The sequence below is a fragment of the Octopus bimaculoides genome, chromosome 2 (assembly GCF_046866305.1).
Source record: "Octopus bimaculoides isolate indiv1 chromosome 2, ASM4686630v1, whole genome shotgun sequence".
Lineage (NCBI taxonomy): Eukaryota > Metazoa > Mollusca > Cephalopoda > Octopoda > Octopodidae > Octopus > Octopus bimaculoides.
In genome coordinates this window covers 65,541,395-65,603,485 of record NC_142929.1, presented here as the reverse complement: position 1 = coordinate 65,603,485, position 62,091 = coordinate 65,541,395, and the positions used below count along the sequence as shown (strand labels likewise).

Here is a 62,091-nt window from a genome sequence, read left to right as displayed (position 1 = left end):
TATATATATATATTATATATATATATATATTATATATATATATATATATATATATATATATATATATATACATATATATAATATATATATATATATATATATATATATATATATATATATATATATATATATATATATATATATACATATATATATATATATATATATATATATATATATATATATATATATATGTAAATATATATATGTAAATATATAAAAACAAAAGATAAAGAGAGCAAAGATAAGGTTGGAGAAGTATTTTATAGATAGAGTCTTACAGCTGTTTCTGGGAAGATCCAGTACTTCCCTTCATCGGAGACAGAAAAAATAAAGTAATCTATTATTATATCCATAGGCGGATATTTTTAGTATGAAGTGGTAAAGAGTGTGATGTGCTGAAAAAAGAGAGAACAGTACTTGAAGTGTAGTTTCATTCCAGTGGTAAATATCCGTGTAGAAATCCGTGCAAAGTAATCCTTGTGTGGATAATCCGGAAATTTATGTTGGAGCGAAAGTTGATATAGCATCCTCCTCAACCTTATATATATATATATATCATCATCATCATCATTGTTTAACGTCCGCTTTCCATGCCAGCATGGGTTGGATGATTTGACTGAGGACTGGCAAACCAGATGGCTGCACCAGGCTCCAATCTGATCTGGCAGAGTTTCTACAGCTGGATGCCCTTCCTAACGCCAACCACTCCGAGAGTGTAGTGGGTGCTTTTACGTGCCACTGGCACGAGGGCCAGTCAGGCGGGTACTGGCAATGGCCATGCTCAAAATGGTGTTTTTTACGTACCACCTGCACAGTAGCCAATCCATCAGTACTGGCAACGACCTCACTTGAATGTTTTTTCACGTGCCACCAGCACAAGTGCCAGTAAAGTGAAGCTGGTAACGATCACACTCAAATGGTGCTATTGACGTGCCACTGGCACGGAAGCCAGGCAGCTGCTCTGGCAATGATCACGCTCAGACAGTGTTGTTAGCACTCCACTGGTACAGGTGCCTGTCATCGAATTTGGTTCAATTACGATTTCGACTTCACTTGCTTCAACAAATCTTCGCAAGCAGAGTTTAGTGTGCAATGAAAGAAAGGTATGCATAAGTGGGCTGGCTACACCCCTGGCATACGTATATATATATATATATATATATATATATATACACATACATATTTACAGAACGAGAACAGGGCTTTATTTTACTGGAAAGTAATACATTTATATTGCAATATTTTTTTCATTGAAAACTTTTTCACTGTTCTCGTTCTGATAATGGCTAAGCATTTAGGCAAGTGTACTGGTATTGATGTGGCAACATTTGAAATATTGTCTAGGTAAATGCAGCTGATGAAGACTGATCAAATTTACGTTGACAAATGTATTTGAAGAGTCAGAAACTGGTCCTGCATTATCTGATTCGCGGTTGTCCATTTCTCGAATGTTCTTCCTAGAGGTAAGACGAATTTTTCATGTTTGTTGCACTCACACATCTTTGCCAGTATATATGCAGTGAAGCTTTACAATAGCGTTGTATTTGTATCGACTGCTATTTCCAGTAAATATTGGTGCCTTCTTGTACCACTCCTCTGTATTTATATTTATATATTTGTATACATATGTTTGTATGTATGTATCACACAAAATTCGTATGAATATATTTGCGTGAATATGTCTAAAAGTGTCTGTGGATGTATATTTATAGATACAGGGTGCAATGGGTAAATTGCTGCCATTTTATGTTTTTAATTTCATGCATACCCATTGTTTTTGATTTTGTCATCTACACAGTATAGTAGGATCAGTTGGGCTCCGTCATAGAGAAAAACAGTACCATGACACAATTCACTCTGCCAGAAATTTGGAAACAACACGTACTGCATGGCATTCGCACCGGAAGCGCCAATACGAACATTTCAGAGTGTTTGGGTGTCAAGCTGAGGACAGTGCAGAGGATTCAGAAAGACTTGGATGAGTCTAATGGTGATTACGAAGCTACAACAGTTTGGAAAACTCTCTCTGATCGTTCTGATAAGAAAAGAATTCCTGAATTTGTTGGTGAGATCCAGGCCCTGATTGACAACGATCCCTCCAAGTCAATCAGGTCCATCACCAGGGACATGGGAATGTCTGAGTTTCTTATCAGGCAGGTAATGTATGAAAACATTCAGTATTCCTCATACAAAGGTAAAATTACTACCTGCTTTTATAGCAAATTCATACAAGTAGTTTATCCTGTCCCCTCCGACTTTTAGTTCATGCAATTGAAAAAACTGCATTATTTATGGGATGACTCAATATATATATATATTATTGTATCTGGAGAGAATCATTCTGTTTTAATGCCTTATCAATTAACACACTCACCAGTTCGATTTCCATTCATTTACTTATTTATTTTGTCTAAAATTTCCGTTGCTTCTTGCAACCTCTTCAATAGTCATTGACTCTGTCTGTTATCGGAACTGCTTTCATTCTGTTTTTTTGTGTGCATGTGTATGCGTCAGTATATATGTACGTATGTATGTATGTATGTATGTATGTATGTATGTATGTATGTATGTATGTATGTATGTTGTAAACTACGTTTATACTGTACACTACATTTCTAGTTCTACAGTTAATGCCAGGGTTAATCTTACATACTATGCAGTTCTCATTGGCGCATGTGATATTCTCAAAGGGGTATGTCCTGCATAATTGTGATCTGATGGAGCTTCCTGGCTTTTCAACGATCTTAATGTTGAGTTTGACCTCCTTCAGAGCTTTCCTAAATCTTCGGGCTAGTTCAGCATGGGCTGTGGCCTCCTCTACAAACATCACTCCTTGATTTTTGTCAGCCTTGTACCATGTGTTCACCCTGTTTGTTTTGTCACAAACTCTCTATATCCGATTCCAGTTTTTAATTCTGTATCTAGGGTAGGTACCACTAGTTTCATTACATATAATGCTAACTTCTTCCTAGCTCCTGTTTATACCCGAACCCTATCTTTCTGGCCATATTCAGAGAATTGCATGCGGTGCATGAAGTGCTATACATGTTTCTTTGTTTCATAAGGTTCGCATAGTGGGGACATGTTGTTCATTATCCTAAGTCTGCTATCAGTATGTTGATTTTCATGTCATGTGACAAAGCTGAGTTCTTATGAACAACATATTTAGAAGTTATAGGTTTCATGTAATAGGAGTGGAGGAGCTGCATATTATTGTTCACAGTGTCAAGGACAGGGAGTCTATTGTTAGGATGCCTAGAGGGATAATCTATAGTTAGGATGCCTAGAGGGATAATCTATAGTTAGGATGCCTAGAGGGATAATCTATAGTTACTTTGATACTTTGGTGGATGGAGTCAGCTATGTCCTGGATGCTCCTCTCAGTTTCTACACTACAGTTACTAGAGTTTGTCTTAACTAGATCATTAATGCCATCTACATAGCTACATAAGGCATTAAAACAGAATGACTCTCCCCAGACACAATAGAATATGCTTCAACATATGAATTCACATAAAGAATCTCGCAAACCAAACACATATATACATATGAATGAGAAGAAATAAAAAGACTGAAACAAATAAGAGGAAGTTAAAAAAAAAAGCAGAAAATATCAACCAACAAAGAAAATGTAAATGGTTATATATCATGTTGAAATGTACTTTTTTGATGTGATGTACTTACAATATGCATAACGTTTCCTGAAATTTCCCTGACAACATTCACATCGAAATCACACCATTCTGTATAAACCTCTTTCATTTTGTTTCTATCTTCTATATTTGTAACAACCTGTGTTAATAAAAATAAACAAAATAATATAACAAATATCATAATTATATGACATGTCCTGCATAACTGTGATCTGATGAAGCTTCCGGGCTTTTCAACGATCTTAATGTTGAGTTTGGCCTCCTTCAGAGCTTTCCTAAATCTTCAGGCTAGTTTGGTATGGGCTGTGGCCTCCTCTACAAACATCACTCCTTGATATTTGTCGACCTTGTATCATGTGTTCACCCTGTTACACGTATATATATTTACGTATATTTATGCGTGTGTGTGTGTATTTCTATGTGTGTATGAATGTGTGCGAGTATATGTATGTGTATGCAATTACAAACATAAAATTACTCAGATAAAGCTTTTGATAACAGTATATTTAAAATGAAATATTCTGATATGTATTCTGTCTATACAGTGAACAGAGTAGCCATATATTCAAAATTAACATTCAAGAAGAGGAAGAAGAAAGGAAAAAGTCAGAATGATGATAATAATGTTACAATACTGTAAAACAAATAAAAGTATGGAATACAAGTAAATAAAAGTATGTAAAGTATCAATCTTCAGGATTTTGTAATTGAAGGGAAGATACATCTGGATTATTTCACTTCGTATTCATGGGAACAATATATTTAGGCTCGGCATTTAAAGTTAAATAAGAGAAGTTAATGTTATGATAGACTCTAAAATTATTATTAAAAGAACATTTACGGTTTAATAAAATTCAACAGTTTATGAAGATGAAAGATGTACTTTTCCCCATGAATAGTACGTCAGTCTTTCATAGGTAAATATTTTCGGACTTCCAATAATTTTGTCAGTGGAAGTATACAAGACTGAATACGGAACTTAAATACACAGCAAAACAACATTTACAGTGAATTTAATTCCAAAATCTATGTGTTGAAACACTAATGGATCTTTTTTAAAACGGGGGCCACATTTTTCATTAACGAAACACTTTGAAACTTGGAACACTGGTAGAATGTGTCATATAAAACATTTTTTTCTCTTAGTCTTCTTTAAAAAAAAAGAAATCCCTAAGTTATTCCATGTTAAAGTTGTCGTATTTCTGTAATTTCAACCAATCACTGACGTCCATTCAGCCGATATACATTAAGTGCCGACTACATAAACAAACGATTCTGAAACAATTCTATCGGTGATAGGGTTAGGGTTAGGGTTAGGGTTAGGGTAAAACAGCAAATTTAAAAAGAAAAAAGCAAATAAAACGAAGAAAAAAAAAGAAAATGAAAAAAGCAAATAAAACGAAGCTATGGCTTAATCAGCCAAAGGAGTAAATATAAACAACTGAATACTTGTCAGTGATTGGTTGAAATTATCGAAATAAGACAATTTTTTACATGAAATAAATTCGAATACAAAAATATTTTTCTGTTCTATAACACAAAATAGATAAGTATACGAAGTTTGAAAGTCTTTCGGTACCAAAAACACTACGTAAAACATTAATGAAAAATGTGGCCCCCGTTTTAAAAAAGATCCACACTAATAACTATTTACTCAGCCATATCGTATTTTAGTGAGTGTTGTAAGCTGATCTACTAGCAATAGCTTCCAAATCACTTTCAAACAGCATCATTATCAAGGAACATGGGCCAATGAAAGAACCTCTGTATGATCTCTCAATCTGAGCGCAATAGCAGCCCACCCTCTTCCTGGTAAAATTCGTAATTGAAAAGATAAATTAAGAGAAAAGTGAAGATAAATCTATGTCCAAAAAATAAAAGGTTGGCTAACCAACGCTAAACTGTCAGTTGATTGATAGAAAATTTAAATGCCAATCCCACAAATAAATGTACCAGACATTAATAAGACAATCGTTAATAAGATAATCATCAATAAGACAAAAGTATAAAAAATATTACTGTATTGAATGTGTAAGTTGCATCCTTGTGTTCGACTGGATATTAACATGTCATAGTCTACTTGCTCAAAAGCTGACCAAGTTAATACAACATCATCATGAATAGAACAATACTACCTTGAATTTATGTCCATACAAGTCCTCTGCAACCGCTGGGACACCAAGTTCAAACAAATAACTTTGCGACGCTTTTGACTTCTTGTCAGTAGCTACATGTTTCCACTGTGAACCAGAAGGCTGGTATTCTATAACTGATTTTGTTTTCATTTTCTTTTTTCGATCTTCACTGATTCCTATAAAGAAAAACAACCAAGTTTACAAATTGATTTATTACATGATCATATACTTTGCTAATCCAAACCATCCTTCATTCATAAACTATAGCTTCAATATGATAAACTGGAACCTAAGTAGAAAAACCAGAAAACTATAACAGCATAGCAAAGCCACCATCCCAAATCAGAAACAAACAAAATATACTAACTTTGCACATAAGGATAGAATAGCCTGACACAAAATGGCAGTTGGACTGGACAAATACTTAGAAATAAAGAATGGAAAACTCATAACTGTAATAAAGGAACATGAAAAAACTCTTCTCTTTACGCAAAATAGTTATAAAATACAAAGCAAAACAAGCTGCTACACTGGTACACTGGTACAATGATTTTAGATAAAAACACAACAGAAATGGTAAAATATACAAAAATAACATGCAAATAAAATTACAAAGCATACTTAGGAAGGCATCGGGAGAAAAACCACTCCATGGTTAATAACCTGCAAGATTTGATAGAGAACAAGTGAGCCAACGTGAAGGTCAACAATGGCTCAAAAGTCTAAAAACAGAAACAGAGGGACTGATTCTTTCTGCACAAGAACAATGTCTGGCCACAAACAACTACAAAAATAAAATCATTGAAATGGATCCTAACACCAAATGTAGAATGTGCCACTAGCACAATGAGACAGTTGATATCATCTCTGTTTGCCTAGTCCTCGCCAAATTTGAATGTATACACAAGCATGATCGAGCTGGCAGCTACATTCACTGCCACCATTTCAATGTCAAAACAATTAAGAAATGTTACAAACATGTACTGAATGCAGTACATGACAATGACCTAGCCACAGTAATCTGGGATCATATACCTATCCAAACTGACTAAGTGATCAAAGTGAACTGTCCAAACATAATAAGAGACTGGTAAACAAACATGCACACTGATAGACATTGCAATCTCTTCTGATGAAAATATGGTGCGAAAAGAAAAGGAAAAACTATCAAAATACAGTGGGATATGGAATTGAAATATTCGAGGTGTAGGGCATGAGGGTGAAAACAATACTACTAGTAACTGGAGCATTAGGTATGATTACAAGATTGAGACCAAATAAAATAACACAGCTCACATTACACAGGTCACACACAACAGAACACACACTAATGTAGCAAAAAAACAAACTGGTGCTGTACAGCAACATAAGGAGTCTACACTCTTTCAATTCCCACAAAAATAAGAACACAATGCTGCACATACCTCAGGAACATAGAGGTGTATCAGGTAGTGCAGGAGAAACTTGCATGAACCTACCAATGAAAAACTTTGCATAATAATGATAATCCTTTTTATTAAAGGCACTAGGCCTGAAGTTTGAGAGGAGGGGACTAGTCAATTACATCGACCCATGTTTCACTGGTACTTAATTCATCAACCCCAGAAAGATGAAAGGCAAAATCAAACTCGGCAGAATTTGAACTTAGAACATAGCAATGGGTGGAATACCACCAAGCAGTTTGTCTAGTGTGCTAATGATTCTACCAGTTCACTGCCTTGATAATAATAAAAATAATACAATATGCATAACAGCAGGTTGTGTCATATAGTTTTACCCAAAGCTATATCAACAAAAGTTTCTTCTATATACTTTGATCTATTTGTTTTTCTATAAGCTGGTCAACAAGAAAGAAACTGTGTATCATCCCTACAAAAAAAAAAACAGGTTAAAAAATACAGAACTAGGAGCAATGTTTTCATTGACCATTTAGAAAACTGCAAGAACTGGCATGAACTTAAATTGCATTTATCTAAAGGAAAAATATGTCATTAATCAGCAAAAAGTTTGGCTAAAAGAACAATATTTTGTTCTTTGAGCCAAATATTTTTTTAGACAACGAATTCTGTAATGCTTGATTCTTTGGCTTATGGCATGTAAAACTTGTCAGTCCATGATACAAATAAAAAATTGTACACTACTAATAATGGAAAAATTTTATAGACTGCAAAATACATAGTCCTTTTTTTATCCTTTCATGAATGCAGATTTATACAAGGTTAAAGTTCAAGACAAAGTGATTCACAGCATAGGAAAGAATATCTGAAATAAGTCAAATATTATTCAATTATTCTACACTTTACACCTAATTAAGCAAATGATGATAATTTTGCAGGATTTTTATGTAATAAAACATGTGATTAAGATTATCTGAAGTTTTTAATACACAGTCTTGGGAATCTATGTTTAGAAAAATCTATTTTCAAGATTGATGATGTGATACTAGATATGTGTGTCAATAATTGCAAGTATTAATAGCCTGGCTTTAGAATTCCATTGATCAAGTAAAGAATTTATATATTTTTCATTAACTGTCAACAAGCATTTCTTTTAAATATACATGCTAATATATGCATTGCCAAACAAATAATAGGACAGTCTCTGTTTCAGATGCTGAGTTTACTCTGTTTACAATTGCCAATGCTAAATTGTGCCATTATTTCTTAGTTGTATGTCTATTTTTTTTTAAATAAATTAGTCAAGAAAGAATGACAATGACATTTGCAGGACAAAACAGACTGGTGTGGTCAATACCCCGCCTAAACATTAGAGGTAAAATTTATGCATGCAATAAAAGAAAAGAAAAGGTGAGCTAAGAGTTGGGATCTTGCCTGAATGTTAGTTATATTGGTTTCAAATGTTGCCACAAGGCCAGCAATTCGGGGGTGGATAAGTCAATTACATTGACCCCAGTGCTCAATTAATATTTATTCTATCGACCCCAAAAGAACGAAAAGCAAAGCCAACTTCGCCAGAGTTTGAACTCAGAACTTTAAGACAGATGAAATGCTACTAAGCATTTTGCTTGGTGTGCTAACAATTCTACCAGCTCGTCACCTTTGTTTGTTATATTAAATACTGTTTTTATTAAATTGAGAGGAATGTCACTGAGGTTTCTTGCTCATGGATTGTTTAAAGTTGTTTCCATCAATGAGAAATAATGTAGTTGCTTGGCCAGGCTACACTGTTCAAATGCTGTTGTTGTTTTAACCAAGATCAGCCATGATTGTACATTCCAGCCGAGACTACTCTGTCTTCTTTTAAGACTGTAAGGTTTTATTGTCAAATCTATGGTCGTGCTTTCCTTACTGTTGATAACTGAAAATTTTTCTTGCAAAATTTCATGGCAGTAAAGTTGTCCAGCTACTGATAATCATCTGGGGCAAATTATTGACATTGAAATTCATTCTGACCCTGATGATGATATTCTTCTCACATGTGCAGACTTTCTTCATGAGTTAACTATGATGGTTAGTGGTTAATAAATGAAATCATTATTTTCTTGTCTCCATTTGCAGTTAAGATTGTTAGTTGAGAGTATCTGATGACAGCTAGTAGTTTCCTGAGTTTTCATATAGACACCTTTCATCCAATAAACTTACACAATCTCTAGTACCTCGAAGGACAATTGATTTCTTGAAAATTCGACTGCTAGTATCCCACCCCTTTTGTTTAAAATACAATCATATGTCAAATACTTGTATTTATTATCAGACATTAGAGATATAGACGATTAGTAAACAAGTTATCAAAGTGATTTAATACTTCACTCCATTTCAAAATCATGTAAGTACACTTATCTTGAACAAAGTCCCTACTTTTGTTCCAAGAAACTATGGTAACCAGGTCAACATGTCTCCTCATGCAGTTTATGTTCATAGCACTCATGGTGGTTTCTGATTGGTGTTTGTTATTTCACCAGTCACAACCTTCACCTTCACATCTTCAACATAAATTATATAAATTGATAATTCTTTTATTTAATTCATAAGATTTACAAAATTACTGCTTCCTTGAAATAAACCTTGCAAACAACCTAGGAAAAATTTCATGCAACTAATTCCTAACTTAATGAAGCTTCAATCAAACAAATCTTTTTGCGATTCAATTTGCTCGAGGAATTTGGTTAGGATATTGATGAAGTATTTTCATGAGCAGGAAGCAGAATCTAATACATTTTAAAGATTCACTAGACTGTAACCATTGTCTTTGCTTACCTTTTTGAGCTCCATCAGACTGCAAACATGGCCTTAGTTTTATGTTGTACTTCCGACAGCACAGTTTTATTGGTCAATACAACTCCTGCATCTTTCCCGTATTATCTGTAATTTTGGGTACAGATATAAATTTATAATTTTTATAAATAATCAAAGTAGTTGACCACAAACTTGAATGAAATTTTTTTTACTGTCTCTTCAGCAGCCTTTTCTCTGTACTGTCTTCTATTGAGTGGAGGCGTAATGTCCCAGTGGTTAAGGCAGCGGACTCGCGGCCATAGGATTACGGTTTCGATTCCCAGACCGGGCGTTGTGAGTGTTTATTGAGCGAAAACACCTAAAGCTCCACGAGGCTCCGGCAGGGGATGGTGGCAAACCCTGCTGTACTCTTTCACCACAACTTTCTCTCACTCTTACTTCCTGTTTCTGTTGTGCCTGTAATTCAAAGGGCCAGCCTTGTCACACTGTGTCACGCTGAATATCCCCGAGAACTACGTTAAGGGTACACGTGTCTGTGGAGTGCTCAGCCACTTGCATGTTAATTTCACGAGCAGGCTGTTCCGTTGATTGGATCGACTGGAACCCTCGACATCGTAAGCAATGGTGTGCCAACAACAACTATTGAAATATCATATTCAGAATGGTTCCGCAACATGTAGATTTTTATTTTTATTTATCATTCATTGTATCTGTATTTCTAATATCATCATCATCATCATCATTCATGAATGAATGAATGCATGCATGCACTCACACACACATACACACATATATATATATCCTTTACATTCGTTTATGGGAAACATTTTTGAATATGCATATAAAAACCCTTATTGCATTATGCCGGCCACAGCCTAATGAGACTAACTGGCAATAGCAGTTTAATGGGCTTGTACCGAGCTGTCCCCATATAATGTAGAATGAATATAGTAATAATAATCCTTTCTACTATAGGCACAAGGCCTGAAATTTCAGTAGAGGGGACTAGTCGATTACACTGACCCCAGTTCTCGACTGGTATCATTTTATCAGTCCCAAAAGGATGAAAGGCAAAGTCGACCTCAGTGGAATTTGAACTCAGAAGGTAAAGACAGACACATTGCTGCTAAGCATTTTACCTGGTATGCTAATGATTCTGCCAGCTCACCACCCTAAATGTAGTAGTAATAATAATAATAATAATAATAATAATAATAATAATAATAATAATAATAAAGGGTCACAGAAAACGAGAAAGCAACCATACTCTGGGATATGCCAATACACACAGATAGAGAAATTAAGGCAAATAGACCAGATATAGTTGTCAAAGATCATGAAGAAAAAAAATGCTTTCCAATTGATGTATCAATACCAGCAGATGACAACGTTTCCCTAAAAGAAATGGAAAAACTTTCAAAATACAAAGACCTGGAAATAGAGGTAACTCGAATGTGGAATCTAAAAACAGAAACAATTCCTATCATAGTAGGTGCCTTAGGTATAATAAAAAAATATTCAGACAAATACATAACAAAAACACCAGGACTTACAAATATATATAACATACAGAAAATTGCACTACTGGGCACTGCACACATCCTACGCAAAACACTTTCAATACAGTAACCATAAGAGCATCACAGCAAACCACAGCACATACCCAAGGCACACAGAGCTGCGCTCGGTAGTGAAGTGAAAGCACGTTATAAAAATAATAGTACTGAACAATAATAATAATAATCCACGGATGGAATTTACAAATATTTTGATATATTACTATGCGTGTTTCCATAAATCACATGTTTCTTACAATCATAGTCCTTATTCCTGGGATGATTATAGTACAGTCAGAAGTATCCATTAACATTGAGTGGATCATATTCATGTGTTCATTTCCTCAGGTGATATGGCATTAATATTGGAAGCAGCGAATGTATAACTGAAGGTTGTTTATCAACTTTGACCAATGAAAAAAAGGTTAATTGGACAGTTCTGTATGTATTTGGTGAGGAGGAGTAGAAGGTGATGGAAAGAGAGAAAGGAATGGTAATTATGAAAGAGGGGGAGGTATGCATTGATACTAGACTTCTTTTGATATTTGAGTATACAGATGTGGGGATGCATTGCATAGGTCATTGGTTTGAACTGTGACTACAGCAGGTGACCCCTAAATGAATTCAGATGTAGTAGGGTCAACAAGTATAGCTCTTTTGCTGTTGGAGTTCATTATCTGAGTTGACAAATGATATTCTCTTAAAATGTCCTTTTAATTACTTTTGGTCGTAGAATGGTATAGCATATAGCACATGAAAATAATGGTTATTTTGTTTAGTAAGAAAATATTCAGCTCAGTCGCATTCATCATGATCCAGATCACATTTCCAGTATGCCTAAAGCTACAAAGTTTTCCAAAATTGAGCAAGAAAAGATTCTTGCTCTGAAAGCAAAAGGAATGAGTAACTGGAAGATTGCTGAGAAGATTCGGTGAAGCAGAACAAAAGTGGAGAATTTTCTGAAAGACACTGATAAGCTACAACAGGGTTCATGCTGGTGGAAGTACTAAGGCTACATCAGAGGGATGAAAGGGCCATTGTCAGAGCTGTGAAGAAGTTACACTGCTCTTCTGTTTTCAAAATAAAGGCATCAGTAGGAGTAGGAGCCTCACCATTCACTGTGTAATTTTGAACTATGGTTTCCACTTGAAGAAGCGGCTGGGACATCCGTTATTCTCCCTTTTCCACAAAGCAGTTAGATTCAAATGTTTTTAGTAGCATCAGACGTGGGATGGTAAATAGAACAGGGTTCTATTCTCCGATGAGAAAAAATGGAATTTGGATGGCCCTGATGGTTATAAGTATTACTGGGCAGATAAATGTATACAAAATTTTACTTATTTCAAGCGGCAGAATAGTAGAGGAGGTTTGTCATGCGGGGAGCAATATTTGCCGTTGGGGAGCTGCCACTTGTCATCATGGATGGCCATTTCAATGCTGCATGTTACATCAATATGTTGGATGAGGCTCACATTGATAAAAAAAGGAAGAAGGTTCTGTGGCAAGAATTTTATATTTCAACAGGACAGTGCTTCTATTCCTAAAGCAAAGGCAACTTTGGATTTCTACCAAGCAATCAAGGTTCAAGTCATGCCATGGCCAGCAAGAATTCCCAATCTTAATCTCATATAGAATGCTCATGAACATTATGTATACTGAAGGCCAGCAGTATTCATCTGTTGATGAACTCAAAACAGCAATAAAGAAGGCCTGGGAAGAGCTTCCACTTGATCTGTTGCAGAAGTTGATTGATTGCATGAAATCATGTGTTTTTGAAGTAATTCAGAAAGGTGGTGGTCAAACACACTATTGTTGATGTATTGCATGAGAATATCATTGAAATATATCATTTTTGCAGCATTATTCAACATAGTGTTATGGTTTTGAACAGGGGGTTTCTGGCTCTGTATGTTTTTTTTTTAATTATTATCTAATTTATTTTGAGATTTCAGTAAATTTGAATGTTGCAATGCTTTCTATTTTATATCCTATAAAGAGGCAAGTTTCATGAATTTGGGTAGTATATTTCGCCAGAAAAACAGACAGAGCTCTGGCTTTATAAATTGGTTTTACAAACAGTTTAATAGTCAATTGCCCAACAATATTCTCAAGTTAAATTTTTTGATCAAATGAATAAATTTATTGATTTCAGGGCTGAGTTTCTCCACATGTCTGAGAACATCCCACAAAAATGAGACAACAATTATCAAGTATTCAGAACGCTCTGTTCTATCTATTTGAAACTAAATACATTGCTTCATTGGGATTTAAATATTTTGGCAACAGATAAAAGAGAGAAAATAACCTTAAGCAGAAGTGAGCATATTTGAAATATTTCTCTCTTTCTTTCTCTTTCTCTCTCTCTCTCTCTCTCTCTCTCCATTTCCCTCTCGCTCTCTCTCTTTCTTTCCTTCTTTTCCCTTTCTCTCTAAATAACGATGCACCTCATGTATTATTTGGTTTCTTTCCAATATTTAAAAAATATTCTGATGCTTTCCCCTATGGAAAACATCTTGCCATTTTTTTTTATTTTTGTCAATAAAAATGATTACACCATTTCTCACAAATCAAGATCAAAATAGAAATATTTATATAATGTCTGTAGATATTGATGGGATTAAAGCCATGTGTTTGGTTTAAGATAGAGTTGGAACAAATCCAGAAATTGTCCAAGCAATACATTACTAGAGATTTGCACAAAGCATATGGCCCATTCTAAATTTGTTCTTAATACAACTATACAGATTTACTTAAGAGTCAAAATAAAATAGAAACATGCCAAGCTTTCTTAATAGAAGTAATGTTATTAAGAAATAAGAGTCGCAGTTGGTTAAGTGTCAAGTAGTTTAGCTGCTTGTCTGCATTGCTCAGTTCAACTAAAATCATAAAGATGCCAAGAATAGTAACTGATCGCTAAAATAGAAAACAAGACAAGGATAAAATCTTTCATGGCTGAATAAGAGAAGGCCAGTACTCATAATAGATTTCAGGGCCTCTGAGACTGCTGGGTGGAATCAAGGAAACTATTCTCATACCTTGAATTATTGCTATAAAGCAGTCTCCACTAGAGGCACCGAAGAGCCAGCTGGTACTGTTCAATTGGGCAACAAAATAGGTCTTGCACGAAAGAACAGGAATGGTTTCCATCAGAAACCTTCATCCACCAAGTTTCACCTCCAAGGCTTTGGTTGACTAGAAGCTATGGTTAAAAAAACACATATCTAAGGTGCCGTGCAGCGGAATTCAACAATACGAAGCTATTAATACTTCCTTAACTACAAAGTTATATCTGCACTTGAAATATGAATATAGAAATAAATCATCTAAATGGTCAAATAATGTGATAGTAGAAAGTTGCCATTGCTTTTTATTGATCTTGATTATGAAAGACGAAGTTGACTGCAGTGAGATCTGAACTCAAGACAAAAGATGTATTGAATACGTGGTCAGCTACATTCTTGTATCTTTCATCGAAATTTGAAGTAAGAAGCAAGAGAGGCAAACTTAAAACTTTAGAAAAAGCAGATATATTAGAGTGTTACCCAAATGCTTGTGGCAATTATTCAACCTCTTTGCATTGTGAATTCAAATCTCACTAAGGTCCACTTTACCTTTCATCCTTTCCAAGATTTATGAACAAAATTCCAGTCAAGTATTAGGGACATTTTTTTCGTCGATCTTTCTCTTAGAGAATAACTTGATGTTTCTTTCTTTCGAAAAATTATATACTTTCCTTAAAGAAATATCCACACTAGGGCATTAGAATAGTGTTATAATATAGCAAACAGTCTCCATACAGTACGCTTGGATGGAAGGATTGGCTTGGCTAGGCTGAGTATAGGTGTAATATGTTTGCTGTGAAAAAAAGGTTTTCACAATTCCATGTCCCACTAAAAAAAAAGAAGGGGAATCCCACGCCCCACTACAATTTTACTGTGTCCCATGTTGGGAATCATTGCTTTATACTTTTGAGTACACATTTCTTATTTTTCAAAAAGAATATTATTGACAATGACTTTGAAGTTTTGGCCAACTAAGCCATCATCGGACTATGCATTGATGGCTTAGCTGACTGAAACTTTGATGTCACTGTCAACAATATTCTTGTTTAAGAATTATATATAATTTGGTGTATCTGGGGAAAGTCATTCTATTTTAATGCCTTATTAATTAACACACTCACCGGTTCGATTTCCACTCATTTACATTTTTTCTTCTAAAATTTTCATTGCTTCTTGCAACCTCTTCAATAGTTGTTGATTCTTGAAGAGGTTGCAAGAAGCAATGAAAATTTTAGAAAAAAAACTGAAAGAAGCCCGTCATGTATATATATATATATATATATATATATATATATATATATATATATATATATATATATATATATATATGTATGTATGTATGTATATATGTATGTATGTATAGATAGATAGATAGATAGATAGATAGATAGATATAGATATAATGTTTGTGTGTCTGTCCCCACACCATCATTTGACAACCAATGCTGGTGTGTTTACGTTGCCGTAACTTAGCGCTTCAGCAAAAGAGACCGATAGAATAAGTATTAGGCTTACAAAGAATAAGTCCTGGGGGCAATTCGATTGACTAAAGGCAGTGCTCCAGCATGGCCACAGACAAATTACTGAAACCAGTAAAAGAATAAATGAATAGATAAGTAAATGAGTGGAAATCACACACACACACACACACACACACATGCACACACACAAACATCCATTTCATATACACATTCATACATCTTTCACTTTCTCCTCTTTTTCACTTTAAAACAAAAATAACAAAAGTAACAGGTGATTTTCAGGATAAAAATTATTAAAAACAAAGCTTCTACTCATGTAAATTGATTACTATTGTTTGGATAGTTCCAATAAGTCCAGAAGTTAAATTAAGTATATATACATGCATAAGTAGTGTGAATTCTCATTCTACAAAATGGCAAACGATTCCGTGAATACTTTATCGTGCAATGCAGAGTAGTTAGTATAGTATGTGTGTGTGTGGGTGGGTGGGGGTGTTAAATGGATATGTAGGTAAACAGATGGATAGATACATACATACATACATACATACATACATACATACGTACATGCATGCATGCATACAAACATAGATACATACATACATACATAGATACATACATGCATACATACATACATAGGTAATATGGATAGACAAGCACACACACACACATACACACATACATATACAAATGAAGACAAACACATGACCATATACACACACACACAAAAACACAAGCATGAATATGCAGAATACATACATATATACAAACGTACACACACACACACACACACATATATATATATATACATATATATATATATATAGGCATACACAACTCAAAACATGCACACACAAGGAAACAGAGGTACACACACAAATACAAACATGAACACACAAACATATTAATAGGCGACGAGCTGGCAGAAACGTTAGCATGCCGGGCAAAATGCTTAGCAGTATTTTGTCTGCCGCTACATTCTGAGTTCAAATTCCGCCGAGGTCGACTTTGCCTTTCATCCTTTCGGGGTCGATTAAATAAGTACCAGTTACGCACTGGGGTCGATATAATCGACTTAATCTGTTTGTCTGTCTTTGTTTGTCCCCTCTGTGTATACCCCCTTGTGAGCAATAAAGATATAACAAACATATTAATATGCAGAATACATACATATATACATACATACAAACATACATACATACAAACATACACACACATACATATATATATATGCATACACACACACACACATACATACATACATACATACATACATGCATGCATACATACATGCATACATGCCTACATGCCTACATCTGGCAAAGGCACCTACTACCTTAATTACTGCTATAGAGAGACTCACAAAGACATGGACAACTATTCTAATCCTTACAACTGAGAACAGAATAACTGTTTCTAATACTATAGGCGTTACAAAGGAAATTTTCCAGGGAGATAGTCTTTCTGGACTTCTTTTCATTTTGGCCCTGAATCCATTATCGTTCCTCCTGCAAAAAAACAAATGGTTACATGCTAGGTTCTTCAACTGCTAGAGATATCAATGTAACTCAGAATTTCTTAGCAGATGACCTGAAGATTTATGCTAAAAGTGTTAACAATGCCAAAAAAACAAATGGAATTAATAACAACATTTTCAGCTGATATAGGCATGAAATTTGGTCAGCAGAGATGTTCATATTTGGTTATAGAACGAGGAAGGTCAGTCCCCCAAACCCAAAACTTGTGCATCAACAGTCTCTCTATCTCCCCCATTCCACACAAAAACTGTTACAAGTACAAGTACAAATGTTACATAGACGAAAGTGTATCATATGAAGGCACTGTGAATAAAGATAGAGTGACCTGGGAACATTACACCAGACTTAGGAAAATGTGACAGTCAGAACTCTCCTCTTACAACAAAGCAATATTCTACAATGCATTTGCAGTACCAGTGCCGATCCTAATATTTGAGATACTTGATTGGGCTGTAGAGGAAATCCACTCCATAGATATCAAAACCCACAGAATCTGGACAACAACTGGGAATTTCCACAGAAACAGTAATGTTGAAAGGCTCTATCTAAGAAGAAATGAAGGTGGTAGAGGCCTGAGATCAGTGCAGGCGGCCTTCGAATGCCATATGGTATCACTCAGGCAGCACCTGCTAAACAACAACAGCAAAAACAAATATATTAACGCAATCCTCAAAGGCGAAGTGTGCAACATTGTACGAGTTGGCAGTGGATTCCTCATGAAACACTCTCTTCCTGATGATCTATACAGCCCCAAAACAGCTGCACTCTCTTACCTCAGAGAAGACTTGGATGGAAAGCTCTCAGCATACAAAAAAAAAAGACCATGCATGGGTATGTTGTCCGAAAACTTGAAGAAGACAGTAGAATTGACATAAAGCGCAGCCTCTCTTGGACACAGGATCACTACATCACATCACATTTTGAAGGCTATGCATTTACAATCCAGGAACAGGAGATTACCTGGTGAACAAGAGAGACAGTGATGCTCTTGTAATCCCAAGGTGCAACCACATGTGTAGGCTATGTCCATGTTTCTGTGGAAGACATTATGCCTGTGATTAGCAGTTATCCTAAAATGTTGTCACGGTACTATCTCCCTATGCGGCATGATGTTGTTGCTAAAATAATTTACAATGCCATCCGTAAAAAAGACTGTCCTTAAATAAACTTAGAAAATACTTCTGCTATGGAATACATTCATAAATACCAACACAAGGAATACTGGTGGAATATTCCCATCAAAACTTCTGTCAAATGTAAGCATCATAGGCCAGATGTTGTTGTTTGGGATAGAGGGGTAAATGTATGTACCATCATAAAGGTTAGCTGTCCTGAAGATATATATATATATATATATATATATATATATATATATATATATTGATAGGAAGGACAACAAAAGAAAGAATGAGACCTCGATATTATGTAAATAGAGGAATTTATCTGTAAAAATATGTGACACTTATTCGGTAGCCATGATAAAACTCCGAGTTTCGGATGCTGGGGTGGGAGCCCACGCCAACAGGAATTTTCAATGGCCAGATAACTGAAGAGATGTTGGCGTGGGCTCCCACCTCGGCATCCGAAACTCAGAGTTTTATTATGGCTACCGAATAAGTGCCACATGTTTTTACAGATATATATATATATATATATATATATATACATAAGAAAGTTCAGATATAGGAAATATAGAAATAACAGCTAAGTGGTGGCTATCAGTCATGTGGCGTAGAGAAATAGACGGATATAGCAATGACGTGAATGGCTTTAAGTCTAATTGACTACGAAGCAAAGAGTAGGGTTAGTGAGCTGTTTTTATTAATGGAACGCTAGACATTCTAGAAACTTCCAAGGGGAAATGCTAAACTTCTTGAATAACTAAGAATCATGTCTCATGACACAGATGCTTCGAGAAACTTAGAAAGGGAGGTTACTCGATAATCTTTCTTGGAAGGGGGATCATTCAACTATCTAGCTACCGCTACACCTCCTTTCACACTAATGAAAAGGAAATGTATAGATAACTAGACAGACAGATTAGCTGAATAAAGAAACTTGGTGATAGAAAATATTTTGAAAGAGTGAGATTTAAAAGAAAAGAAGATCAATATACATTTTAAGACCAGGACACGAAAACAAAAAAACAAAAAACAGCCAACTAGGTGTAAAAAAAAATGTGTAGAAAACGGATATGAAAACAAAGATTTGCGCAAACGAACGAGGTGGGATGGTGGGGGAGGACTTTCGGAAAATTCACAAGATCCGAATTTTCCTTCATAACTTTCAGGAAAATGAATATATATTAGTGCAATTTTACAGGAACACCTTTTAAACAGCACATATTACGATTATAAGGAAATTCTTGGGGAAAGTGGTTTCTGAAGGGGTGGGGAGAGGACTGTAGGAAAATTCACACGATCCGTCTTTAACTCTCATAACTTTCAGGAATTAGTTTAGCACCCGGTCACCAAAACGAAAAAAAAATTCTAATAGGTGTAAAAAAAAAAAAAAAACGTGTAGTAAACGAATATAAAAACAAAAATTTGCGCAAACGAACGAGACGTGGGTAGGAGAGAGCAAAATTCATACGATCCGATTTTTCTCTTCATAACTTTCAGGATAATGGATACCTTTTAGTGAAATTTTACAGAAGCACCTTTCAAACGGCATAGATTACGATTATAAAGAAATTTATGGCGGAAACGTTTTCCGAAGGGGTGGAGAGAGGACATTGAAACCAGGATGCAAAAATGCCTCACCCTAACAATTTTGAAGATAGCACCCAGAGAAAAAATACACACACAAAACACTGAAAGACTTTGGAGAGACATAAAAGAAACAATGAAAGAGCCACGAATTCGATCAAAACATCTGCAACGATATCTTGCAAGGTATTTATTTATAACTTCTCAACATGAAGAAAGTCTGTTGCACAAGTTCTTCAGTTCTTCATAGAGGCAGCCAAGTTATACCTTCCTCTCTCGAATCGTTGTCGTCAAATAATTACCAACCAAGATGAAAGTATGTACAACAAATTTTGGGTCATCTTTCGATACAAGTACTGAAACTAATGTAAATAAATTGATGACATATATATACAGCTTGTCGCGGTATTTAAAATCTGGTGAATCCAAGAACTCACTAGGTTTAAATAGAGCCAATATCTTCCAAAGAGAGAGAGAGAGGGGGGGAGAAAGGGAGAGGTGTTGTGTATGTGTGTAGGGGAAGTGCCGACTTGATGTAAATAAAGAGATGACAGAAAAAGGATTAGGATCGAAAGATCGCCAAATTTTTGTTTTCATATTCGTTTTCCACACAGTTTTTAACACCTACTAGGCTGATTTTTTTTTCTCGACTGGGTCTTAAACTGTATATTGACCAAAAAAAAAAAAAATACAGAGTAAATCAAATAGTGAATCAGAGAAGAAAATGAAAGTATTATCTTACCTGCAGTATTAAGAAATGCATCATGGTTGGGGATTTCATCATCAATTTGTTCCCATTTTCCAACAAAACTTTCCATCTTAAATTTGTGTTATGAGAAAACAAACACCCACTTTAATCGCTCGAAAGTTTTCCTTCTTTCAATGATATGCTAACACTTAGGCTATAAATGGGTGAATGAGTTCCTGGAGTGCTGCCCGATAAAGTGTTTTCACAAACCGGATTTAAATTATATTTAGATCAGTAAAAAAAATAAAGAAATAAAATAAGGCATCGCACACAAGCATAACATTAATGTATATATGTATGTGTATGTGTACGTCTAATGGTGGATTGGTGGACGCTGGACGGTTGATTGACGCGAGCTGGCAGTTATGGAGGCGTCGGACAAGATTTGCACTATCTGACCTGGCTCCCTGCGTCCTGAGTTCAAATTCCGCAGCAATTCAACTTTGCTTTTCGTCCTTTCCCGGTCAATAAATAAAATGCGAGGTCAGTGCCGGTGTCGACACTTCCCCTACACACATACACATCACTTCTCTCTTTCTCTCTCTCACTCTCTTTCTCTCTCTCTCACTCTCTTTCTCTCACTCTCTCTCTCTCTCACTCTCTTTCTCTCACTCTCTCTCTCTCTCTCTTTGGAAGATTATTGACTCTATTTAAACCTAGTGAGTTCTTGGATTCACCAGATTTAAAATACCGCGACAAGCTGTATATTACGACGGCGTCCCTGATGACAACGAGTAGTTAAGAAACCCCTTCCTTTCTCAATATCTAATATCTTTATGTAACGGTTGTAAGATGAATGGTAGATGTCGAGTAACCAGAATGTGATGGATGCTGTATGATCGGTGCAGTGGTGATGGGCATAAATGACAAGAAATAATAACAGTTAAATTGGCTTTTATTTACTGTGACATTATACACAACTGTTTTGAGTTGTCAATATATAGACGTCTGTTTCCGCCAAGGCCGACTTTGCCTTTCATCTTTTCGGAATCGATAAAATAAGTACCAGTTGAGCACTGGAGTCGATGTAATCGACTTACCCCCTCCTTTGAAATTGTTAGTTTTGTGCCAAAATTTGAAACCAATATATAAAAGACTGTTAAGGCGGCGTGCTGGCAGAATCGTTAGCAAGCCGGACAATCTGCTTCTGCTGCCCATTTTGTAAGCAACTCTGGTCATTTTCGTCTACTGTTACGCGACCGAAAAAGGAGAGAACGTAAGAGAATTTACTTCTTTGAAAGTTGTCGAGCGAAAAGGTTAAGAGATGTTTGTTACTTCGGTGACATATCTTCTTTCACTGGCAGTGCTGAAGAAAGAAAACAAACATGTACCTCCGGGTAAAAAAGAATTCTACTTAGTGTTCTGTATTTATAATAATTTCCTAGATAAAGTAGGTCAGGGGAACAGGATTTTTCGTGGGATGAATTAAAATTTCATCTCAGATATTAGGGAAATAGGTAAAGCTTATTTATGTTGAACGGAGTTTCACAATTGACTCACGAAAATCACTGAGTGCATTTCAAAAGAACAAAGGAAAGAAACTAGCAGAAACATTTAAGCTGCGGTTTCAATTCCTGGTTGAGAATCCAAGAATTCTCCGAGAGAGAAGAGAGCTTCATTTGATTCAAGGACAGATGAGAAGATAGGAGGATCACGTAATCGAGAGTAAAATAAGCTGGAATGAAATGTGGAAGTGGACTACATCACGTCTAAGTTTTCTGATTCGTTCATCCTACGTTGCCTTACTATCTTCTACAACCCTATTGATTAGCATATACTTTTATATGCTAATCAATGCTATGAAAATCATTTTCGCCATAAATCAATAAATAAAGAGTTATTAGCTATTAAAGTTTGAAATTTTTGGGTAATCTTAGCCAATCGTAAACCACAAACATATTCATGCCTGTTTCCATAATAACAAGCCAAACATGAGAACTTTTTTGTCTGTTAGAAAGCATGTGTTGACAAATATATTCGAGTCATTGGGGTGGTTGTCATGTGTGTTAAAAATAGCAGTCAAATAGTCCTTAAATAATGCACTAGGGGATGATGCGGTTTCGTTCTTGCTAGAAAAGGATGTTATAGCCAAAAGAAAATTATGCAAAACGAAGAAGCATTTTATGAGTACAAAAAAGTGGTCGGAATATGTATTGCAATGCTCACGCCAAGGATGCATGGTGTTTGTATCAGTGAGGAAAGACACATGGTTTGAAGGTGGCACCCTTCCTCTTAGGACTCTAGTGCTTTTCCTTTACTCATTTATTACATACTAGCAGTATAACCCGACCTTGTCCGGGTGTGACTTATTACGCCATCTACGATAAGTCTTGCTAGCTGAAAATCAACTAAAAAAGAAAGCCTTACAACGAAAAAACCCTTATGATGTAAATATGTTCATAATTCAAAAGACGATGAAATTAATAAGGAAAGTCTGAAGGCTGTTTTGCGTAAAATTATTAAGCATACGTAAATTTCATCTGTGTAATTGGCTATAGAAATGCTTGTGCAAAACAACATTTTGCACTGCCCTGATTATACATAGCAGGGTAATCCCTTTTCACAGGAGCTAGGATGGCAATTTGTGATGAAGCAATTGCTGGCGATCTGTTGCTAAACAGTTTTGCCAGAATTCTATCAGATTGGGCAGAAGGTGTAAATGCACCATTTTGCATTATGTTCAAAGTAGCTACTGGAAAGTGGTGAATTGCTGCAGTCTGTGGCTGTCATTTTAAACCGGTTGCTGTTTTTCCCCAGCAAACTCTCTTCTTTGGAGGCATAATCTATATATATATTAAACAGAACAACAAAAGTTATAATAGATGGCAGGGTTGGTACTTTTCACATATCTGTAATTTTTCAGATTAACACCCGCACGATTACCCAACCCTAATCCTAAACCTAATCCTAACGCTAACCCTAGCCCTAACCCTAAACCCTAACCCTAACCCTAACCCTAACATCCTAGTGAAAATCGTGGTAAATTTACAAAACATTGACGAACATGAGTTATATTTTATTGAATGATTGTGTACTTGCACGTGTATGCTTTTGAGAGAGCGAGAGAGGAAGAGGTAGAGATGGGGAGAGAAAGGAATAGGGGTAGTTAAACGTTTTCTTATGACTGCTTCTCTTCACTGCTTATTACTTCATTAGAAATCTAAGGATGCACATAAGCACATAATAGAGAAAAATGAAACAAATATGGACGACTTGCTCCGAAACACCACCGAGTAGTTGTTTCCTTCAAAATTCCTACATGCTTGAAATGTACATACATCAAGGTACATTTGTACAAAATTTCATGAAAAAATATTCATTTTCCTGGAAGTTAAGAGGAATTTAAGTGGAATTTCCGAATATTGTACCCCACCCCCTTCCAAAACACTTTCACCGAAAATTTTTGTATATTTGGAATCTACATAATAAATAATATATGCATAGAAAATTTCATTAAAAAATATTCATTTTTATGAAAGTTATGACCTTCCCAAAGTTGGGGGATACAACTCTGTAGTTATGCCATCAATGTTTTGTAAGATACCACGATGTGAATGATTGTGTTTACTTCCTCTCTCGCTCTCTCAAACGTATACACATACGTTTGAGAGAGCGAGAGAGGAAGAGGGGGAGAAATGAATAGAGATTGAGAGCAATGTGTATGTTGTTGTCACAGGTCATGTATGTGTGATTGTGTGTGTTTTTACGTATCTATGTTATGAAAAATAGGTAAAGAATACTGAGATGAAAGTTTAATCTATGACGTTGTATGTATCACTTTCTCTCTCTCTCTCTCCCTCTCCCTCTTTTACTCTTACTCTCTATATTTTTATGTTGAGCGCGTGTGTAAGAATGACGTTCCAGGTAGAAAGGATGAAATATAAAAGTTGCTAGAAACAACAGCCAAATCTCCCTTAAATCACACAAAGTAAACGGAATTTTAAAAAATCTAATTACTGCACTGGAAAGTTCACATCGAGAAAATTCCATTGATGTAAAAATTTTTACGAAAAAGTGGAAAATGTGGCTTTCTATAAACTTTCAAAAAGGCTTCACACAAACACACAATTTCAGATTTATATATTAAGATAAAGACACACATGCTATTTTCAGGATGTTGACAAAATGTGCAGTCACGCACAAAATGACAGCTTCAAAATCCTGTTTTCTGACTGGGTGAAAATTATCAAACTTTAAACCTCTATAACTTTTTAAGAATTTTTCTGAAAAAAGCGAAATATATTCAGCAATTCAACTTGGAAAACTACATTAATGTACTAAATTTTCAAATTTTCAAAAAACTTTGATTTTTGAAATCTTGGCAGACAAACAGAAAAGATCCATATGTGTGTGTGTGTGTGTGTGTGTGTGTGTGTGTGTGTGTGTGTGTGTGTGTGTGTATACTAGCTGACATACCCGGTAATTCCCGGAAAAGCGGGGCTTATCCCTTAGTTCCGTTCTCATAATTGCTTCGCTAATCCAATAACAACAATACAAAGTATATAGCCCTTAAAACGGTTTTTGTGCATTTACAGAGAATACCGAACTGTCTTACACAGAATCTTGTTTTTAGGAATCCCTAATATGTTATGAATGCCCAAATTGTGAAGTCAATTATGTAATAACATGAAATTAGTTACCCGATAGTAAGAATTCAAATAAAGTAGCCTCGAAATGGGCTTTAATGCGTTTCCAGAGTATATAGAACTTAGGAGGAAATACCAATAAGGTATGTATACTAAAATCGTAAAGCATGTTACGTAATAACAGGCTAATCATATATGAGATAATAACAATTCAAAGTAAATAACTCTGAAAAGGGCTTTTGTGCGTTCCCAGGGAATATTACCCTCAAGGGCGCTAATGTTGAAATAGATTTACAATGAATGTAGAAACAGACTGACATTTAGTTTTACAGTAGACATTAATACATTTGTATATAGATTTTAAAATAAAATAATATGTAGATTATCAATACATTTAAAACACTTACAAATATTGCAGTTAAAAAATGAATACCTGATGAATCTTAATAAAAAATAAATACCTGGTGAATCTTATTAAATTTGAAGAGCTTCTTAATAGACATTTTTGTTCTTTCCTTGTGGGGCATAAATAAACAAGTGATTAGGATTGCCGACTCTTGAGCATCCCACATAAAGTTGACCATAGGAGAAAACTGGTTCCGCAAGGTTCAGACCTACCACGTTCAAGGACTGTTCTTGGGCCTTGTTAATGCTCATTGCAAAGCTCAGTTTCAACGGGAATTGCAAGCACTTGTATTGGAAAGGCATATCCAAGGGAATAAGTGGAATGCTAGGAATTAATACAGGCTCACCGCTTGCTTTACCAGTCAAAATTGTTGTCTTCAAGATTGTTGGCATCTTCTTTATTATAAGTCGTATGCCATTGCAAAGCTTTGGTGGATCGAGGTTTCGAAGCAGCATAGCTGGTGCTCCAATCTCGAGGTGCAAGCTGTGAGGTGGGACACCAGGTGGTGTTAGACTATTCAAGAATTCAACTGGATAATTCACAGCTTCATTAATGTTGAGTACAGCGTCAATGGAATTGTAGATGTGACGCTCACCTGGCAACTGTTCCAGAAGTTTCAAACTTAGATCATCAACTCCCACATTCTTTGGAGCTAAAATGGCACGGATTTTCAGCTAGTTGTGGTATGTAAATTGGTTCCTCAGGTTAGGAAACACCTTGTTCATTAGTTCCTTTAAATCAGATACCATATGTCCAAAAGGCAAGCTTACCCGGCCATACTTCTCGCCAACCGAAGTGCCATTACCAACGTCCAACAGTTGCTTTAAAAAGGGTTCTGTTTGCATCATCACCACTGAGCTGCACTCTCATGTTTGTTGTCTCAGCTTTTGCACACTGCTCCATAGGTAGGACAAATTTATGCTGGCATTTACCTCATCAATTCTTGTCCCCTTTGGAACCATGGGAAGGGTTTGTCTAAAGTCTCTTGCAAATAAGACTGTGGCACCTCCCATGAGCCTGGTGTTGTGTCTCAGATCCTGAAGGGACATGTCATGAGCTCATTGTCGCTTCATTTCAGATGATCAACTTGCATTCACCCAGAAGTTTGCCTTTTATAGAACCACGACTGATGTTGCAGTTTGCTTTCTCTTTCTTGGACAGGTCCAAAGGGAGTTTGAGACAGGAATGAGCTGTGCGGCCACCACTTACCAGAATTGCAGCTATTCCACTTGACGCCACTGCTATGGCAATGTGCTTCATTTGACCAGAAGAATGTTGATGACAAATGTTTTGCCAGTTCTATCTGGAGCATCCAGAAAGAAAAGACCTCCTCTTTCATTTTCACTGCTCGAAATAATGGCGTTATAAACACCCAGTTGGTCTTCCATCAGTTTGTGTTCTTAATCAGCTATATACGCTGTCATTTCCTCGATGTCATAGCTGATTTCTTGCAGGTACTCAATTGCGAGATTGTTTGCTGCCTGCTCCGGTTGAGGCAGACCAAATGCGGAATTGCCTTGACCTCCCATAGCTTGCACTCGGGTGTCCAGGTCAAGTAATGCTTCATTGTAAATGGCGCTATTGAACGTGGCAATTTCCGCTGAGGTTTGCCTTTGAATCTTTTCTAGATGTCCTCTGCCATGCTGGTTTTGTGGATCGCCCAAAGCTTGTGAGGTTCACGCAAGCCAAATGTCATCAACATGATAGAAAATAGCTGACGAAGTTGACTTAGTGCTCTACTGACTGCTGCCTCCTCCAGTGTCTGGTCCCAGTGAGCATCGTCCTCCAGTAGTCCATATTTGTCGCAGGTTTCTCTATAGGTTGTGCAGACTTCCTATTGTGTCTTCGAAAGTCTGTGAATGATGTGGGACCTCTGACAGTGTGTAGCAGTAGATGCAGAAAGAAGCACTCCTGCTGATTAGGGTGTACAGTGTACACCCGCTCGATGGTCCCATTTCTGAAGACAGCATCTTCTTCCCAGCCCTCAGTGCGTGTTCCTTGCTTGCATCTCTTCCATCTATTGTGTGCCCAATAAGGCGGCGAGCTGGCAGAAACATTAGCACGCCGGGCGAAATGCTTACCGGTATTTCGTGTGCCGCTACGTTCTGAGTTCAAATTCCGCCGAGGTCGACTTTGCCTTTCATCCTTTCGGGGTCGATAAATTAAATACCAGTTACGCACTGGGGTCGATGTAATCGACTTAATCCCTTTGTCTGTCCTTGTTTGTCCCCTCTATGTTTAGCCCCTTGTGGGCAATAAAGAAATAAGATACTTATTGGAGCGCCAATCATTTCTCTCTCTCTACTTCTATCTACTTTTTCCCTTTCCTTCTCTAATTTTCTGTTTCTTTTATTTCTTTATCTTCTCCCCCCCCCCCCACCACCACTTGTTATTCTCTGATTTTTTTTCCTTTTCTTTCTTTCGCCTGTAACTAACTTGTACAAGCATACGTCAGGAGAGTTTGTGCGTGTGCGTGTGAGCGTGCATACATATATATGCATTTGTATATATTTGTTTTGCCTATATATGTCTGAAGACATGTACCAACGTCTGTATGTTTAGTGTATATACATATATTATAGATTGTTGGGTGTGTGTATTGCTAAATGTATAATGTAATTTAGCCTGAAAATTTTTAAACGGATATATCTTTTAATTCATTATTATTTTTGCAGCTAATTATTTACCCTGGATATTCAGGCCTTTTAAGGTTTTCTTCGATTTCTATAATATGATTTAAAACCATTATTTGTTATTTCATGCAACCAGTTATTGAAAAGACCGTTAGTTGAAAGGACTGTAGTGAAACCTTTCTCTCGGGTATTTATTTACGAATGATAATGTAGCGGCTAACATCTAGCTTTCGGCCGCTTGTACCCTTGTGTCCACCACCCTGATTGGCTCTTATCTGCGCGGCATTTGTCTCCAGTTCTGTCTCGCGACAGGGTGCATACCGACCAATCGTGGCCTTCTGTTAAGGTCACGTGAGAGTGTTTTTTCTGCTGCTTCTTGAGCCCCTTTTTATCTATAAATAGTCTTGCTTCATCTACGCCAGTTTGTCGCGACCTCAGACCTTTTCAGGTCTGGTCGTAGATCACACAACACACCAACCAGCCAGTTTCCAGCGACGACGTCAACACCACCGATCTACTGTCTAGTACAGTTCCGTCGCCAGCGCCAACACCGCCATCAGAGTACACGCTACCAACAGCAACCGCGGTTTCCTTCTCAACACTGTTTGTGTGGATTGTTTCCACCTCGAAAATAACGGCCAGAACCAACCTGCGAGGATCTTCTGTACCAAGTAACCGGTCGCAGCATCGAAGCTCAACTTCACACACATGTGACACCTCAGCTCTGCTATTCGGCCACGACCTCTTGTGTACAAACATTCTACCTTCTGAGTAACTCTTCTATGAACTGGTATTTCTCTATCTTTGTGTTCAGGACTCTTTTAGTCTATGTTACAGATGCTTATTCCATGCTCTGTATTTTTCCTTTACACTCACACACATTTATGTATACATACTATTGTTCATACGAAAGCCTGTCTTATGTATTGTGTTACTTATATTGCTGCATGCACGCACACACAGTTCACTATGCTAATAAATTTACTCTCTCTATATATCTAACGGTTGTCTCTTTCTCTCTGTTTCCTTGCTGGCAATTGCTCGCATCTCACATGCGAGCCCTCTTATGTTATATTACATGTTTTGTGTCGACCGTACGACGCGTTTAAAGGAGCCATCTCTCGTTCGTCACCATCTCCTTTGGTTCGCACGGTCGTTCTCTACAGGACCAATGAAACAAAACCATTTTCAAATGTGTATCTATCAAAGTAATTGTATTTCTGCATATAATTTTATCCTGTTCCATTCTAAACGAAACTGTCCGACGAACGGGAGCCTGAAACAGATTTTGTGATATTTTTGCTGCTTTTTATAAATACACACACACATATACATACATACACACACACACACACACATATACATATCTATATATATACAAAGGTCAGAAATTTTCAGTGGTTGCATGCATATGTATAAATATATTCTGAAGAATTGGAAAATTCCGCCTATTCCTGACGGACTTCATATCTTTCCAGCCTTATCATTTAAGGCCTATGGAGGATAGCACTTTTTACCTTTTGACACGTTACTTTCGTTTTCCATTTTTCCTTTTCCGTATTCTATATGCTGCCTTCTAAGCTTCATCGCATTTCTTCTATTTACTCAATATTTTAATTCGTTATGATATTTGGTTTGCGCCTGAATATGTTTGAGTTCTCAACATATGAAACTATTAGTAGCGCTTTAATACATGTATTGTGACCTTTTAATAATAATATATGCATATATATATATATATATATATATATATATATATATATGCGAGTAAAAATAAATACAAAAAAGGTGGGGTTTTTTTGTATGATTGTGTATAGAGGAATATATTATTTTGTTTAAAAGAGTTCCAACACTGTCTGTTTTTTATGTTTTATTTATATTCCTGCAGAACCAATGTGGGGTAAATATAAAATAAAATAAAATAAAAATGGATGGCACCATGAAAGAAAGTATTGAATGTAGATGAAACATTGAGTGTTCAATATAAAGGATCAAATATATAAATATATAAATATAAATATATAAAGGCGACTCGAGTTTCAGGGCTATTTCCCTTCGTCATGGCCGGTATGACAGACTTTAACAGACTATATATATATATATATATATATACGTGTATAACGATGGTCTCTCAGCCCTCCAATACTTCCTTGACCGCCGCCCTGACCCCACACCTAGCACCCCTACCCTGCTTCGTCTGGCAGAACTCGTCCTCACCCTCAACTGCTTCACGTTCGCCGGAGATACCTACCAACAGTAATCTGGGGTCGCGATGGGGACGAGAATGGGGCCCAATTACGCCAACCTCTTTGTTGGTTACATTGAGGCCCAAGTATTCTCCCAATTCTCCGGTCCGACCCCGGTACTATACGGTCGCTACATAGATGACTGTATAGGAGCCACCTCCCTCTCCAGCGAACAGCTCTGCCTTTTCATCTCCTTCCTCTCTAACTTCCACCCTGCTCTTGACTTTACTTCTACCATCTCTGACACCTCTGTCAACTTCCTCGACATCTCTCTTTCCATCAACCCCCCCTCCAACTCTCTAACTACCTCCGCCTTCTTCAAACCCACTGACTCCCACCTCTACCTCAACTTCTCCTCCTCCCATCCATTCCACACCAAACGAGCCATCCCCTACTCCCAGTTCCTCCGCCTCCGACGTTTGTGCAGCCTGGACCAGGATTTCGAGACCCAGTCCCAGTATCTTGCTCGTCTGTTCATGCATCGAGGATACCCCTCCCACCTTGTCCAATTCGCCCTCGCCCGCGCTCGTCGAATCGACCGCACCACCGCCCTCTCTTCTCCCCCACACCAATCCCTTAACCGTACCCCCTTCCCACTCCGTTTCCACCCTGCCACCCTACCCCTTCGTCGGAGGATCCTACGGGCCTTCCGTCGCCTCAGCTCGATCCCACTACCCACCCCTATCCGCTTTCAAACGCGCCCGCAACCTACGCGATCTACTGGTCAGTAGTACCTTCTCCTCTTCCTCCCCACCCCCACCCGGCTCCTTCCCGTGCTCCAGATCCCTTTGTCACACCTGCCCCTTCATCACCAACACTACCTCTGTCACCAGATCGAACCTACAAACACTTCACATTCCACACAGTTTCACCTGCACCTCCTCCAACCTTATTTACTGCATCAAATGCACCCTATGCAACCAACTCTACGTGGGGCAGACGGGCCGCCGGCTGGCCGACCGTTTCACCGAACACCTAAGGGACGTTCGGCTAGGTTCGGACTCCCCCGTCGGCCGTCACTTCCAACTGGCCAACCACTCTCCCTCTAACATCTCCGTTTTTGGCCTCGCCCTGCACCATGGGTCCACTCCCTCGCGACTCCACTTGGAGCAACGCTAGATTTTCAACCTTAATTCTTCTTTCCCCTTCGGACTCAACGCAGCCCTCTCTTCCTTATGACTCTCCCCTTTACGTCCCTGCAACACTTTTCTTTATTTTTTTATTTTATTTTTATTTTTTTACCCCACCCCGTCCCCTTTACATTATATCCATTATTCTCTTGTTATTACACTCACTACTTTTTATCTCATCCCTACCTACACGCACACATACCCACACACAAAAAATACACGCACCCATACACACACATGTAAGCACACCTACCCCCAACACACCACACATGCATGCACTCACACGCTCAGACTCGCCCACACACTTATATAAACGCACATACACACGCCCACTTGCGCATACACACACACGCTAACAATCACGCACACACACCCAAGCATACACACCTTTGCACACATAACCCACATATACCCCCATTCACAAATACCTCCCACACACCTGACAACCCATACATACCCCCATACCTCCCATACACCTACACACACACCTCCCACACACCTTACATATATACCGCCAAAAAAACTCTATATATACATACATATACATACACACACACACACATATATATCAAATTTAATTAGAGGTTGTCTTAACCTCATGAAGCGATGGTTTTATCCAAGGACACACGCACAATTACCTCCACACACACATATGAACTCACACATACCTCCCAAACACACAACATCTCTAATCAAACTGTAAACTCCCTTGCCCGAGCATATAATACAAATCATAAACTATAACATTCAGTCTGCAAAAATGAATTCACAAACACACATATAGCATTCAAAGGTACATCTTTCTCCCTCTGATGATATTATGCTAATGTTGCATAAATGTAAATTTAATGTTTATTGAGTATTAATAGAAACGGTTGTAAGTGAAGATGACCAATTTGCTGTTAATAATAAACAATTAACTTCCCTATCTTCTTTTAAATGAATATAAACTCATTATATATGCATGTGTATCATCATCATCATCATCGTTTAACGTCCGCTTTCCATGCTAGCATGGGTTGGACGATTTGACTGAGGACTGGTGAAACCGGATGGCAACACCAGGCTTCAGTCTAATTTGGCAGAGTTTCTACAGCTGGATGCCCTTCCTAACGCCAACCACTCAGAGTGTAGTGGGTGCTTTTACGTGTCACCCGCACGAAAACGGCCACGCTCGAAATGGTGTCTTTTATGTGCCACCCGCACAAGCCAGTCCAGGGGCACTGGCAACGATCTCGCTCGAAAATCCTACGGGAGCCAGTCAGGCGGTACTGGCAACGACCACGCTCAAAATGGTGCATCTCATGTGCCACCCGCACAAGAACCAGTCCAGGGGCACTGGCAACGATCTTACTTGGCTTGCCGGGTCTTCTCACGCACAGCACATTTCCAAAGGTCTCGGTCAGTAGTCATCGCCTCGGTGAGGCCCAATGTACGAAGGTCTTGCCTCACCACCTCAGCCCAGGTCTTCCTGGGCCTACCTCTTCCACGGGTTCCCTCAACTGTTAGGGTGTGGCACTTTTTCACGCAGCTATCCTCATCCATTCTCACCACATGTCCATACCAGCGCAATTGTCTCTCTTGCACACCACAACTGATGCTTCTTATGTTCAGCTTTTCTCTCAAGATACTTACACTCTGACGGGTATTCACATTGACATTACACATCCAACGGAGCATACTGGCTTCATTCCTTGCAAGCTTACGCATGTCCTCAGCAGTTACAGCCCATGTTTCACTGCCATGTAGCATGGCTGTTCGTACACATGCGTCATACAGTCTGCCTTTTACTCTGAGTGAGAGTCCCTTTGTCGCCAGCAGGGGTAAGAACTCTCTAAACTTTGCCCAGGCTATTCTTATTCTAGCAGCTACACTTTCAGCGCACCCACCCCCACTACTAACTTGGTCGCCCAGATAGCGGAAGCTATCGACTACCTCTAGTTTTTCACCCTGGAATGAGATAGAAGTTGTTTCCTGTTTGTTTACAGTCTTTATTGCACCTGAACATCTGCCACAAACAAAAACTAACTTGCTAGTTAACCTGCCTTTGATGTTGCTGCACCTCTTATGTGTCCATAGCTTGCACCGGGTACATCTTATAGAGTTACTACCTACTCCTTTTCTACATACTGAGAAGGGCCATCTAACTGAAGGGGTTTGTGTTTTATCTACCTTCCTACTTATTAGGATTTTGGTTTTAGCTAGGTTGACTCTAAGGCCCTTCAATTCTAGACCTTGCTTCCACACCTGAAACTTCTCTAGTTCTGATAGTGACTCCGCAATTAGGGCAAGGTCATCAGCATAGAGGAGCTCCCAGGGGCAACCTGTCTTGAACTTCTCTGTGATTGCCTGGAGGACTATGATAAATAAGAGGGGGCTGAGGACGGAACCTTGGTGGAACCCTACCTCTACCCGGAATTCATTGCTGTACTCATTTCCAACCCTCACCTTACTGGCAGCATCTCTGTACATGGCTCGCACAGCTCTCACTAACCATTCTTCTATCCCAAGTTTCCTCATTGACCACCAGATAAGGGATCGGGGGACTCTGTCAAAGGCTTTCTCCATGTCAACGAAAGCCAGGTACAGAGGTTTATCCTTAGCTAGGTATTTCTCCTGCAACTGTCTCACTAGAAATAAGGCATCAGTAGTGCTTTTACCTGGCACGAACCCAAACTGCATCTCATCTAAATTGATTCGCTCCCTAATTAGTTGGGCTATGACCCTCTCTGTAACTTTCATAACCTGATCTAACAGCTTGATGCCTCTGTAATTATTTGTATCTAAAGCGTCACCTTTACCTTTGTAGCAGTTGACTATGATGCTGCTACACCAGTCATTGGGTATGACTCCTTCGTGTATCACCTGGTTCGTAATACGGGTGACTAGGCTATAGCCAACACTGCCAGATATTTTGAGCATCTCTGCAGTGATTCCTGATGGGCCGGGGGCTTTCCCGGTCTTCATACTCTTAATTGCTTTATCTACCCTGGTACTATCAACTCGGATAGCTGGTCCCTCTATTGGGTCGACATACGGCAGGCTCTCTTTCTCCCATTCATTCTCTTTATTAAGCAATCTATCGTAGTGGCATCTCCAGACCTCTTTCTTTGCATCCTCATTTAATGCAAGCGTACCATCATCCATGCGAACACATTTCTCTCCTACAACATCACTATTCTCTCTCCTACACTGTCTTGCAACACGAAATACCTCGAGTCTTTGGTCCTCACGGCGCAGAACATTGGCAAATCTTTCCTTATCTGCTTCCCCTCTGGCTAAATAAACCTGTCGCCTAGCCTCCCTTCTGGCACATTGGTACAATTCCCTGCTACCACCGTTCTTCCAGTCCTTCCAAGCCTGTTTCTTTTGTCTAATAGCCCTGTCTACCTCCTTGTTCCACCACCACGTTACTCTGGGTCGGGAGGGGACCTTACACCACCCACAAATCTGGTCGGTGGCTTTCAACAGGTTGTCCCGCAGAAATCTCCAATTGTGTATGTATATATATATATACACACACACACATACATTTATATATACACATTTATACACATATATATATATATACACACACATACAGCGGTGCTGTGTCTTACAAGTTTAATTTGTTCCTTGACAGAGCTCGTAACTCAAACTACTCAAATGTCAAATCAATTTTCTCTATTGAAATGAATTGAAATGGCATTAATCCATTCCAGGCCCCACCAAAGACACTGCAATTCTTTTGTTACATGTTTTTAAATAAGAAAAATGTACTCATAAATGACAAATATTGTATAAAAAAAAAACAATACAATAGAATGGACTACAATAAACTGGTTTATTTGGAGATCAGACAACTTGAGGATGCTGATGAGGTGGAGGAGAAAGGCTGAACTGAATAACTGAAGCTTATTTGCTGATTTTTGCCCTTTTCACAACACTTTCCTCACTTTCATCTGCAGCAGTTTTCAATAAAAACCCATCCAATGAGGTCTGTTTTACTCTCCCTTTCAGAATGCTTCTGAAATGAGTTAGGCAAGGTCCTTAAATAGCACTGTTGCATACCCAGTTGCAACTTTTTCTGGGTGTTTCTTTTGAATAAAGCCTGAAAGTTTCTCGCACATTCCCAACATTTCTTTTATCACACTTGTAGAGATAACCTCCTCCACGTCACCTATTTCCTGCAAAACCTCCATATGCTACTGCATCTGTAGCTCCTCAATTGTCAGTTCCTCGCAGTGCTCCTCAATGAGCTTTTTAAAAATCACCTTAATCCATGTCTAGGCCCATGGACTTGCTGAGGGATACAATCTCTTCCACCACTGCCACTTCAGGTTTGAGTCTTTCAAAGTTCATTTCAGACACAAGCTCAGGCTACAGCTTCTTCCACGCAGAGGTCAAGGTCTTCTTTGTAACACCCTGCCAGACCATATCGATAATTCTGAGGCATATCACAATGTTATAGTGGTCCTTCCAGAACTCTTGAAGGGTGAGGTTTGTGCTCTCCCTCATCACAAAGCAGTGGCAGAACAGGTGCTTGGAGAAGAGTTCCTTGAAATTAGAAATCACCATCCCTATTCTGCACCATGGGCTGCAGGATAAGAGTGGTGTTTGGTGGAAGGTAGATAACTTTTATAAACTTGAACTTTTCAAGGATGTCATCTTTGAGGTTAGGTGGGTGTGCAAATGCATTGTCCAAGACGAGAAAGGCTTGCAGGGATAGGTTATTTTCCTGGAGATATTTCTTAATGTCAGGATCAAAGACCAAATTCATCCACTCCACAAAGAACTGCCTGGTGACCCATGCCCTCTACATAACCTGCAGTTTTTCTTTCAGAATCTTATGTGACTTGAAGGCTCTGGAGTTTTGTGAATGATAAACAAGCAGCAGCTTAAACCTGCAGTCACTGCTTGCATTGGTGCACAGTGCGAGAGTTAGCCTATCCTTCATAGGTTTGTGGCTTGGGATCCTCTTCTCCTCTGCTCTTATATAAGTCCTCCTTGGCATCTTCTGCCAAAAACGTCCTGTCTTGTCACAGCTGAAGACTTCTTGAGGAGATGTATCCTTTGGCTGTAATCCTCAGCTGCTTTCATATCCACACTCGCTGCCTCACCATGCCTGACAAGGGAGTGAATGCCAGTCTTCTTTTTAAGATTCTTGAACCAGCCCTGATTGGCTTTAAACAGATTGCCCAATGCCTCTTCTGTACAAGTGTTTGGGGTCTGCTGCAGCAAATCAGTGTAAATAGCTCGTGCCTTCTTGCAGATTATAGCCTCAATCACAGTATCTCCTGCAAGCTTCTTCTCTGTCAACCACACCATCAGCAGCTTCTCTGTATTTTCATAGACAGATGTACACTATTTAAAAATTATTTTAATGCCCTTGGCTGGCATTAGTCTTTATCGACTCCTTCTGCTTCAGCATGGTGCAGATCGTAGAAGTGCTAGACTCATACTATTTCGCCAAGTCAACTACATGCACACCTTGGTCATGCTTATCGATAATTTCTTTCTTTAATTCAATGCACATCATCCGTTTCTTCTTCTCAGCAGTCCTTCACACTCACTTTATTTGGACCCATGATTGGAAAAAGGAAGTTTTGCAAAATAACTGCAAAGCATAACACTGATGCTTCTGTAGCCTGCAATAACTAAGTAAGCATTTTACCACTTGTCTAGCTAACAATCCACTAGCAGTCTTTGCATTTGCCAACACGTCTGTCTAGCTATCGATCTACTAATGATCTTCGCACTTGCTAACGTGCATGTCTGTCTAGCTATCGAGTGAGACTCAGGATGCTGGGCAGGTGTTACAGCATTCACTACACCAACTAGTGGTGGGATATCTGAAGTTGGCTTGTAACCTGAATTTTAGCTTGCAACTCAAAGTAAAAAATCAACTGAGAGATGGCTCATGTCTCAAAAAATTCCTTAGTTGGGACACTTGTAAGTCAAGGTACCACTGTGTATATAAATTTTTTACCTTTTACTCATTTCAGTCACTAGACTGTGGCCATGCTGGAGCACCACCTTGTAGGAATTTAGTCAAATGAATTGACCCAAGTACTTTTCTTTAAAGCCTGATACTCATTCTACTGGTCTCTTCTGCTAAGCTGTTTAGTTACAGGGACATAAACACACCTTCACCAGTTCTCAAGCTAAGATGGGACAGGGGGAAAATATACACAAACACACACACATATATATATATATAAAACAGATTTCTTTCAGTTTCCATCTACCAAATCCACTCACAAGGCTTTCGTTGAGCTGAGGCTATAATAGAAGACTTGTTTGCAACATTTTAACAGCATAGCAGAAAAATATCATTAGATTCTTGTCTGTTTGATATACAGAGGCTTCTGACTATATTGCATCCCATTGGACATTCTCCAGTAATCCAAGTATAAAGCATTTCTCTACTGGCAGAGAAAACACTATCACTAACTCATTAAATAATTTTAAAATGGATTTGAACATTTTACATGATGGAAGAAGCAGTACTGTTGACTAGTGTGTGCAGGATACATTCCTCCAATGATACTATCAAAGCTTATATCAGACTTGCCTTTCACAGAGGCACTTTGCATTTTTCATCTCCATTGTTTATTGTCCATACAAAATAGAATGGAACTGATAATCCAGCAATTATTTTGTGAAGGGAACAAATTAGCACATGAAAAAGGCTGGAAGTATTTAACTAAGAGACTGATTAAGTCAATTCGCTTAATAAAAACCTGGCTGATTGAAAAGATTTATAATATTACTATTCTAGCAGAAACGTACTTTACTGATACTTGGTTTTCGAAAAGTTTTTCATCATGTGTGACATGGAATGTGGTTTATTACAAGAAAATATAAAATTAGCTTACCAATAGTAAATGCAATAAAAATAGTACAAAAAGTTTAGTTTTCATTAAAAATTTTATCATGTAACTGATTTAAAACAAGTTCATGCCTGCTGGCAGTGTATTCGTTCACCAAAACTTTTCAATCTTTATAGAAAATACGATAGAATCCCATGAATTTCTTGGAGTAAATATTGACATAGGATAAGGGGAGAGTTATCTCCGCTTCACTACTGATATTAATTGAAATAAGTGTTGAAAAAAAAAAAGGCCAAATAATTAACTGATTAAAACAATTTCCACTTCAATTGCAAAATAACAGATCAAACCAGCTGGACTGAAGAAACCTCAGAGACGTTAACAAAATTAAACCTGTATAACTTACAGAAATGTGCTACTGTCGACTTTCCTCACAACTCTTTTTAAGATGTAATGAAATTTTCCAGACAAATATTTTTCGATGGTATAGATTACGATTATGTTGGGGAAAAGTTGCATAGAAAGAATTTTGGTGGAGATTCATTTAACTCCCCGTCCCCTGTCATTTTCCATATTTTGCTCAGGAAAGAAATGTTGACAGGTGAGTACAAAGTTAACACTTTAATTATTGAATAGATATTTGCAGGCAAATTTGTTGAGGAAAAAAAAAATCAAACACTGAAGGAAGGATAAATGGAAATTTGCCTCCCACTTTTGTTTTTTTGTTTTTTAATTTTACCAATTCCACTCTTAGAAAAAAACATTAAAACCAATATGCCTACAATTTTTGGTAAATAATCTAAACCATCTAAAATTTTCTTGAAACTCCACCAATCAAAAAACTTTGGTTAATGTTTACAATATTACCCGGAAACAAACAAAAAAAATAGTGCAACGGGTGTAAAAGAATGTGTAGGAAGTGAATATGAAAACAAAAATGCGCGGAAAGCAACGGGCGGGGGGAGGACTTCGGAAAATTCACAGGATCCGAGTTATTCCCTTGTAACTTTAAGGAAAATGGATATCTTTTAATGAAATTGTATAATATAATATACACACACACGTACCTTTCAAACGGCATGCATTACGGATACCTTGTGTCGCAAACCCCGTATTTTTGTTCGGAAAAAGGGTGGAGGAAGAAACCGGATTTATTGGAAATGTTCTTTTTTTTCTTTTTTGTTTTGCGATGAATGAATTACAGTGACCTAATATGCCACAATATTTTTTTAGAACTTTTTCTAACATAATTGTAATCTACACCATACCATCTGAAATGTATGTCTGAAAATTTTGATTATTGTATTTCACAGAAAGTTAAGTGGAAACAAAGCCGATGGGGTGCAACACTTCTGTAGTTCATACTACTACTACATTGTTTTTGAAAATTCAAGGTTTTACATTTTTTTTAAACGATAATAGTAATTTCACGAGAACTCTGGGTACGAATGATGGATGCAAGATGCTGAAAACGAGAATATTATACATAAACTGAAGATCGAAGTAATGAGAGTAATAAGAACGAAATAGTTGAAAATACTGTAAACGACATTTACTCTTCAGTCAGTTATTTTGTATAACGGAAAATAAAGTTGGTCTGGTAAGCCCACATCCTAGCTCTAACATGATCAACAACAATCCTTTAATAAAAGAAGTACATGAAGACAACATGAAAATAATAGTGGTCATAAAGTACGAGATCGGTTGATGACCAGAGAAAAAGGAAGTTGTGTTTCTTGCTATACACTTTATGGATTTTCTCTGAGTGAGACACTTTTCTCACCACTTCCCTTCCCTAGAAACAGGAAGAAAAGTGGTATAATTATAACCAAAAATAACAGTAAGAGGAAATGTAAAAACCTGAAAGTAAACAAGCCGGGCTTGATACAGACATTGAAGTAACTCATGCCTCATAGTTCCTTCCAGTCTTTATCTCAAATTCTGTATAAGTCTTAATAATTAAAATATAATAATTTCTCATAAAATTATTTTATCAGAAATAACTTCAAGTAAACAGACTGAGAGGACTTAACAACGGGATGAATATGCTGAATATGCTTTGCTTTTACTGAAGAGCGCTAAAATGACCCATCTTCTCTCTCTCCCTGAAAGAAGAGTTATTATTAAACAGTGACGATTTCTTGTTCGAAATAAATTTAAAATGATTAATTTTCCTTCTGCACTTACTGACGAAGAAGAGTTTCTGAAACAAAAATATGCAAAACTTCGAAAGAAGGTTAGTTATTATGTGACTACGAATATTCTGTATCTTTTGTGACTGAATGTTTATAAAATTATAAGAAAGACTGTCTAATATTCGTTAAATCTAAAATAAACTTTAAAATGTATGTATTTAATAATCATTGTGAATATATATTTATTGGCATGATATTTGTTATTGTCTTCGACAAATTCATGCTCTTCTTGTTAAACCGTATCACTTTATTAAGATTAATCATTTTAATTGGTAGAGATTGCGGAATCTGAAACACTACATGGCTCAATTATTGAACAAAAAAATTAATTTCAACTATACAATACTCTATATTACCGATACGTTGAAATTATAAAGTGAAATGTCAAATAATTTGAGTCTCATGTTTCAATATCAATAGATGATTACTCTTTACGAACCAGTTCTTAAGGATGTCTCGGGACTTCTATCTTACATGCTAGTTGTTTGTCAGTCTCCATGTGGACGTAACAATTAACCTACTTTTTCACTTGCCAACTGTGCTGTGTTTTTCTTTCTACGGAGACTACATTTAATGTCTGTGATTGTTTTATATGCTAGACTTTATTAAATGTTCCTATCCTACTCATACTTCAGCAGTTCTGATGTTAAAGTATTATTAACGTATGTAGCAGACACAACACTTGGATTACAGAGGCCACAGACATAGTAATAGACAGATGGAGCCTCAATAGAAAACACGAATGGAACAATAAAACCCACCACACTATGCAACAAGACGACTAAAGAAAGAATGGGAGAAAAAGTCAGACATAGTTGTTGGCACTCCGTCGCTTACGACATCGAGGGTTCCAGTTGATCCGATCAACGGAACAGCCTGCTCGTGAAATTAACGTGCAAGTGGCTGAGCACTCCACAGACACGTGTACCCTTAACGTAGTTCTCGGGGATATTCAGCGTGACACAGTGTGACAATTCTGACCTTTTTAATTACAGGCACAACAGAAATAGAAAGTAAGAGAAAGTTGTGGTGGAAGAGTACAGCAGGGTTCGCCACCATCCCCTGCCGGAGCCTCGTGGAGGTTTAGATGTTTTCGCTCAATAAACACTCACAACGCCCAATCTGGGAATCGAAACCGCGAGTCCGCTGCCCTAACCACTCGGCCATTGCGCCTGCACCAGTGAGGCATAGATACAAACGACATAATACATTTTTCCAGTTGCAAAAATCAGTTGCTCCAAATTAGTGAAAATGTGCTAAATAGTAACAGGGAAATGGCATTTTTGCCTCTATACATAGAGTAGATGATGGAATGTTTAAAGTCTTGTTTATGCTGTTACATTTTGTACTTTTGCGTCGATGTCACCAGGAACAAAACCTATTACATATAGAGAGCTGTTGTATAATACATTTGTTTTTATTCTATACAGAAAAAAGCTTTGCAGGCCATGAGGATTGCCAAACCAGAAAGCCAAACTGTTAACACTCCACCTGTAAAACGACGTAAGTTAGCATTAAAAACTATTTTACATTTACAGCATATTTGGGCTAAATTTGATGATTCTTTGTCTCCTTTGTGCAGGAACAGCTTGATATATTGGTGCATAGTCAATGGCATTAGAGAGCATAAACATTAAGTTTGTAGTTGACAAAAAGTTAGCTGACATGGAGGACTTGAAGCCATCTGAATATTGGAAGAAAGTTACCTGTATCGTAATGATTCACTCTAGGTATCAAAATGTTGACATCATGACTGCTGCTCAATGTTCCATGAACACTTAATGGCTGTAGGACATGATATGGACGTCATGAAAACCTAGTTCTCCAAAACAGAGATGGCCTTTGGTTGTGTCTCCAGTGAAGGTGATGTCATGCAATCTTTGAACAGGGCCTTACACTCAATTAAGAATGTGAAACTGCTGGAGACTGTGGTTAAACCCTGGCTGGAGAGGGTTTCTGCTAGTAGGCCATATGTGTGTGGCAGCAGGATTCAGCTTCTTGCCATATCTCTGGAAAGAATCAGAATTTCTATGACTTCATCAGCCCCAATTTCTGGCCTCTTAATTCCCCAACTGTAATCTCATGGATTATTATGTGTAGTGTGCTGTTGAGAAAGACACCAACAACACTACCTGCAGCACTAAGGCCAAGCTAGTGACCAAGGTGAAGGAGATGCTCAAAAATCTTCCCAGGGACACAGGAACATGTGCACCAGGTTCTGAGGGCTGTCTTGTGGCTGTGGTGGAAGCTGAGGGTGGCTTCTTTGAGTAAACCAGCCAGAGTCTAGTTGATTAAAAAATTTTTTTTTAGATACTTTAATTTTTGGATGGGATGTTGTGCTTTCTTTTCCTTTACTGCAAAATGTCAAATTTAGCCTGAACACTGTATTTTCTCATATTATCAAAAGTGGGATAGCTTTGTTAAAACAATAATAATATTTAGATGTTCGATGAATTTGTTGTGAAGTAAAAGGGATTGGTTTGTTTGTTTCATAAACTGTAACTAGTCGCTACCTTTACCAGAAAACCCATACTTCAACTATGAATATTAACAGTATTCAAACACTGAAAAAAACTTCATTTCCCTATTCATTTTGGGAAAATTTTATAAAGAGAAAAATGTAATAAGTTATTTTTTCTCAGGAATAGTCTCTGGAGTTAAATTTTATTTTATATTCTGACAAATTCTCAAAGCTGGACATGCACACACACACACACACACACACACACACACACACACACATGCATACACATACATGCATGCACACACACTCATTGTTTTTTTTTCTAAAAATTGCTTTATAGCTGGCTGAAGCAAAAAATATCTTTTGAATTCTTTTATTCTTTTACTTGTTTCAGTCATTTGACTGCAGCCATGACTCCAGGACTTATTCTTTGTAAGCCTAGTACTTATTCTATCAGTCTCCTTTGCCGAACTGCTAAGTTACGGGGATGTAAACACACCATCAGCTGTCAAGCGATGTCGGTGGGGATAAACACACACACACACACACACACACACACACACACACACACACACATATATATATGACAGGCTTCTTTCAGTTTCCGTCTACCAAATCCACTCACAAGGCTCTGGTCGGCCTGAGGCTATAGTAGAAGACACTTGCTCAAGGTGCCATGCAGTGGGATTGAACCTGGAACCATGTGGTTGGTAAGCAAGCTACTTAGCACACAGCCACTCCTGTACCTACATTGGAAATGTTTTGATAAATATCTTACTATCACAGTTCAATTGTTGCAATTCTATATATCTTACTAGTACTTACTTAAGTTTATTTTTATCAGTTTGTGTTTTGTAAGAAACAAACTCTTCTGTTGAATAAATTTCCATATTCATTACTGATTTACTATGTACAACAGATGAAAGGTAAGCTTTTGGTGAGCTAAATTCACTATTGCTAGAATGTTTATTTCATTTTATTGGCATTGTTAAATCCCTTGGAAGGTCTATGAATGTTTCAGGTCATATTTCTCTGAGTGAAGTAAATCACCATTACCATAAAACTTTCAGCATATAAAGTCAAACAATAGACTCTTTAGTGTATATGCATTAGATGAATAAAATTTTGATTAATTGATTTTAGAATAACTATTGTTTAATTTCATTATGTATTTTCAGCTTCAGAATCTTCTGCTGATGCCTTGGAACATGCTAAAAGACTTTTAAAATCTGGTGTAAGAGAAATTATTATTGCGTGTTTTCAACTTAATTAGGTCATTTCTGCTAGTAGTACTGCTATCACTTTCATTGTATGCTTTCAAATATACAAGACTCTCCAGTTGTCTTTTTTTTTTCTCACAATGTGTATCAACCTTACCTTATTAAAACATATGACTGTTCCATCCTCAGAACATTTCAGACCTTATATTTAACATTTCAAAAATGCTAGATATAGTTGTGAGCAATCACTTCTTTTCTCATTTTAAGTCTCTTAAAGACTTTACTGAAAGCATTGATTGGGCTTGAGCCATTTCTTATTTCTTGAATTGAATGTTTCCTGTCAGATTGCTGCTCAACTGTAACGTGGATTGATAGCCTTTCACCAGCCTGTATTTTATTAACATTGAACCTCAAGGTTCAGTTATGATACAATCTGGTCGCTGTTACCTCTAACCATATACACTTTTATGCAGAGGATGCCACCATTAACCTTCAATATTTTTCTGAATACCCTAGATTTAGGGGAACTTTTTATAATAGAGTTAATGCCCCTAGAACTTGAACATTTTGTACAGGTAAAGGGTAAAGACCACCTTTGGTCATAAATGACTATGGGATTGCACCTAGAAAGTTCCCCTTTGAGGCACAAGTCCAGGCATGGTTGTTTATGGAAGACTAGCAGTCACCCATGCATACCAGCCTTCCCTCTGCATGCCACTTATGTCATCCAAGGGAAAGGGAAAGGCAAAGGCTGATACAGCTTGGTACTAGTAATGTTGCAACTCGTTTCTACAGCTGAGTAAACTGGAGCAACGTGAAATAAAGTGTCTTGCTCAAGAACACAACATACAGCCTTGTCTTGGAGTTGAACTCACTACCTCATGATTGTAAGCCTGACACTAACCACTGAGCCATGCATTTTCACAATATTTTGTAAAGAGCAAATATATGGACATGTTAAAACTTCAAAATCCTAAATATTGCAAACTGGTTGAATGAGTCAACTTGCACCATAGGAATGTGATTTTGTTGGTTAAGCACATTAGCCCTCTCTGAAGTCATTTTTCTTGGTAATCCTGGTGTTCACAAAGCTTCTTTGTTGTCCCACTTCCCTTGCACTGACACTGCTGGAACTGAAACCAAATGTTTTAGCATTTTAAAAGCTTCACAACAGATGATATCATCAAGAGTGTTTTGAGTGTGTTGTTGCTGCTGCTTATCACACTCAAAACCCTCTTGATCTATTTTTTTAACTTCAAAGCTTTTACCAAAATATTTCTGTTGAAATGTATTGGATTATCCACCCTTTGCCTAATCATGGCACTTTGACTTCACTCACAACTCATCTGAAACAGCTAAGGTGACCAAAGCTATTCTTTTATGTCTCTTCCTTCACATCCATCACACAACTAAAACCTATACCCTGAATATAGGCTTTAGTTTAATTACATCTGTATAAGGTGAAGTACTCTTCCTCCAACATGTCTCTACCAGGCACTTTTTATCCACCTTGATTCCTTTGTGTATTGAACAATCTACAAGCTCTTCCATCTAAATTGCAGCTAGCCCTTCATTTCTCTTCATCATCTTCCTTTGACCAACTTATAGTTGGTTGGAACTCTACTGACAATCCCTTTCCACACCACATGGTCCTGCATTGCTATGTTCAGATCTCTAATATCCAGCCCTGAGTCCCAAGATATAGTATTTGGAAATGTCAGTTTCCTGGAGAAAACACTTCCAGAGGGATGCCATAGGAGCAGGGATGAGATAACCTCTTTCTCTGCTTGATGACAGTGGTCAGCAAATTGTAGCCATTTCTGCTTTAGCTTGAGGAATATTGGTATCAGATTTCCATAGATGTTAATAAGTGTTGGGTGTGATCTCCAACTGATGTTCTGTATCTTTCTGAGCAGGTTGGTATATGTTCCATCTAGTTGTTTTTCTAAGAGAGCCGATAAGGTCCAGGTATCTGATCCATAGAAGAGGACTGGCTCAGTCAGTGTTCTAAATATTTTAACTTTTAAAGTGGGTGGAAGGCTTGAGTGTCAGATCTTATCAAATCTGTTACATGCATCTCAAGCAAGAGCTTGGAAAGCTCATTTCCCTTAGCAAGAGGATTTGTACCAATTTTATAGAATACTCTTACCTACCACTACTCAATGAAAACTTATCAGTACTCTTGCAGAAAAATCTCCCACATTTACTCTCTTTACTCTTTTACTTGTTTCAGTCATTTGACTGCGGCCATACTGGAGTACTGCCTTTAGTCGAAGAAATCGACCCCAGGACTTATTCTTTGTAAGCCTAGTACTTATTCTATCGGTCTCTTTTGCCGAACCGCTAAGTGACTGGGACGTAAACACACCAGCATCAGTTGTGAAGTGATGTTGGGGGACAAACACAGACACACAAACATACATATACATTTATATATATATGACGCGTAATCACAGAGGTGTGAGTTCGAGTCCCACAGTTAACCACCTACACGTTTTTCTGCAAAATAGGGGTAGTTTATCCTGTTCAGGCTATATTATTAGCATTATCCTGCATTTGAGAATTTAAAATCACTTTAACTTTCTAAGACATCTCAACGCTTCTAAAGCAAACTTCGTTTGTCGTAATTTGAATTTATATATATATATATATATACATATATATATACGACGGGCTTCTTTCAGTTTCCATCTACCAAATCCACTCACAAGGCTTTGGTCGGCCCGAAGCTATAGTAGAAGACACTTGCCCAAGGTGCCACACAGTGGGACTGAACCTGGAACCATGTGGTTGGTAGTCAAGCTACTTACCACGCAGCCACTCCTGCGCCTATACTCTCCACTTCTTAGTGCAGACACTCATCAAGACTCCTACAAAATTTTGTTCTCCACTCCAGCCATACTTATGTACACATACACACCAGTGGCTTCAAACCAGTTAGTTCCTCTGTGTATCGCCATTTTTTCAATTACCCTCAAACATTATATTCCAGAATTAGACCTTCATTAATCTTTCTCTTTACAAGGACCCATTCATACTAAAGTGTCTCCTGATGACCCTGCCAGCTCCTGACCTATTGCCTTTACTTTCAATATCTCTGAGATAGAAAGGGTCATAACAAGCCTATATCTTTCACCAGCGGTTCCACAACCTTGAGAAATCTGGCAAAAGTAGTATTATACTTGATATCAGCAAGCCATTTAAGTTTGGCATGAGAATCTCTTAGCTAAGCTGCCTACATAATAAGCTCTTTCTGCCTCTCATGTTTTGCATTAAAAGCTTCATATCATTACCACTGCAGCATGTGCTGATGAGTCTTTCTCTCTGGTATACACTATCAACGTTCACGTGCTTAGGTATATCGTTAACAATATTCACTTCTCTGCAGATAATGTGCTCATCACTCCTCACTAGCCTTCTACACGCACAGAAGTCATCCTCATGCAACCTAGACCCTACCTCCATTAACAGGAGATACCTCAATAATTTTCTAAAGGAACCTGAGTCTTGTCTTTTTCAACAGTAAACAGTAACAATTACATATCAAAGGTTATCTTGTTCGTCGTCCTCTGCATATTGTTCAACTCTAGTGCCTTGGAAACTTCCTTTTAACATCCTTAGAGTGCTACGAATGCTACACCTGCCAATTATCAATGGTCTCTCTCTTAAATTCAATGTAGAAATGAATCACACCCTGTTGATTATCCATCCTTTTTTAAAGACATAAAACACTTCATTCCTGGCTCTGGCTCTCTAAAATGTTCAAGTGAGACCAACAATGGAATATAGCTTCCACATGTGGAATGATGATGCTTCTTCATATGCTAACAACAGCTGGATAGCTTTCTTTGGACTGCATCCAAAAGAAGTTATCCAGCTGATTGAACAAGGACTCATCAACCCACTACAATCTCTATCTTACAGACATGCTGTCTGTAATTGTTCTAATTTGCAAAAGTTATTTATTTATGTTAGCGTAGGAAAGTGTATAAGAAAGAGTAAGCAAAAATGAAAACAAATGCAAAACCCTAAACGAGAATATTTTTTAATGATATTCTGTCAAAAACCAATTACAAATTTGATATTATCTTTTTTTTGTAGGCAATTAAGTTAAACAATGAAAACAAAGACAAACAAAGTTTTAAACGTTCAAAAAACTTTGAAAAAAAGCTCAAGGTAAGTAAAGTTCACTTGTATTTATTTTTTTGTTGTTTTTATTTTGTAATTTGAGTCCAGAAACTTGGTGAATGATTATCTGAGTACTGACATTCATTTGTTCTGATTTTACATTTAACTCATTTTACCTTGGCAATTTCATGGTCCATTCAAAATAATTGTTGCTTATTATTTTTCTATTTATATGTCAATCCAATGACAAAGGCAAAATATAGTAAATAGTTTTTATTCAAATATTTTTGGTGTCAAAAATAATCCATTAAATCTCAAAGCTATGAGATAATGTATGGTTGATTCTAAACAATGGGAATAAATAAGCATTAGATTTGACTGAGTGGAGGCGCAATAGCCCAGTGGTTAGGGCAGCGGACTCGCGGTTTCAATTCCCAGACCGGGCGTTGTAAGTGTTTATTGAGCAAAAAACACCTAAAGCTCCACGAGGCTCCGGCAGGGGATGGTGGCGAACCCTGCTGTACTCTTTCACCACAATTTTCTCTTACTCTTTCTTCCTGTTTCTGTTGTACCTGTAATTCAAAGGGTCAGCCTTGTCACGCTGAATCTCCCCCGAGAACTACGTTAAGGGTACACGTGTCTGTGGAGTGCTCAGCCACTTGCATGTTAATTTCACAAGCAGGCTGTTCCATTGATTGGATCAACTGGAACCCTCGACGTCGTAAGCGACAGAGTGCCAACAACAACAGATTTGACTGAGTAATTTGAATACTGCAGGGTCAAAAGGAAGCAAGGCAATCAACATTTATTGCATGCAAAATTAGGAAGTAATTGTTACATATCTTGACTTATACTATTTTAAATGTCTAACACACATTGGTTTTCTTTTTATGTCCTGTACCTTACCATTACCATCTCTTTCCCATCAGATAGTGTAATACCACAAGGCAGCGATTTCAATAGCTATCTTCAAGGTACTTCAGAGTAGCTATTTTGTTGGAACGCTATACTAACTCAATACTGACTACCTTTGACTTCATACTTGAGCTATCTAAGCAGGTGACTGAAACCATCCTTCGAGATATATATATGTCCACACTCTCTATAGGAGTAAAATCCAACCTTGGTAATAAATATCAGATTGGAGCCTGGTGTAGCCATCTGGTTCACCAATCCTCAGTCAAATTGTCCAACCCATGCAAGCATGGAAAGCGGACGTTAAACGATGATGATGATGAAATAGAAATATTTCTGTGTGAAAGGTTTCTATTACTTATAGTATACAAATCAATTGTTTTTACCAGAGAATTTTGCATAAAAATGAGAATGAATATACTCGAGATTTGGCTGAGTTGCTGCATCAGCACACAGACTTTAAAATGAAAATTTATTTCAGTTTTAGTTAAGTTTCAAATTACCTTAATTTTAGGGATGGATTGTCACTTAACAGATACTGCAAAATCTTGTAACCTACATGAAAATCATTCATTCAATAATTCTTTCAAAATATTCTGTCAGTATTTATCAAATAATTATAAAATATTACTAAATACCCTAATTTTTAAAAAACTTATCTAGGATCCTGACAAAACACCAAGTACTGTTGGCTTTCAACCATTTTCTGCTACACATCCTGATAGTCAAGAGAAAGAAGAAGAAAAAGAAGTGAGTCACATTTCAAAACAATGTTCTATTGTATGTAATCTTGCAGCCAGCAAAAGCAAAATATACATGAAGTACAGAAACATTAGTTTTCTCTTCAAATTCTTTTATAGATCACCTGTTGTATAATAGTAAGAAATAAACTGTTTCTATAAAATTCGATATTGTTTAGTATGTTATTCTGTGTTAGTCTGAGATCAGTTATTTGACTGAACATAACAAATATGCCATCTTATAGCTTCTTTGGGAGCATAGGATGACGTCCATGTTAATCTTGTTTGAACTTCATTGCTCTAGGTATTGTTGACTTTGTATTATGAAAACTTTAATCTCTTAAACATATTAAGAAATTTGAATCAAGTGATTACTTAAACATTCTCTTGTTGCTTCTCAGAATTGTATATCACTATTCTAAAAGTTGAAAAACAAGTTATTAAACCCTACTATTGTTTGTGTATTACATTTCATGCCAAGTTAGGGTATAAACATTATTTCAATTGTTCTGACTTCAGATCCCACTCTGGTCAGCTCTGATTCTCATTTATCAGTAGTCAATGAAATAAAATACCAGTAAATTTGTTGTGGTCAATTTAATTGACCTCCTCCAAACACACACATTTTACCCATATTAGAAGTTAATATAAAAAAAAATGAATTTAACAAAGATTTTTACTTTTTAATTTTCACTAACTTCAGCACTGTAATAGCATCTTTAAAAAATGCTTCTTTATCTACATTCCTCCAGGTTGTAAAACCTCGACGAAAAGGACTTTCTGAAAGTTTTGTAATGGAAGGTGGCATGAGAGACACAAGTTAGTATATTCTCATTTTATAATTGAATTTGGTTTTATCTTTTGTGTGCTGTTTAAATGATTATGTAGGCTAAATTGAAAGCACCAGCTTTTTAATTTAGCATGGTTTGTGTGTAAAATTCACATGATTTAGGGATTTTGAACATGAGGAACTCTTGTCAGATGTTTGAATTGATATCTTATTAACTCTGTTTGATAAAGACATCATCTCACATTGAAAAAGCTGGGCTCTACCAAGCTTGCCAAAAATAGTTATAATTGCAACATTATTTTGCTATAAGACATTTAGACTGTATTTTGTGCTGAGAACCTTTTGTAACAAAAGTGCTAGCCAGTATATAAACTTCATACAGACACAAATGTCTAACATTTGCTATCATAATCCTACTTTCAGTGCTAAACTTATTTCCTCTTTTTCTTTTTCAGGGTATGATCGTGATAGAGAAGAACGATCGGATAACCCAAGGAAAGGTAACACAATATATGTTTATGGTCACAAAGTTACAGAAGAATTGCTGCGGAAGGCATTTGAAAATATTGGTCCTATTGTAAATGTAACGATGGAACTAGAAAGAAAGTAGGTTTTTGAATACTCTTAATCTTAATTTGTTGTATTCACATTCTAAATCGAAAATACATTAAAGAACATAATTTCCCAGGTTTACAAACATTTATGTAATATTGAAATCATAAAATACTAAGTTATTGACTTACTGTTCATTACATCTAGTTTATAGTATTGTATAGATAACTGTATTTGGTCTATTCTGAGACAACAGTATCATTGACACTAGATGAAATATTGCTTGGCTTTAATAAACGGATTTAGACCAAAAAATATGATCTTAGTACTCATGCAAACGATTACATTTGCAAACACAGCCCTTTCATATCAAATTTGAACAACTTTACTCTTAGAAATCTGTTTAAGAAAAAAATCGTAAAATACATAAATGAACTAATATAATTAAATATTTGCCCACACCTACTAAATATATCATTTTATGTCAATAAACATTTGATGTAGCAGCTTATGCTTGGCATAACCCAAACTGCACTTCATCTTGGCTATTTCTCTTCCTAATCAATTGTGATATAACTCTTTCAGTAATTTTCGTAACCTGGTTCAACTTAGTGCTTTTTTAAATTCCCTCTCTTATGCATATTTGCTGTTATAGCAGTTAATGATGATGACACCACTATGCTAATCATTGTGTGGAGGCGCAATGGCCCAGTGGTTAGGGCAGCGAACTCGCGGTTTCAATTCCCAGACCGGGCATTGTGAGTGTTTATTGAGCAAAAACACCTAAAGCTCCACGAGGCTCTGGCAGAGGATGGTGGCGAACCCTGCTGTACTCATCCACCACAACTTTCTCTCACTCTTCCTTCCTGTTTCTGTTGTGCCTGTATTTCAAAGGGTCAGCCTTGTCACACAGTGTCACGCTGAATATCTCCGAGAACTACGTTAAGGGTAGACCTGTCTGTGGAGTGCTCAGCCATTTGCACGTTAATTTCACGAGCAGGCTGTTCTGTTGATCGGATCAACTGGAACCCTCGACATCGTAAGCGATGGAGTGCCAACAACAACAAAGCTAATCATTGTGTATGACACCTTCCTATACTGAGTGACATTCAATTGTTCACCTGCCTTCCTTGTTGCCATGTACTTTACAGCTAGTCTCTCTGTTGAGTTTACTTGGAGTTGGTTTCTTTTCTCTCCCATGCATTCTAATTATTCATCATCCTCTCATAATAGCAATTCTATACTTCCCTTTATTCTATCATATGTAAGGATAGGTTCATTGCTACCATTCCTTACATGTTTCTCTCAACATCTTGATTTTTCTCTAGCAGCTTCAATGTAGGACACCTCAGTGGCAGACATTTTACTTCTTTCCCTTTGGGAAAGCAGTTAAGTAAGAGGTCTTTTCATGATGAACATTTATATATATATGCATGAGAAAGCGAAAGCGAAACCGTCAATGGCACCTGTGCCCAGCATCGCCTTCCTGGCACTTGTGTCAGATGGCACATGTAAAGACATTCAAGCGAGATCGTTGCCAGTGCCGCTGAACTGGCTCCTATGCAGGTGGCACGTAAAATACACCATTTTGAGCCTGACTGGCCTTCGTGCCGGTGGCACGTAAAAACACCCACTACACTCTCAGAGTGGTTGGCGTTAGGAAGGGCATCCAGTTGTAGAAACTCTGTCAAATCAGATTGGAGCTTGGTGTAGCCATCTGGTTTCACCAATCCTCAGTCAAATCGTCCAACCCATGCTAGCATGGAAAGCGGACGTTAAATGACGATGATGATATATATATATATATTCATTTCTTTTTATTGATACCCACCATCTCTTGCTCATTTTTCTGCATGTGTGCAAAATAATGATTTTCCTAAATATCTTTTCAGTCATCAATTATTTCTTTCTTTGCACACATTAAATTTCTTATTTACTTTTATAATTATTAACATTTTTGCTTTCACAACATTTCAAAAAGAATATCTATTTTCCATCACTAATTTGTCAGTCAATCAGTATAATCTTATTTATTCATGTGAAATTGCCAAAACAATGTAAAATGGGTAATGCACAAAACTGAAATTACTTCAAGTATTTTGAACCAGACAATCAATAAGAAGAATTACAAAGGCTTGTGCAAAGGAATCTTCAGGAAAAACGCTTACGAGTCATCCTTCACACATTCTTGTGTTGTTGTTGTTGGCACTCTATCGCGGGTTCCAGTTGATCCGATCAACGGAACAGCCTGCTCGTGAAATTAACGTGCAAGTGGTTGAGCACTCCACAGACACGTGTACCCTTAACGTAGTTCTCGGGGATATTCAGCATGACACAGTGTGACAGGGCTGACCCTTTGAATTACAGGCACAACAGAAACAGGAAGTAAGAGTGAGAGAAAGTTGTGGTGAAAGAGTACAGCAGGGTTCGCCACCATCCCCTGCCGGAACCTCGTGGAGCTTTAGGTGTTTTCATTCAATAAACACTCACAACGCCTGGTCTGTGAATCGAAACCTCAAGTCCACTGCCCTAACCACTGGGCCATTGCGCCTCCACTCACACATGCACACACCAACAAAAGAAACACCACAATATAGCTCACATGTGAAGATTGAGAGATCAAAACACTGACTACAGCATTAAGTGGAGGGTTCTCAAAACAGCAAAGCCATATATAAATGCCTTGAGGAAATGTAGTTTTACATACCCTGTTTAAAACGAGTTCTGATAAATATCTAAATACAACAAAGGAGATATTCACCTGGTGTATCATGCAAATAAATTCATCATGTCTTACTGGAAAATACCACCACATAGATCTGGCTGGGCATGTCATACATTTTATATTTTTTTACAATACTTGTACTAACACTCCTATAAACTTTCATCTCACAATTTTCTTCCAGTTGTGCTTGAACATACACCAGCACACTTCCGATATGAACCTTCATAAATACTCCATCTTATTAAAAAATATTACAGACACTATCAAGAAGTAACTTCAACTTTTTTAATAATCCAGTGGACTCAACCTCAATCTCTGTAGATCTGAGTTAGCATGCCTACTACAATACTTACTTTTATTTGCGGCTACTGTTTTCTCATGCATTATCACTGGCCATTATGAGGTATGTAGTGAGACAGCCAGATGATTGCAATAAGCAGAGATGTTCTAATTTTATATCAAATCAACCAAATATCTTCAGGAAACTTAAATTGCTTTTCAAAACTTTTAAGTTACTGTATATAAGACACATACACAAATATGTTTATTTTGTCTAATTTTTATTTTTTATTTTGGTAGTTGTGGTTTTGTTACTTTTGAAAAAGTTGAATTTGCTGAGCAAGCTATTGCTATGGTATGTATATACTAATTTTAAATAATGTTTGTGGGAGGTATTTTTAAATAAAATAGAAACATAGATTGTAAACAAATTAAAACCTTATGACATTGACTGCAATGTGATTTTTAGATTATTTATGAATGTTTATTTCATGAGTAATGGATAAATAACACTCATCCCAATTTTCTTTGCTATTGTATTCAGGTAAATGGCTGTATGATATCCGATGTTCAGTTAAAAGTATCTATGGCAAGGCGACAACCTTCTTTTAATCAACCTCAGGAGCAAGCTTCATCACAATCACCATCATGGGGAACAATAGGTAAACTTTTAATGTCAAAATATATATTCATTTATCGACAAAATTCAGTCAAATGGCTGATGAAATGCTTTGCAGTATTGGTTACTTCCCTTTACACTTTCTTCAAATTCTGCTGGCATCATCTTAGCTTATCATCTTCCTGGAGTTTATACTCTTTTACTTGTTTCAGTCATTTGACTTTGGCCATGCTGGAGCACCGCCTTTAGTCGAGCAAATCGACCCCAGGACTTATTCTTTGGAGGCCTAGTACTTATTCTATCGGTTTGTTTTGCTGAACCGCTAAGTTATGAGGACGTAAACACCCCAGCATCGGTTGTCAGGCGATGTTGGGAGACAAACACAGACACACAAACATATACACACACACACACACACATATATATATACGATGGGCTTCTTTTCAGTTTTCGTCTACCAAATTCACTCACAAGGCTTTGGTCGGCCCAAGGCTATAGTAGAAGACACTTGCCCAAGGTGCCACGCAGTGGGACTGAACCCAGAACCATGTGGTTTGTAAGCAAGCTACTTACCACACAGCCACTCCTACGCCTGATAAAGTATTGTAACAGTTAGGTTCTGGGCTTAATTAAATCAGCTTACCTCTCCCATGAAATTTCTGCTTTTAAAATTATGATCCCTAAAAAAGATATTCATGTCACCATTCCCATTTCTCTTCCCCTAAAGTCAGTTTAGGACTTAAGTATTTTGATTAAATACAAGGGTTCTCAAACGTTTTCTTTCTGTGTACCCCTTCATCATATCTGACAGTATTGGCATACTCTGTGTGAAGAATATGTAAAACAGTTGGATACATTTCAGGTCATCTCATAAGTTTTGTCCGAATTTTAAATAAAGAAAACAAGTGATCAAATGTTATATTTACTTGAAATCTAATCATCAATGTACTTTCCCTGATTGTCTATGACTTCTTTCCGTCTATCTACAAGCTTTTTAATCCCATCAATGTAAAACTCTTTTGGTTTCAAAGCGAAGAACTCTGAAATGTCAGTTTCGACCTCCTCCTGGCTTGCGAAAGTTGTCCCCTAAATGATTCTGTAATCAACGAAACAAATGGTAGTCTGAAGGAGCAAGGTCAAGAGAATAAGGTGGATGAGGAATTTTTTCCCAACTAAGCTCTTCGATCTTCTATGACGTGATCTTTGCAGTGTGGGGTCGCGCATTGCCCTGATGAAACATCACTCCTTTTCGATTCACTAAAGTGGGTTTTTTTTTCTTCAAAGCTTGATTCAAACGCTCTAATTGCTGACAGTAGACCTGAGCATTGACTTGCATTATGTGGTAACAATTCAAAGTGAATTATACCGTTGCAGTCCCACCAGATAGAGAGAGGAACCTTTTTTCCATGAAGTTCCCTTCTTGGTTGTGGTTGAGCTTTTTCTATTTTATCATGCCACTTTCTGACGTTTAACATTTCGATAGAAGATCCATTTTTCGTCACCAGTCACAAGTCTGAAAAGGGTGAAATGAGTTCGCGAGAACAAAGAGAAGAGTAGATGTCAACTCGGGATTTGCAGTTGCTTTCGGACAATTCATGAGGCACCCATTTTCCAAGTTGTTGAAGATGACGATGAACAGTTGTATAGTTTGAACTAAGCTTTATTGCCAATTCTTCAACTGATAATGCAGGATTTTCTTCAAGTAATGCCTCAAGGAGTTTATCATCAAATTCAACTGGACGTCCTGTTCAATCTTCATCTTCAAGGCTGAAATCTCCACTTCTGAATTTTGCAAACCATCTTCTGCAAGTTCCTTCATTCAAGCATTCTCTCCCATAAACTGAGTGTATGTTTCGAGTCGCTTCAGCTGCAGAGTTTCCTTTTTTGAACTCATAAAGCATTATGTGCCTTAAATGCTCTTTGGATACTTCCATGTTAGAAAGGGTTTTAATCAAAGAAATTTTAATTCTATTATTCTGTAAAATAATATTTGATTAGTTTAAATGTATACAAATGCAAATAAAATAATCTTTAATTCCATTAGACATTCTAAAATACTATTAAATTTCATTCAATTTTAAAAAAGGTAAAATCGGACAGAACTTATGGGATGACCTGATAGATATGCATTCTTTATTTTTAATTTAGTTTCACATCCTACCATGATAAACTTTCCTGCGTTTATAAAGTACCAACAAGCTCAGTTGACATTCATCATCATCATCGTTTAACGTCCGCTTTCAATGCTAGCATGGGTTGGACGATTTGACTGAAGACTGGTGAAACCAGATGGCTACACCAAGCTCCAATCTGATTTGGCAGAGTTTCTACAGCTGGATGCCCTTCCTAACGCCAACCACTCCGAGAGTGTAGTAGGTGCTTTTACGTGCCACCGGCATGAAGGCCAGTTAAGCAGTACTCTTGCACAAAATTTGTTTCTGATTGAAACATTGCTGGAGAACAGAAAAAGCTCACCACACATTTTCTATATATACAAGTTATGTTTAGTTAGTTGTGATTACTTTAAAATGTCACTGTTTTTACAACCTTTATGTCAATGAAGTATGATAATTATCATTCAGTCAATTAAGGAATAAGACGTCAGTTAACAAATAACTCTTTATTTTTCGTATTGTGCATTGCATGTAACCTGTTAATGTTGATTTTGACCAAAAGCAAAGTACTCACAGTATTCTGGTTTGAATAAGGTAGGAATGTAAAGGTTGCTGTGATAAAAACATGACTGAAATATTAAACAAAGAACGTAGGTTAGCTAAGCTCTGGTTCTTGAACTTTTAACTAACCAGCTAGCTTATAAATTAAGACTTGGTCAAAGCATTTCAATTCAGTTCTGTGCTCTTTGGCATCCTGGTAGTCAGAGAAAGATAGAGATCGCATCCACATAGCCACTGGAATATATACACCTAATAGGCATGCACTATCACGCCACCTAGTGGGACTTGTAAATCGGATGTTGACATAAGAATCTGGTACACCGCAGAAACTAGAGAAGGGACGTAATTCAGCTGAAATCCCCTATACTACGGTGAACTACTACATCAATTTCTCGTGTACTTCTGAAGTACACAAAAGATACAGTACCACTTTGTTTCCTTTTATTTATTCTAGTTATTAATAAAATGAAAAAAATGTAATGATTTTAATTATATCTGCAAAATTGATCAATAAATTAAACTTCGCATTTTATTTGTTCTTTCAGCTGCAAGTTCCACAGTGTCACTAGCCAACTATAAAGAAAAAAGAGGACTTGTTTCCTATGAAGATCTCTTCTAAATTGAAAAATAAATGAAATGTTATTTTGAGAAAATAAATTTATAGATATGCTGAATCAGCAATTAAGAAAGAAACCACATAAAAATTATTGTAAATAAATTTATAACAAAATATTCGAGTTTTCTTCTGTGAGATACCTTTTTATTTTTACATTTTTTGCAATTCCTATGATGTTGGATTGAGAAGTTCATTGGCCGACTATGAAGGAGTGATGCTAAAGCTGTGAAATCTTGCTTGCATTAATTACAACTTTTCTCATTAATAATTGCATTGCTTCTTTCCAGGTAAACTGACATCTGACTGTTCAATTGAAAAGTAACTAGTAGTGACTTCTCTTGAAAATGGATAAAATTTGGCATCATGGTATCGTTTAGCTCCATAATGTAGTTTCTCTGCAGGGAATGTGATAACCTTAGGGGGATGCAAAAGGCATTGTGTTTACTATCTTCAAAAGCCACACTATCAATGGAGAATACTATGCCAACTTGCTGAGGCAGTTATGAAAGGCTGATAAGACCAAATGCTCAGAAAAACTGATGAAAGGGGTCTTGTTTCATAAGGACAATGCTCCAGCTTTAATTTCAATGGCTGCTGTGTGTGACTATGGCCCCGTCTAACTACCATCTGTTCCCCAATATGAAAAAACACTTGGCTGGAAACCACTATCGTGGTGATTATGACCTCATATCTGCTGTTGATGACTTTTTTAACCAACAACATGAAAGCTTCACTAATGGGATCCAAGCATTGCAATACTGATAGAAGTATGTGGACCATAAGGGGGACTATGTTGAAAAATAAACCTCATTTGATTACATTCCATGAGAGTATCTTGGTCAGCCTATGAACTTTCCAACCGACCCACATAGTTGTCATACATCACATTCTCATTTTCTATCACTCAAAAATTTCATATTTTTTAGTAAAAAGATATGTTTGAAAAAGTAAATGGTGCAAGAATTTGTTGGTATCAAAAGGAGCCAGCAAATGGTGAATCTCGTTTAAACTTGTAATTATGAATTTACTTTAAAATATCATTCTTAATTCTGTAATTATAAACTAGATTAATAACCTTATTGATCTGAATTAGTTGTTAAATGATATTAGTAAGCAACAAGTCATGTCAATGCTTCAGGGTCTGTTTCCATTCCTTCAGTATCTTAATTGCTGCTTCCAATGTTTCATCCTCCTAAATCGAAAATAAAATTTATTTCATTTTATTTGTAAGACACATTTGTATAAAAATCTTAATGTTGTTAAATAATCATAAATTTTTCTATTAAAAAAAAATTGTTTAGATCTTAAATCTCCAAAAATGAAATACTAAGAAAATTACACTTTGATTTAGTATAAATAAACCAGATTCCTATTTTTGTCTTTTAAATCATCTTTCTCCAAGACAGGTAGGTAAATTACTAAACTACTTGGTTTTAACAAATTTAAAATAACTACTAACCTTCATAAAACACAAGCGAATATATTTCTCTCCCAGATGTTTGTGGTCAAAACTGTAAAATGCTGAGGGGGGAATTGCAGCAAAACGCTGAAATCATGGCAAACCAAATGAGAAAACAATAATAAGATTTTAATAAATATAGTTAAACCAGACAGGTTCTTCACAACAAAATTTACAGTAATATACTATTTCCTTTTACTAAACAAATTAATCTTCAGTTTGACCACTAAAAATAGATGTTAAAACAAAATAGATGACATTTTGTTTTAAGTTATGTTTATTCCTTTTCTTTTCCTTTTAAAATGAATTATTTCATATTTGAATGGGTGGAATGTGTTTTTTTTTTAAATTGAAGTTTCTTTTTAGTGTAAATAAAGCACGTAATTTGCTCGCAAATATTTTAAGATGTGACAATATGATCTGTAGTCCAGCACATTAAACGCACAGCTGATGTAATCCTTACAACACTACCTCTATTTACAATTGTTAATGTCAGCATAAATGTTTTATACTTTTATACATTTCAGTCATGTGACTATGGCCATGCTGGAGCACCACCTTTTAGTCAAACAAATTGACCCTAGGATTTGTTTTTTTTATAAGCCTGGTACTTATTCTATTAGTCTCTTTTGCTGAACCGCTAAGATACAGGAACATAAACATACCAACACTGGTTGTCAAGCAGTAATGTGGGGATAAGGACACACACATAGATACACATACACATATGTATGGGCTTCTTTCAGTTTTCATCTACTAAATACACTCACAAGGCTTTGGTTGATCTGAGGCTATAGTAAAAGACACTTGCCCAGGTGCTGTACAGTGTGACTGAACCCGGAACCATGTAGTTGAAAAGCAAGCTTCTTACCACACATCCACAACTGTGCCTATAGAATTTCCATAGATGTTAAATCATGATAATGAGTGTCATTGATTTCTAAGTTAAGGACTTTTAACTTTCTGAATTGATAAAATAAGTACCAAGTTCCAGCAATTAGTTGATAATATAATTCTCTCTATGAAAATTCACCTTATAACTATTTTAAATAAGTTCACAACATAGTCATATGAAACGAAACTTAGTAAACAGGAAATAGGAACACAATGGCTTAGAGGTTAAATAAGTAGACATTAAAATTTCATGTTGCTGTGGAATATAACAATATCTTTTGATAGTTACTTAATTTTATGTTGCCTCATTAGTTGTGGAAGGGTAGAATTCTATCTAGAATGTTTGACACTGCCAAAACAAGGCTGAAATTATTAAGCACCATCTTTATATATACTCTTATGAAAAAAAAGATAAATCTAAATTACAAAACTTTATCTCTTTATACTTATGTTTTATTGTATTTTATTTTGATGTTACTTAGGGCAAACAGGGTCAATGTAATATAATGTAGATTTCAAAGAAATAATTTAATTAGGAATTTGTTGTATTCTATACACTATCAATTTTTGTATGATGGAATAGGTTTTAGTAAGGCTCATAGAACCGAAATCTCTTCCACAGGACCTGCATTGTGAATTCAAGCCTTACTACAAAGTCAACAAAGCTTGAATTAATGCTCTTGGGGCCATTGCAGAAAATATTAATATGGAAAATGCTCAGCAAAAATATTCTAACCTTCTCTTTTATCAGCCATCGCACAAACTTGAAATCTTTCGGATCATCAGTACCATCCTCAGGAATAGTGATACCTGATCAATAAAAATGAAAAATATATTTATCAAAAAGCAATCACCCTTCCTTTCTCCCAATGTGTCATGCACTGAGCATTTGAGAGCTTTATCCACACTTAGTCTCTGACCTGTACA

The 62,091-nt window shown here is 36.9% G+C and overlaps 4 protein-coding genes across 5 annotated transcripts in view; 1 reads left to right on the top strand and 3 right to left on the bottom strand.

Annotated features, from left to right (window-relative positions):
- Window positions 1-3,627: 3,627 nt before the first annotated feature.
- On the bottom strand, window positions 3,628-21,750 carry LOC106877000 (uncharacterized). Its single transcript, XM_089346582.1, has 3 exons — window positions 21,075-21,750; window positions 5,792-5,967; window positions 3,628-3,795 (listed from the first exon to the last, which is right to left on the bottom strand). The coding sequence occupies exons 1-3, from the start codon at window positions 21,148-21,150 to the stop codon at window positions 3,643-3,645; spliced, it is 405 nt and encodes a 134-aa protein (XP_089202708.1). The 5' UTR covers window positions 21,151-21,750; the 3' UTR covers window positions 3,628-3,642.
- A 4,408-nt stretch (window positions 21,751-26,158) lies between these two features.
- On the bottom strand, window positions 26,159-27,332 carry LOC106876995 (ATP-dependent DNA helicase PIF1). The gene is made up of 2 exons (XM_014925775.1): window positions 27,282-27,332; window positions 26,159-26,746 (listed from the first exon to the last, which is right to left on the bottom strand). The coding sequence occupies exons 1-2, from the start codon at window positions 27,330-27,332 to the stop codon at window positions 26,159-26,161; spliced, it is 639 nt and encodes a 212-aa protein (XP_014781261.1).
- Window positions 27,333-38,998: 11,666 nt separating this feature from the next.
- LOC106876999 (negative elongation factor E) lies at window positions 38,999-58,925 on the top strand. 2 transcript variants are annotated; one of them, XM_052977582.2, is made up of 10 exons: window positions 38,999-39,494; window positions 42,519-42,591; window positions 44,731-44,786; window positions 48,874-48,948; window positions 50,479-50,565; window positions 51,308-51,374; window positions 51,801-51,951; window positions 55,202-55,256; window positions 55,446-55,563; window positions 58,741-58,925. In XM_052977582.2, exons 2-10 carry the CDS (start codon window positions 42,537-42,539, stop codon window positions 58,812-58,814), a joined length of 738 nt encoding a protein of 245 aa, XP_052833542.1. In that variant the 5' UTR covers window positions 38,999-39,494; window positions 42,519-42,536; the 3' UTR covers window positions 58,815-58,925. The 2 variants fall into 2 exon arrangements, with proteins under 2 accessions (XP_052833542.1, XP_014781265.1); XM_014925779.3 differs by having other exon boundaries at window positions 39,036-41,129.
- The window catches only part of LOC106876997 (kynurenine--oxoglutarate transaminase 3), a 14,495-nt gene continuing 11,303 nt past the window's right edge, over window positions 58,900-62,091 (bottom strand). Inside the window, exons 5-7 of the mRNA XM_089346581.1 lie at window positions 61,901-61,974; window positions 60,271-60,357; window positions 58,900-60,003 (exon numbers count right to left, since the gene is read on the bottom strand). Of these exons, the coding sequence (XP_089202707.1) occupies window positions 59,938-60,003; window positions 60,271-60,357; window positions 61,901-61,974 (227 nt within the window). The 3' untranslated portion in view covers window positions 58,900-59,937. The remainder of the gene's footprint in view (window positions 60,004-60,270; window positions 60,358-61,900; window positions 61,975-62,091) is intronic.

What these genes read in the sequence shown, in the direction of transcription:
- LOC106877000 (XM_089346582.1), bottom strand. Translation starts at nt 21,150, where the DNA reads ATGGAAAGTTTTGTTGGAAAATGGGAACAAATTGATGATGAAATCCCC. An exon ending in TGCATTTCTTAATACTGCAG is followed by an intron (nt 5,968 to 21,074) that starts GTAAGATAATAC and finishes TTTTCTTTATAG; the next exon opens with GAATCAGTGAAGATCGAAAA. An exon ending in TGTATGGACATAAATTCAAG is followed by an intron (nt 3,796 to 5,791) that starts GTAGTATTGTTC and finishes TTATTAACACAG; the next exon opens with GTTGTTACAAATATAGAAGA.
- LOC106876995 (XM_014925775.1), bottom strand. Translation starts at nt 27,332, where the DNA reads ATGAAGCACATTGCCATAGCAGTGGCGTCAAGTGGAATAGCTGCAATT. An exon ending in GTGGAATAGCTGCAATTCTG is followed by an intron (nt 26,747 to 27,281) that starts GTAAGTGGTGGC and finishes TACCACAACTAG; the next exon opens with CTGAAAATCCGTGCCATTTT.
- LOC106876999 (XM_014925779.3), top strand. Translation starts at nt 41,055, where the DNA reads ATGATTAATTTTCCTTCTGCACTTACTGACGAAGAAGAGTTTCTGAAA. An exon ending in CACTCCACCTGTAAAACGAC is followed by an intron (nt 42,592 to 44,730) that starts GTAAGTTAGCAT and finishes ATGTATTTTCAG; the next exon opens with CTTCAGAATCTTCTGCTGAT. An exon ending in ACCATCATGGGGAACAATAG is followed by an intron (nt 55,564 to 58,740) that starts GTAAACTTTTAA and finishes TTGTTCTTTCAG; the next exon opens with CTGCAAGTTCCACAGTGTCA.